Below are 72089 nucleotides of genomic sequence, written 5' to 3'. Positions count from 1 at the left end.
CCATCGCCAATGCCATTGCCAAGAGGACCCTTCTTTTCTTCCATCTCAGGACACTTCCTATGGGGCCATGGAGGGCCACGGTGCTGTGAGATGGGCTCAGCCTAGCTTTGTTCTGGACAGCCCAGCCTGAGAGGCGGCAATTCCCTGGCACCGCTGGCAGCCCTGTGAATGAGCCACTGTCGTGAGACACACACTCACTGCTAATGAGTCCCACACAGACACAAGCAAGAGAGGCAAATGCAGTGGCATACCATCTGCCGGATAGAGGCATAGACAGCATAGCCTCTCCCCTCCAACTAGAGATGAAACTATTCCCCCACCCAGCCTTGCTGAGAGTAATGATTTTTTTCCCCCAGAACTTTCCAGAAACTTTATAGGATGACATACACTCCATCTCAAGCTCTAAAGAATTCTAATGCAATAGAGATTTTGATGAATAAGTCATCAAACATTGATCAGGTGCTGCTGGAAGCTAACTTTGCATAAAAATCAGGAAGCATGGAAGCAATAGAGGTACCTAGGGTTGGTTCCTGAAGTCAGCAGAGCAGACTGATTCCACATCCTTATTTCCAAAGGAAGAAAACTGAGAGAACAAAGCTGAACTAATGCCATCTGGGGAATTTTGGGTAGCGGCTAAACTGGAACCCAGGTCTTCTATCTGCCTGAATTTAAGTGGTACGTGATACAGAGGGTTTTGTCTTCAAGTTTAACAGCAATGTCAAAATGAATTCCAACATGGATGGGAAAAGTGACAAAACCCCCATCTCATGTGATTCCGAGACTAGGAGTGATCTGAGTCACAGGAAATTAGCAAAGCAGTCAACTTCATGAATTTTGACAGAGCCTTTCATGTGCAGACACATTGTGGAATTCACTCAAGAAACAATGATTAATGAGAATGTACTATACACCAGGTGTGGGGATACAATGGCACATGTAATGGATCTCTGAATGCAGTTTGCAGCATAGATGGTGATTTCCTAAGAGGTGACAAGTGGGAGTGAACACCTGACACAAAATTGGCGGTCAGGAAGAGCATCTCTAACATATCTATTTAAGGGCAGAAAGACTTGACGGAAGAAAAAACTGGCCATGGGGGAGAAAATTGTATCTTTTCCTATCATGGTTTGCTTTAGATTTTATTACAAAGAAAAGAATAATGAGCTTTTTCTCAAGATGTGCGTGTGGGGGAGGAGGGCTTCAAGTGTCAAACTCAGGACCTAGCACATGCTAGGAAAACACTCTATCACTGAGGCACACCCTACACCCCAAGATAGTTTCTAAAAAGCATTTGGGAATACATGTGTGTTTGTGTGTGTATGCTTTCACTTTGTTTCTTGTAATGGAATCTTACACTGTGTGCCTACTCATGTGTACCTGTGTGTGCATGAGTGTGTACACGTGTGTGTGTGTGTGCATGCATGAACACATGTATATTTTCCAATCCACATTCTGCTGTGAGTCTCCCAGACTCTGATGAGGCTTAGTTGCTTATGTTCTTTAACATGGACTGACAATAACACATCTTCCACAGCCTGGTTCTTCCCTACCTTTCGTGATTCGAAGAGTGCTCCGCAATGGAGTTGGTGCCCCTGTCACACCAGATGAATTTCATTCCTTGAACACGCCAGGTATGTTTATGCATCTGTCCTTTGCACAACCTATGCTCCTGAAGGTCTTGAAATGACCTTTCCTTGCCCACTGGGCAAATTAAGTCTCCATCCTTAAAAATCCATCTCTTTTCTCTAGCTTTCTCTGCCTGCTTCATCGGGTGGAAAAAATCGATCACTCTCCTGGAAACCTCTCTTTCCTTCAAATAATTCTCACCTCACATTGCATGATACAACTTTCACATTTCATTTATCCATCCTCTCTTTTTTTCTAATTACGCAAGAATGCATCCTTACTTCTAAATTTTAGAAAATAAAATTAATAAATGAGAAAACAAACATTTCCTTTCACTGCTTTTTCTTTTTGCTATTTTTTAAACACAATAGAGGTTTTCCTTCTATTGCACCTGACTTAATATATAACCTGAACATTTTCACACACCAACACTAAACCGTCTTGGGGAACCCTCCCTCTAATGGTTGCATAATTGCTTGTCAGAATGTATAACAAACCATATAAACCATTCAACCCCCTACTATTGGGCTACTGGGTAATTTTAAATTTTTCCTATTATAAGTAACAATGCAGAAAACTTAATTGTGCATTAATCTCTGTCTGCACTCCCTGCTTATTCTTTTGGAATCGCTGTTAAGAAGGGAAATTGCTAGGTCAAAATACATGGGGTTTTAAACCTCTATGTACATATTGAAGATTATTTCCAAGAAACGATGTTTTAATTAATGCATCCACCAGCATTATAATAAAATACCCATTACAATCCATTGCTCATCACAAGAGCAGTAACAGATTTTTTTAAAGGATAAAATACATTTCTCAAATTCCTGCTTCTTTGATTCTACTAATAACATAGTGGAATTCTTCATGTGAGTATGTACATGTAAGTGTATGGGAAATATATTTATTATTTCAATCTTTTCCTTAAAATTTTAATTTATCCATTAAAACTGCAAGCTCTGAAAATTATTATAGGAAGTTAATGACAGTCCGTAAATGAGCCATTCAGTGCATCTGCTCTCTGCTAAGTAGCCATGCCATAGTGCCTATCAAAATGATGGCTTACCCTGGTTGTCTTGGGCAGCTAAACAGAGAAGAGGTATCAGGGACAATTGGGGCCCAGATGCTTCCCAGTGCTTCTCCCACTGTAGTCAAAGTTCACCCAACATTTTCTCACCTTCCCACCTAGCTGAGGTTCTACCCAGAGACTGTGCACAGGAGATTCCCACCCTTGAAGTAACCATGCAACTGTTTTCCCACCAACATTCTTTTCAAGACAGTTTGGTTTCTGGGTTGTAATAGGTTAAATTCCTATCAGTGGCACCCTGACATCTAGCCAAGGGTAGGACTCAACTGAGTTTTTTCTTCCCCAAGTGGCTGAATAGGGAGCTCATGCTTAAACAGGTATCAGACATATAGGCAGAAAAAGGCTCAGACCCAGGTCTCACTAGGACATTGTGCTGCCTATAGGACGAGGTAGCCCAGCAAGCTCCTCAAAGGAGAGGGAGCAGCCAATTCCATGCAGGTTCTGAGGACAGATGTGAAATATGCAAATCACATCACTGACCAATCACAGAAGCCAGACTGGATGCCTGAAGTTGTTCTTTCCTCCGATGCCCACACTGAAGTCAGGGTTAAGCACTCATTTGCCTCATCCCAAATGTGAAATGCAAAGTCCAGATTCAACTGACTTCTGGGGAAAAGAAGCCATCTAGAAAGGAAAGATAATTTGCTAATAAACTTCTAGCACCACCTTCTGATATCCAGTCCTTTAGTCATTTATTCACTGGTCCACAGAATAACAACCAATTAAAGGCAAAATATGTAGAGGCTCACATAAGGGATCTGGGGATCAGGAAGGTCTGAGTTTAAGTGCAGAGACAACTTACATCAACTCGGATATTTTAAACAAGATGCTCAACCTCTGTAAGTCTGATTTTCTTCCCTGTAACTTGGACTATAAGCACTGCAGGGGGTCAAATGGAAAGGTCTAGGAGGGCGTGACATGGCAAAGCATGGCACATAGTGCTCCCTCGCTGGAGATTTCTCTTGTGATAGGGAAAAATAATTTAGTGTGTATAGAATATGTCTCCCATGAACACTGTTTCCAAAGGACTTGAACTTTCAGAGCAACCTTGAGAGATGTTGCACTTTTTAGTTTGAAAATGAAGACACAGAAAATTTGAGAGTCTCACACAAACCACCCAGATTTGGAGTTTGGATGCAAGTTTGTCTCCTGCAAAAACCATGCTCTTTCCAAGGTACCAGTCTGCCTAGAGTAAATCAAAGCAATGAGGATGCAAAGAATAATAAAAGAGCCTTGCTTACTCACTCACTGACTATTTGGAGAGAGGATGTGAATGCAAATTATGATGCCCAACGTGGTCAGTCTCATCCTGAGCCAGGACAGCACAGAAGGAGTGAGTGGGGGTCAACATCACAAGGAGATGGAGCCAGGTGGGCCACACCAGTCCTCACTCCTTTGGAAAGCTGGTTCTTCAAAGCTGAGAAGGGTAGACTCAGATGGAAAGGATGGGGAAGGCTGGTTATTACCTGTTACCCCCAGAAAACAATTGCCCTGTTCACAATGTCAACAGTGAGGGCTAAATTTGAAAAACCTTGCATGGCAGGTGTGATGGTCAATTTGGATTTTCAACTTGATTGGATTAACAGATGCCAATGATTAAGAGGCTTCTGCATGTGTCAATGAGGGTGTGTCTAGGAATTATTCGCATGTGGGACAGCAAATTGAAGTGCACACCCTCCCTAAGCCTCAGCAGCACCATCTAATAGGCTGGAGATTGAATAGAATAAAAGTTGGAAGAACAAGGAAGCAACAGCAGATGAAAGCTTGAATCTTCTAGAGTGGGTTCTTGATTGCTGCTAAAATTGCTTAAGGATATTAGTTAGATTCTCGCCCATTCACTCTTCCCAAGCAAACTTTGCCAGTGATTACCCAGGGAGTTTCCAGAAGCCTTCAGTCTTGGACTGGGTCAGCATCATTGATCCCTCTTTTTCTGAGGTGTCAGCATCTCAGACTGTGCGGCAGCTCCTGGTTCCTTGAGCTCTGCAGCCTGCACATGGCCATTGTGGTCTATCCAGCTTCTGGTTTTGTAAACCGATCTAATAAATCCCCTTTATATAATCATAGTTCCTGTTGATTCTGTTCCTCTAGAGAACCCTGACTTATACAGTAGGATAAATGATTCCATTTCTTAAATGAGAGGGGATAATTGGGGCCCTTAGAGATTAAACTCATCCCAAAAGGTCCACCTAAAAGATAACAAAGGACATCAGGCAAAACTGAACCACAGAGTTTGAAGAAGCACATGTTGGCAGTGGGGAGAACTGCCATATAAGTGGGGACAGTGGTAACCCTCACGGAGTGTGAAGGCTTCAGGGAGGGTCCTGAGTGTCTATCAGAGTGACAGAAAGGGGCTAATGGTGCTAACCTTGTAACTACTTGACTGCTTAAAAATTTTAGTTTTCCACATTATATTTTACAATGGCATAGTTTAAAATAACACCAACAGCAGAATAAAAAGCTTTCTCTTCCCACTTTGACTAGGTGTTAAATGGTGAGTAGCTACAGAATTTGTTTAAATAAATTCATTTAATTAATTAATTAATTAATTATACTTTGTACTAGGGATCAAACCAAGGGGCACTTAACCACAGAGTCACATCCCAAGCCCTTTTTAAATTTTTCTTTTCTATTTTTCTTTTAAATTTTGAGACAAGTTCTTGCTAAATTGTATAGAGTCTCACCAAGTTGCTGAGGCTTTGAACTTGTGATTCTCCTTCCTCAGTCTCCCGAGCCGATGGGATCATCAGGCATACAAACTGAGCCCAGCTTTAAGTCCTACTGATTTAACCAAATGTACAATTTCTTCTCCATGTTTCCCATAGACACTGAAGAATTTATTTTTGAGCTTGTTCAGTCCTTTTGCTATTGCTAGACATTACCAGCCAAATTCACATGGAAGCCAAAGAAACAGCAGAATAAACAAGCCCAGGAGCTTTGAAATCAGATAACATGAGACATCACCTGAGGTTCTACCTTAGTGGGTTCACTCCACCTCTCTGAGGTTGAGGTTTCTCCTCTGTGAGATTAGTAATTACCCCTTCTGCATGAAGCTATGGGAGTGTACGTGAACAACATTCCTTGCATAGAATTTAGCTATTGGGTAATTCCTAACATTTGTCCATCAAGTGCTTAACCTGTGTCTAAACTAATCCTAGAGGCTGGGGTACAGAGAGGTCCTGTGTCTACCTGTTGATCTTTCATAGGAAGACCTTGAGTTCTATTGCTAGTGAGATTCACTAGCAATTTCTGAAACTCACCTCTTTTGGGAACTACAATTACTCCCAGTTTAAAATGAGGGAACCAAGGATCAATAAAACCGCAGTGCATATCCATGGTTACAAGCTTTAAAACACCACTTTAGACATTTGCTGATTACCAGGGCCCTGGAACAGCACTTTCCATTCATTAATGATGAAAAGCACCATGTGAAAGGAAGGTACTATCATTATTCTTTTTTTTTTCAGGTATAAAACGTAAGGCTCCTAGATATTCTTTAACTTTTCTAAAAGCTACACAGCTAGTAAATGTCAAAACCAAGATTCAACTCAATTAGCTTTAACTTAGGAAACTGTCATCTAGTAGAAAACTCAATGGTTCTTGTCATGCTATTTTGATGCTGCTTTTAAGAGACCAAACCATTACCTTCCTAGTAGGACCATTACCTGTTTTAAAGGCATTATTTGCCTGTGACATTGATTCTAAAATTTCATCTGGGGCTTTAAGTCTGAGAGATTCTCTAACAGGAATTGTGGTCTGAAGCAAAGAACAGTTTCACCCTTTACAGAAATCAGTAAGGTGACAGCTTAAATGGAAACATTTAGCCAGTACTGAAAGGTTGAAAAACTGTATTTTAGACTAGTGGCTCTCAAACTTTATAAATCTCTAGTTCACCTGTATGGCTTTTTAATTTTTTTTCCTGTGCTGGGGATGGAACCCAGGGCCTCACACATTCTAAGCAAGTGAGCTGCTATCAACCATTGAGCTGCAGCCCCAACCCCTTGGCTGACTTTTCAAAAGCACCCCAAGTGTTTATGATTCAAGAAGTCTGAAGATGAGCCCAAGAAATGCATTCCTAACTTACCCTCAGATAATGCAAACACTTCTGTTCCAAGTAGCACAGTTTGAAATTCACGTCTAGGTCCATTCCTTGTGGCTCAGAGATATTAAAATGAACATTCACCCTTTGTGAATATTAATAGGCCAACCCCTAAACAAAGCTGTTATGATTCAAAAATGTGACAGCAAGTGCAAAGGCTTTCTGAAAACAGAAAAGACCCAACCCAGCTGTTCGCAAGCTTTAGGAACCTCACAATCACCTAAAAGCTTGTTAGAAATGGGGCATCTCAGAGCCTACCACCAGCTACAGAAGACCTGGGTTAGGGCTCTGAAAACTTCCCTGGAAACAAAGTCTCCAAGGAAGATTGAAGTAGATGGTTCACAGACCACCTCTGATACAACCTCTGTAACAAACAATCACAAGCCCCCATCATAGAAGTCAGTATGTCCCACAACCCTGGCTCTGAAGGCCAGAATATGCTCCAGATACTGGAGAGCCCACAAAATCATCTACTTTTAGATATTGCACAACAGAGAAACATGTAAGTCAAATATTCCACATCAGTACCTTCAGAGTGAATTTTAAATGAGAAAAAAATGGTATCATTTGAGATGAAAGAAAACCATAGACCAGCACAATCTGGAATCTTTCCATTTAGAGCAGGTTTCAGAGTTAGGTGTGAATGGGAAATGTCCCAGAAGATAGGTACTAGGTAATCACAGCTATTACATTTTGCACCTGACAGAGGCATCGCTTCCTCCAGCAATGACAGTCCCACAGCCTGAGCAATTTCAACATCTTAATCACTTCCCCTTTCTTTCTGAATCCAGGGAATTTCATCTCATTCTTTGTGCCTTCCCTTAGGAATTAGGAAGTGTCAGTAACCATAGAGAATTTGCACGTGGTTTTGTTAAGAAATGTTTGCTGAATTTTGCAGAAATGGGTAATCTAGTTAACAAGGTGTAGGGAACACCTTCCCATCCTAGACCGGAACCCAGGTTCCCACCAAGAGAGGGTGTCAAACAGGAAGGGCTGAAATATTGTGCAAATCACTTGCCTCACGCTGCCTTAGTGAACAAACTCCTTACTCCTAACATCATGATTTGAGTTGATAAAAATAATGGAAAATAAAAACCCCACTGCTGGCTATATGTAAAGAGGGAGATTTATGTAAATAAGTGAATTACATTAGGTGAATTGTTTGTAATGCAACCTTCTCTGCATGATATTCTCAAGGCTCAACTCCCATTACCATGTCTGAGAAAGTGAAATGTTAATAAGTTAGTCAATTATATCTCACACTCCTCCAGACCAGGTAAAGATGATCACGGTGTGAAGCTAAAAGTTGGCAGCATGTGATCATTTTATGACACGGTCAATATGCCTGTGTATGAGGATTCCTGGCTTTGACCTTTATTCTCAATTTTCCCCCTTATTTTTAACAAAAAACAATCAATACACATCCTGCAATCTCAGTCACTCAGGAGACTGAGACAGGAGGATCCAGGCCAGCCTCTACAATTTAGAGATTGTAAGCAACTTAGAGAGACCCTTGCCTCAAAATTAAAAAAAATGTGGGGTGGTGCTATGGATGTGATTTAGTAGTTAAGTGCCCCTAAATTCAACCCCTAGTAATCCCCAAAAAATCAATATTGAAAATGTACAGTTTTAAAATAAATTAAATAAAATTGACTAAATAAATGAATGACTGGTGCTGTGGTCCAAGTGTTAGTGTCTCCTCAAAGTTCACAGGCTGTAAACTAATCCCTAATCAGAACACATAAAAAAGTGGAATATTTGAAAATTAAGTCATGAAGGCAGATCTCAGGAATGGCATTGATGCCTTTACAGAAAGAGACTCAGAAAGACCCCAGAGGTACTTTATGTGAGGAGCAGGCACCCATGAGATGTCAAATCTGCTGGCACCTTGATTGTGGACTCCTCAACCTCCAAACCATGGGCAACCAATTTTCAGTTGTGATACATTTTTCCTTCTAAGGAATGTTTTTATAGCAGCCTAGAGGGAATAAGACAACTGCCAAATGAAAGGATAATCCTGTCACCTGCTGATAACTCTTTTAATTCATCTTAATGGTTTATTACCATCTTATCATTTTAACTATGCCAACCCCCCTCCTTTTTTTTCCCCAGGGCAGAAATTGTAGTTTCCATATGACTTTCAGTATACACCTTGTGATAATATTACACCACGAGTATTTTTTTCTATATGATTAAAAATGTCATCATGCATGTCACTGATGGCTTCTCAAATGAGGTTGTATGAATGAGCCATTACTTTTGAAAGACTTCCTAAAAGGGGTAGTCATTTTTCACTTTCATTTTTCCTTTTGCCTCTGATAAAGTATGATGAGAGATCTGAGCCTTTCTGTTGAAGTGCAAGCTATATCCCCTAAAAACTCTATGGAAGAGAATTTTCCCGTGAGTCTCCATTTTTGTATATTCTACAGTGTATACCTAGGCTAGCTGCAAGAAATGAATCAAATAAGAAAAGGGGATGGTGTGCATTTACACTAGAGAAAAACTCTGCCAAAAATCCGAGTTTTGATTAATATTCCCATTAACATAGTATTAGAATGTTCTTCTCATTCCAGCCAGCTCAGAATGAGCAGTAATGTTATTTTATATTCCATTGTTTTTAACAAAAAGTTAGAATGTCAAGATGTAATTTAAAATTGCCTTTAGGAATCTTGTTTTCACTGTGGCCACACTTTGACTGCTTCCTATCTTCTGCATGAGGCTTAGCTGGGGTAATATCCTATGGACTGCAGTCCATGTTAATGATAATTAAGACTGACGACTGACAATGTCAGTGAGTTCCATGTAACTCCAACATCAGCCAACAGACTTGAGTTCCAACTCTTGGTCCTTTGTCATGAGCTACCCTAGGCCAGGATCTGACTTCTCTGAGCATCACTTTCTTCATGGTTAAAACATAATAAAAATTCAAATAGGAGACAGGGAATTGGAGATTCTGGACACCTAACCAGAAAACTGATGTAAATGCAAGTCATTGTTTGGGACAGGTGGTTTCCTTTTTAAGAAGGTAGGTTACATTTGCTTAATAGACATCAAGAATAAAACCCTTACAAAACCCATGATTTGCTTTCAAAAGTGTGTGTCTCAGCCTACCAAATAATTTAATATTGTCCTGTATTTGAATAATACACAATGATTTTTAAATACTTTTCTAACCCTCTAATTCCAATAGCCGTTGTGAAAACTTGTTCTTAAAACTATCAAAGAATGGGAAAATAACTAATTATGCATGAATTACTCTCATGACTTATCCCATTCCCCTGAGGCATGCTGTGCTTAAAAAAAATATTAAAGGATTTGTAACTGTTAGTTATCAGCACTTCATGTAACTTTTGATTCAAGTAACAAATAGCATTTCAGCTCTATGTGTTCATTATCCTACTAAATTGCAAAGGAAAGAAGCCAATTCTAATGAATTGTAACCATAGTTTCTCTTGCGTATTACATATTAGAAGTGGGTAGCACTTTAAATTATGGTACACAAAACAGCATATAATTAATTCTGAATAAAAGATAATGTATTCTTGCTAAATACAAGTTATTTAAAAATCTCTTAATGAAGAACAAAGCATATGCTGTGCCGTACTGTGAAAATGTTTAGCATATGCCGTTAGAGCCAACATTTTGCATTTATTATTATATTTATTTTCAATAATAATATATTATTTTAAGTGAACAAAAAAGAAAAAACCTTAATCACTAACATTCCAAATGTGGAAAATATATGCAAATTACAGGAAACTTTTTGGCTCCTCAGAAGTTGTCACTAAATAACTTTTTGATGACATGGTGCAATTGCAATTTGCTATAGAATGAGAAAAATGGAAGACTGTTACTTTTAAATCACAGAACATATGAACAATGAATTTTAAAATGCAGACATGGAGATAAACAATTCTATTCTGAAAACGGACAAGTTCTAAGTTTTCACTGAAGAGCAAAGCTTAAACCTAGACCTCAAGAGCCACGTGATGGACATTTGGGTTTACAGCGCCCTTTCTGACACCATGTTTCTTCTTTCATGAGCTGAAATCCTGAATTCCTCACTCTTACAATTACTATACTGTATCTTCCAACCAAGCAGGAGCTAGATTCCTTAGTGGGCCTCTCATCACCCATTACAAGGAATACCAGCACCTTACCTCCAACAACAAAATGACCAATACTGGGCCAAACCCTTTTTTAGCTTATTCTCTGCAGCTGTATCTTGAAGATGCTGAATGTCCCTACAAACAAGTCAAATGACACTAGGCAAGCCCAGCCTCCATCTCTAAAGCTTCGAAGCTCTCCCAAGCTCTCTGTTCCGAAAGGCCTGAGAGGTCGTTTTAAATTACAATAGTCCTGCCATCCTTTCCCCCAGTCCTTTCCCACTGTTCCAACAGAAACACATAATAAAACCAGATTTTCTCAACTCACATACACTTTCCATCTTTGTTTCCTTTAAATGTGGACAGGGGAAAAAAAATACAGACAGTAAAAACGGATGGCAATATCACCAAACCTTCAAATTGGAAACATGAAGTTTGCTTTAAGTCCAAGATTCAACCTCAGTTTCAGAAACCTAGACCAATTCATCATAAATAAGCAGAAACTAGAAAGAATTCTTATTTGATTCTTGCTGAACCATTCCAAGTTTTGTAGTTATTTTAGATATGTGTCCCGCTCAAGTACTAATGCGAAGTGATGAAAAATTTAAAAAGGATAGAATTTGTAAATACAATTTTTAAGTTGGTCACATCATCCCTATACAATTTCTGCTGAACATTTTGCCAAACTTCTTTTCCATCCTCCTGTGTGTTCATAAAAGTGTAGAAAGTTGAAGCCAGTCTGAATAGATAATTTAGTGACCTACTTTGTACCTCTTAACATTTTATTCTAAGCATATGCCCACATAGCTGCAAACTCTTTGTTGGTAATTCATGTGGCTAATTATAGTCCATCATAAGAATACAGCATAATTTATTTAACTGATGCCCTTTTGTTTGATGTTTAACTTTTCTTTTTTTCTTTTCTGGCCCTGATGGACTTTTTTTCTGTGTGCCCTGGTCCACCCGTCTCCATTCTTCTGCTTGTAGTCAGTGAAACCTCTTTTCCTTCTATGAAGAGGCTGTGGAGCAGTGAGCTAAGGAACATGGAGAAAAAGATGGGAAAGGTGGAGCCGCAACAGGACCCTTGAAACTACATGGAAGAGTCACTAAGATCATAGTTACTGAGCTGGACACTGATGCCTGTGTACCTGCTAGAATTAGGAGACCCTAGAGATGCATTTGTATATGTGGCTGTATATCTGTACATGCACATATACCCTCTGTATGTGTGTGCATGTGTGTGTGTGTGTGCATGTGTGTGTGTGTTTATTCCTGGGTTGTCACTGAAGATACTGATTGCCGTGTCTTTTGGAGAGAAATCCTGCTGACATCAAGTGTTTGGAGATCAAGTGGCCACTTGGACACTAATGCCTTAGTTTAAGGTAGTTTAATAACGTTGGGTGTTTCTCTGGTTGCTTTGGCTACTAGGAAACAACTGAGTTACCATCAGCCTGACTTCTATTTTATTTCCCCTCATCCTATCTTCCATCTGTTGAACTATCCATCCATTGCTGGTATTTACAAAAGGCACTTCAATTCCTCCCAGGAGGAGGAAAGCCCATAAACGGGTACACAAGTCCCTTGGCCGTGCAGCTTGAGCGCTCCTCGTGGTCAACCAGCCAGAATCCAATCCCCTTTCTCCTGGAAGTCTGCAGAGATTTGATTAAAATCCTGACAAGCGGCAATTTCTTATTAAGGCAGAATTGGTCCTAAGGTCCATGCAAGGAGCATACATTCAACAGAGAGACTTCTAATCAATTAATTTTTCGGTTATTTAACATGCAACAAAGCCTTTTTTATGGTTTCAAATTGTGTACATTATAGAATGCACCAGAGCATACTGAAATTACCAGTTGAATGATACCATCCCTAAGGCTATTGGCATTTTGTGGGCAGGGATTATGATCATTTTGTCTCTGCATGCTTAGTACCTAGTACTGGGTCTGTCAGAGGTAGATATTTTACTGGATGAACAGATGCTTGCTAAAACAACAACTGTGTGCATGCATGAATTTGCACACCTATACACATTTATTTATATATGTATGTATCTATATTGCCATGCATTGCTCCAGCATCTCTGAGGCCAATCTTATCAGAACCTACAAAACATCAACATCTCTAGTGCCTGGAAGTACAGGGCACATTCACATGGCTCCACCATGTGAGCATGTAGTGGGAAAGCATTGACTTTGAGGAATAGGTCTTTGATGGACACTAGATCTGCTATGCCTTGATATTGGCCTTCCCAGCCTCAACCATTTTGTTATTGTTGTTTATAAATTATCTAATTTAAATTTTTTTGTTTATAAATTATGTACACTAAGGTATTTTGTTATAGCACTCTATATGGACTAAGAAACACCATAATCACTTAAGCCAATTCCTTGCAATAAATATCTTTAAAAATTATATATATCTATGTCCTACTGGTTATGCTTCCCCCAATAGAACTCTGACTAATACAGTGGATATATGTCAATATTTGCAAATGGAAACTTCAGAAAATATCCAGCCCAAGGAAATAACAAAGGCTATCCAATCTCCTGACAGCAGCCAGGAGCACATTTTAACTCCTCTGAATGACAGCTGTTTTCTTACCTGTATCCAAAGGTCAAATTTCAACGGGTTCAATAACTAGAATGCTATGCTTCCAGTGTGCAATTTTTTTTGACAAGTTCTCGGCACTAGTAATCCAGGGTAGTCTATTATTACGTTTCAATAAAGGAATTATTGCAGAAGACCATGTGGATGACATATTTGTAAAGCCTCTTCTGGTTATGACCTTCCAGATATTGGAACAACATATGTGTAAATTTTCAAAATATTATTTTGTGCTGCTGAAGTGATAATAGGCCAGATAATGTATTTTTTTTTTTCTTTACGTAATAAGGGCTTAATACTTAAAACTTCATGGTAACCTGGATTCTCACCTGTGTGACTTTAGACAAATTTGCTTCTATTAGTCCCAAGTTCCTCCAATGTGGCATGAAGATACAGTCTACCTCACTTAAGTCCTATGAATGGTAGTTGTCGTGATCCCTTGAAAATGAATCTTTTAGATGATTGATCCTCACACTCTGCGGCAAGACTTCTCAAGCTCAGTACTACTGACTCCTTGGGCTAGACTGGTTTTGGGGGAGGGCTTTCCTATGTATTGTACATTTGGCAGCATCCTTGATCTCCACCCATAGATGTCAGTAGTGATAAAACAAATATATCCAAGACTTGCTCAATGTCCCTTTTAGCCAAATTGCCATGATTCTCTGAGGGTCTGATTATTATTAGTTTTAGTGTTTTCTCTTTTTTATAAAAAAGTTTAAGTATATTGTACATACAGAGAAGCACAGTTCAGAGAATCTTTACCAAGGAGACATACCCCTGCAATCAGCCCTACCCAGGAAGCCTCGGGCCCTCCTTCCTTCCAGTCACCATCAGGAAATTTTGGGTAGGAAAATTAAGACAGAGATTTTAAAATAGAAGATGAAATTCAGAATAGGAGCCTAAAACCTGGCCCCCTATGTGATTCATGGTAGGCAACAAAGTTCTGTTAGAATGAAAACCTTGTCGAATCAGAAGGCATAACAATAGAGGGTGTAAGCCACAGGAATCCAGACTGGGATTGTGCTAGGGCTGGTATGTGGTTTGTCACCTGAAATTCCTGGGGAAGTTTAATTCTCAAAGTCATATGCCGATAGCAGTAGGAGGGTAGAAAGTTTAATCTGATTATGGTACTTAGAGATGGGGCCTCTGGGAAGTAATCAGGTTATATTAGATCTTTAGGGTGGTTCTCCACAGTGGAATCCTGGTGACTTTGGAAGGAGAGGGAGAGAGATGGTGTGGGTGTAGAGAAATACACGCTCCCACCTTGAAGTGATGCAACCATAGGGCAGGCCCTCAGTAAAGCCATGCTGCTTGAAACGTTGTGCCCTATAAACCAAAATAACCCTATTTTGTCTATAAATTAGCCTGCCTCAGGTATTTTGTTATAGTAATGAAAAGCTGACTAATGCAGATTATCTGGATTGCTAGGGTCAAATAGATGGCAACCCTTCTTGTTTTTTCTTTCCTGCAGAAAATTCAGCTCAATTGTCCAACTCCATGGAGAAAAGATATTTTCACAAGAGATTAACTGTAAAGCAAAAGATCATGAGACTGGACAAAGCAACTACTGAAAGAACCAACCTGGTCAATATGGTTTCTTCATAAACATGAGTAATGAGGTGTTTAGTAATAACTGTCCCAGCTGTTACCATATTCTTCTCCCTGTTATACTTAAGTCACCAATGTACTTGGAGATTAAAGACCAATATGCTAGAGCTGATACCTTCTGTGAACTAACTCTGGTAGTCCAACTACATCAAATGTTCAAATACTCTCCAACAGCAAGAAAACATGGAGGCAGATGGCCTGAATGACATTCCTTTTCTGGGTAATACTTATGCTGTTGGGAATTTCTCAAATTCCCCTCAGTTATCTACGAGCTTCTGGAGAACTGGAAGTCTATCATTTCAGTTCTAATAGCCCCTGTAGCATCTCCTACTGTGTCTAGAAATATAATAGGTGCTTGGTCTAATGATGAGTGGAGATAATTGTGAAGAGTGTGCTTAACCAGGAATTAAAACTGTTAAAAGGTCCTATTCTTGGCTCTGCTGCTATTGTGCCATATGACTTAAGGGATAATATTTTTAAATTATCTAAATACCAGCTCCTAAATGTGTTAAAAAAAAAGGTCTTAAAGGTTACTTTCAGATCTTTGACAAAATAATATTAGATATGTTGGGCAAAGAACATGAAATTACAAGAATATCATATGATCATCAGTTTTCTTATCTGCTCATTTGTACACTCATTCACAATTTCAATCACTAACTCTTTCATTCATTCTCATGAAAGGGGGCACCACTCATTGTGAACTGGCGTGCCAAGCAAGCCTCATGAACTCTGTAGCTACAGGACACAGGACACAGTGGCTGCAATATAATGAATTCTGTATCGGAGGGTTCCGTGAATCCTCTTTCCTAAGAACAGTAAGAACTGCAAGGAAGATAAGGAAGTAATCTAGGGAAATCTAGGGTATCCAAATGTTAATTAATTCATGTATTCATCTCTCTACCCATCCAACAAGAATCCTGAGTACCTCTGGGGTTCATGAGCTTTTCTTATCTGCCCCAACCCCACGTTCAACCCCATGGATGAACCCATGACCCATGCTGAGTCCTTCAGAATATGCATAGCCAATGTCCTCAGATATGGTGACTTAAGTAAGTCAACGCTGCTTCTTTGGTGTTATCTCAGGCAGAGGCATAAGAGATACGTTCTGAGGCTTGCTTCCACAGATGTCATTGAGTCAGAGTTTGTGTCACCTGGAGGAAATCTCCAGGAGCAGTAAAGTATGGGCAAAACCTTGACAAGAAGCAGAGCTCAGCAGACATAAATGTGCCCCTGTGGTGGGGTGGAGAGAGAGTTCACAAGAACTCTTAAGTCCCGTGCCTGTGTTTCCACAAGCTGGGCTGCTCCTGAACTGCCCATTTACAGGGCCAAAAATGTGTCCGTTTTTCTTAAAATCCCTTGATCTGAATGGAACCTGCCACCATGACAAACTTCCTTAGCTGAACACAGAAGCAGCAGGCATGGTAAGATCTTCCAAACCTTTGCCCCAAGAAGCGTGCACTCCAGTAATAGGAGCAGAGTGAAGGACAGAGCCAAAGGTCGTAGGCAAGCAGGGCAGTCAGGAGAATCAGGAGAGATGTCAGAAGAAATCATAAAAAATGGAACATCGACAAAGGCACTAGAATTAGAAAAATTGACCTACAGTGAGAGAAATGTCCAAAATAAAATTAATAGCAACTGGTGAAGGACTAGATGTGAGGTCTCACAGGTGGATCCCCCATGGTTAACGTTTCCTTATCTGCCTCTGTGTGGATAATTGAGTGACGGAGGTTGACATCACTAAAATGGGGACCATAGGGAAATAGTAAGATATACGGTGCATCCTGAGCATTAGCTAGTATGAGGGTGATTGGCAAGCCATGGGATTTGTGAATTATTACTTGTAGCAAACAGAAGAGGGGAAGATACCTCAAAGAAAATACTAAGGACGAAAGTTCTAAGAAGCTCTAACATTTAAGGGGACTGATGCAGGTGAGAAAACTCAAGCACCACATTGGATGAGTGTCCCCCAAAGGTCCTATTTAAAATCTTGGTCCCTAAGGTAGTGGAAAGTGCTATGGACCTTTAAAATAGAAGTACCCAATGGGAGGTCCTAAGGTCACTGGAGATGTGCCCTCAAATGGGACGGTAGGACCTGGTCCATCCCCCTGTCTCTGCTTCCTGGCTGAAGATGCACTTGCTCTGACACACACTCCCTCCATGAGGAGCTACCCTTGCCAGAATCCCAAATGCTAGGACTGCCAATGTAGGACTTAAACATTTAGCCAAAATAAACCTGTCTTTATTGCATAAGTAGCCTGTGTCAGGTATTTTGTTATAGTAAAACAAAGCTGACTAATGCACTGAGAAAAGAATTATTTTCCTGGGAAAGAAAAGTATCTTAACAAAAAACTAATAGTGAATTTGAGAAAGTTGGAGGGAAGAAAGCAGCCAGAGGCATCCCCCCACCAGAATGGCATTTATCAGTGATGCCCAAGATGGATGAACAATTGCTATGTTTAATGCCCTCTGGGAAAACAATTTTGTGCCCTTCCACTTACAGCAAACACCCCTTATCAAGGGAGTAGTTCAGATTTAATCTAAATTTATCATCCTGAGGTGCACATTCAGTTGCTTTTTTTTTAATATTGTCAGAGGCGAAAATCTGATAAGTTTCTTCCTCCAAGCCATCCCTCAATATGTGTGGGTTATATTATTTCAGGCATCACCTCAAAGATGTTATCCATTGCTCAGGGGAGCCATGTTTTAATGATTTTCTCCATTCCAACCATTTACTTACCATATCAACACGTTTTCCAAATTCATTGGCATCTCAGAACCCCAAGAGATGCACACCCTCTGCTCACACATCACAGTTAAGACAGATCTTCCCTGCCAGAGAGGCACTGAGAATCCATGAGGAGACACAAGCATGCACCGGCAGGTGATTCACTCTGGGAAGAACCCTGATCTCACCTGTGATGTTGGTCCATTGCTGCTCCCCCCTCTAGAGTTCTCTCGCCACCCTCAGAGACCCAGCTCTATGATGATTGGGATTCCATGACGTCATTCATGAAAACATGACACTAATATTTTCTCTTCCCTTTCTCCTTTCCTCCCTCCATGTATGCCTTCCTTCTCAGTTTTATGTTTTTTTCTATTTTTCTCTTCCCTTACTTCTCCCTTCCCCATGCATCACTTTGCAGCCCCCAACAACTGTAGTACTATCCCTGCCTTCTTCCTCATAATCATTAGCAGCACTCATCTGGGTTGAGCAGAGATGACTCTTACCCTCAAATATCAGAGTCCCTTCTAACACATCCACTGCCATGTTTTGCATTTATCACTACTGAAAGTTATTTTGTTCACTTTTTTTTTAAATTGTTTGCTTTCTCAAAACCTAAGATCCATAAAAGCAAAATAAAGTCTACCTTGTCCACATATATACTCCCAGGTCAGCTGATTATCAATGTCTGTGACTTTAGCTAAGTGAATGAACGGATGGGTGGATGTTTTCTGATGGCTTGTCTTGTTTCAGGGACACCTGTACTCAGAGTTATGATGACATATTACATTCACACCATGTAGCTATGTATCCCCAATAGTAAAATTATTCTCAAGTTGCATAATACAATTAAAAGCACCAGAGCCTCTCTATGTTCTGACCAATGATCACAGGTTCTTAGCACCAAGATACCTGAAGAACACAGCGAAGATGACCTTAATAGAAAATTCTGACTCTGAAAACCAAAGACATCATTAAGTATGAATAAAGCCACACTAAAAGGTATTTCTTTATTCATCTTGAAAATCCACCCCTGTACGAGTTAGATTTCTGTGTAACTGCAGACTCAAAATCCTATCCCCAACTCATCCCAGTATGTCGAGAAAAACAGAGGGCGACAATAATTCTAAATGGGATCATGTTTCTTGTAGCCTCTTCAGACATCCACTCTCTTGAGATTCACATGCCTATTTCTTGGGAAGCCTCTGGAGAAGATCTTTACTTGGAGGACCCCAGATACTTCTATGTATGGTCTCAATGAACTGACTCTGGGCTTAGCCATGTGAACATCTTTTGGGCAAGGGGAATTATATAGACAGGCAGAATGAGACCAAGCCACAACTGCACATTGAGACTTGTCCTTTCGGAACATTAACTCTTGAAATGTTTCATCTTGAAAATCAACCAGCCTGTCAGAGTCAAACTTAGCCAAATGAAAAAGGTCATGTGGCTGAGAACTCAGATTCCAGCTTAGTTCCACTCAAGTCCCAGGTGTTGCCACTCACCTGCCTTCCGTGAATGAGCCCTCTGAAGGTAAAATCTCCATCCACCATCAAGCTGCCTCATCACCACCAGCACGTGGAACAGACATGAGGTGTCTCTACAAAACCATGCCTTAGCTGCAGACTCCTAAACAAATAAATGATGCCTATCCACATGGCCCACACACCATATAAGCATGCTTCCCTAGTGTTCACCTTTCATGTGTCCCATTGAATTTCTCTCTCATCTTCATGTGACTCTGACTTCCTGGATGAACTTGGCATTGGGAAGCAGCTTGGCTAATTGAATTATTACATCTTCTTGCTTAGCTTGGAAACTTGCAACCTGCCAGGGGCTTGTTTAGGGTATAAATACAGATTTTAAAGGACTTGCTATCAAATATGAATAAACATAGCAGTATATGAGACAATGTAAGAGAAAAAAATTATATATTTGCTAATGCCAGGTGATAAGAGAATTGTTATGTTAATGTTATTGCTGTGGCTTCATCATCGTCCTTGTCATCTTCTTCTTTTCTATTATTAGGTGATTATCTCACCGTGGAATGATGTCTGGACAGGCAGACAAAAGATGTAAAAGCTAAACCCAAGTTTTACATCTTATGAGCTTGCACAATGAGAGCATGCGCATAATCCAGGACTTATATTTTTTGAGACTTGAGCTTCCTTGCCTGAAAGTAGGGATAAAATTACAGGGTTGTTTTGACTATGAAATTAGATAATATGGTGATGTTTATAACACAGTATCTCCATCACCAATAGTATTTTTTAAAAAAATGTGTTGTATAAATTGCCTCTTGTAAAGCTGAGACCTGAACTATATATCTAGGATTCACAGTATGCATGGGACTATTGAACAGTTAACACGTATCTAGACTCAATTGAGACACATTATAAGTGTAAAACACACTCCATATTTTTAAGATGTAGTATGAAAAAATAATGTACAGTATAACATTAATAATTTTTTTAAGTTAAGAATTTATGTTATTATAATATGCTATCTTATGTTGTAATGTTTTAATATACGGGCTTAAATAAAATGCTTCATTAAAATTAATGTCACTTATTTGTTTTTTTGCTTTTAAAACATGACCTCTAGAAATTTTAATTTAAGTAACTTTTAAATTACGTATAGGATTCCCATTTGTGCCTTTACTACATATTTCTATTGGCCAGCACTAGGTTAAAGACATCCTGAAATTTCAATTACAAACATAGAAAAGCTCACAAACAAAGGATTTGGTGGAGAAAATTGAGTTCTTAATATTCTCAGAGTTATGCAAATATGATTCATGCTGGGAAAGCATTATTTGGCAATTTCTTTTAAAAAAAAATAAAGTAAGAAGGTTTCATCAGTAATGAAAAGCTTCTCCTCCTAAAATCCAAGTAGGAGTTTTGGTGTGGAAAAAGCAATAGCTTAGTCAACTTTAATGAAGGGATTGGAAAAGAACAAACAGGTTGGAGTCACTGAGCATGGGTAAAAATTCCCCATGTTCACTCACCAGCCACCTAATCCAGGGTAAGAAATATGCATTTATCATACCTCCACTTCTTCTCCATAGAACAGAAATACTGACATAAAATACTAACTTATAACTCACGAGATATGGTTACCTCTTAGGAGTACTCTCCACATACTTTTATTTCCCCCTTAGATGCCATTTGCATTCCGACGGTACAGATGAGGAAACTGAGGCAAAAACTAAAGCACTATATGCACAAGCATGCACATCAAGACTGGTGAGAGTCAAATCTGTATTCACGCATAGAAACCCCTTTAGCACATGAGCTTTCAGTCATTTCTCTGTCCTCAGATCAGACTTTTACCGCTGTCAGGGGAGCTAAACAAGACAAGGAACATAAAGCACACACCAAGATCCTCGGGGAATGGTACATATTCTTATTATTCTTGTTGTAGAGTCAGGATATAGGTTTTAAATTGCTCCGTGCCCCATTAGCTCAAAAGAAAGACCCCAAAAGAAAAGGAGGACTGTAATCTAACTTTGTAAACTTGGATGTGTTATTATTAGTGCTCTGCATATGAAGCCAAAAGAACTCTGGCCTTGCAGATGGCTAATAGCTTTCAGATCCGTTCCTGAATGTTCAATAGTGTAACTATCTGAGATCTTCCCAGTTCTCCCCTAAAAAACTACTCGGGATTTCTAGGCCTAACTTTGCAGCATCAGCATCAAGTTTTAACATGTTCACTTAAAGGAAAGCCTAAATTTTGAAAAGATTGAAATATTTTATAAAGGTTAATGGGTTTGCTTTTTTGTTGGTATTGCTTATTTTATTATGATTATGATTATGATTTTTAAGAAAGTTACCATGGCACTGGGAAGTAAGCAGAGGCTGAACTAAATACAGAGGAAGACTGGGGAATGTTCCCATCTAGGGGGAGTCTATAGACAGCCATGGTCCCTAAGATTTTACTGGAGTATGCCTAGGTCTCTAAGAGTCCCTGGGGTATGCCTGGGTCCAGCAGGTTAGGTAACCTCCATCTGCACACAACACCACAGCATCTCACAGGGCGGGAGTCACATCTCCCTAACTGTCCAATCTAGCACCTCTGTAGTAGGCATGATTATTTCTGACAAACTCATTTCTTGTTCAATTTGATATAAAAATTACAGTTAGATTAGCACAATTTCTCACACTTGAGACAATAAGAATGAATTCTTAATGTCCCCTTTCAGGAAGCCCAACTGAGCCTTGAAAGCAGTTGCAATAATGCAAGTGAAGCTACTCTTTCCAAAATTGCTCAGCTTCACATCCAAGCCGACCCTGCATGAGGAAGCACGCACCACCTACTCCATGGCCAGGCTGATACAATCTCAGTCACTTTCTCTGAAGAAAATCATCTTCAGGACAAAAAAAAAAATAAAAGTTCATCAAATAATTGTCCATGCAACTGGAAAAACAATACTGGAAATAGTATCAATAGTTCCAACCTTAAGCAAAGACAGGTCATTCCTGAAGAGTGATGATATTTCCATGCATCTATTCAACTCATAATCTTACCCACAAAGCTTTCCTGACTTGCTTTGTTTTAGCAACTGTTCATTTCAGTGAGCTGGGGGACAAGTTTTTCAGGTTTTTGGCAGAACTGGAGTTTCCAAGTACCTACCATCTATTTGGTTTTCATTGTCTAAATGTAAAATAATAATAATAATAAGCCCCAGGAGATGGGTTGGGGGAAGAAAATGCACATAATCTCTGTGTGAAACTGGGCAAACCAGAAAAAACTTCTTGGATTTTGTTTTAAGCAGAGCTGAGTTGTCCTTCTGCATTGCATCTGTGAGAAGACAACTCCATCCTAATCCTCTTATTCTGCAGAAGAAAGAAGTACAAAGAAGGGAAGTGAATCCCTTCTTTTCCACCGTGAGCTGATTTGAGAAGGGGTGGACAAATGGATTGAACCAATTGGTACACAGATGAAAATCCACCAGGAAAGCAAGAACACTACCGCAAACAAACACAAAGCAGGACACTTTGGTGGCCTTTGTCTCTATGAACAAAACTTTCCATGCTGGTGTTTGCAGTTATATTCGTTTTTATGTCCCAGCATGGAGTGTCACATTTCAGGCCTCTTAAAATCCAGCCTAGATGCTTCTTTTATCTCTGAGAAAACTCAGTCCTTATAAATATACAACACAGCAGTGGAATGTGACTCTTCTCCCATATTTGAAACACATCATACAAACTCAGAGATGGTATCCCAGGGTGGGTAGGATCACACCCATTTATGAACAACAACAACAACAAATACATATGTTTACTCTCAACAATCCCAAAGTACATTGTAAACTGAGTGCAAAATATCTGTACCATGATTCTCTTGGTGGTATATTCCCTTTGTCTATGTTATGGTTAGACAGAACCTAAAACCCGAGGGGAAAAATATAACTTCTTTCTGCTTAACACATATTTAAATATTTAAGTGGTATGAATGCATCACAGAAAACATAACACTCTGTGTCATCCTGGGTGTGGGGAGAACCAAGAAGCCATCAATCGTGGATGCACTACGAATGTCACAGGTTCTCAATTCAAATCCTGTGCAACTGGGGATTGGGAGGATGAAGCGAGATGACATAGGCAAGGCCCTGTCCCAGGCCCTCCGTAAGCACTTCACAAGTATCCATGGAGCATCAGAAGTAAGTTTCACAAGCCCACCCCTGCCAGCATCTGAAGTCTGTCTCCCTGTAACAACTGGGAAGAGCAAATCCCTGCCTGTTCACTTAGTAATAGCCTAACACTGGGGAAAGTTGCCTAATGACTCTTAATCTTGGTCTCCACATTTTATAAATGGGGATAATTATAGTTTCTACCTCACTGAGGTTGTACTGAAGATGGATTGAGATAATTCACGGAAAGTGCTGAGCACAGTGTGTCTAAATAGTAAGTGCTCGGGACACACTGGCTATTATAATAATGCCAGTAGCCTGGCCCTGGCTTCATCATCGCTACCATAATACTCTCCCTGCTGATTTTTCCTATTTAAGAGTTTTTATCTCTCTCTATCAGTTTCTCTTACTGTTGGATCAGGAAACATTTAATAAAGAATGGAACACCTTACCCTCTTCTCCATATTCTTATTTATTTATTTGGAACCAGGAATTGAACACAGGGGTTCTTAACCACTGAGCTATATCCCTAGCCCTTTTTATTTATTTCTTTCTTTTTTTTTCTAATTTTGAGACAAGGTCTCATTAAATTGCTGAGGCTGGCCTTGAACTTGTGATCCTCCTGCCTCAGCCTAGTGGCTGATATTATGGGCATGCTATACCATGTCTGGCTTCCATATGCTTATTAGGCTTCCTGGAACCTCGTGAATAAAGCCCAAAGCCTTGAATTTGGTATTAAAACACTCCCCTCAATAAAGTTCAAAGCCTTGAATTTGGTATTAAAACACACCCCTCATCAAGTATTCCAGGATCATGCCCCACCATCACCTGCAGACAGCCACTCTGCTCAGGCAAATCAAATCTGTGCATTCACATCCTGGTATTCTTGTCTGTAGGGCTCTTTCCCTAGAATGCTAAGATGCAAGAGTTGGAAAGCACCCTGCCAAGTGATTTCTGGACAAAGATTTGAAAGTCAGGCTATTTTAAAGCTGGAGAAGACCCAAAAGGCACTCTACAGATGAGGAAACTGAGGTTAATTTACTTTCTCAGAGCCACACAGCTATTTATCAACAACTCCAGCACTGCACTGACTGGTGTGCCCAGAGGGGGTGGGAACCACAGGGCAGCCTATTAGGAGAAATTTGTCAGCAATTGGCCACAAACTTGCTGACAGGTAATCTTTCCTCATTCGGAAGAAATGGGACAGAAGTTACGTACCCAATAAGAAAAGGCCACAAGGCATGGCTCTCTGTAAGTGAAAATCGGTTACCTCTCTGGCTTGCAGTGCAGGGCACACGGGGGAGTAGGGGTGATGGGAAGGAAGCAGCTGCAATGATTCCTCAGGATCCAGTCTATTCCTCACCTCAAAGACGTGGCTTCTCAGGCTGCATTAGGCTCCTGACTAATGCTCCCAGACACACTACCGAGATTTGCTGAAGTTGAAGATTCTCTGAGATGTTTGCAGTAAGAACAGTGATGAATAAAACACAAGAATCACCAATGTATTACTTGGAAGGCAAGTGTGTCCAGCTCAAGTGCTAAATTGCAATTTTTGCTGCAAGATAATAATACTAATAGTGACACTTCATTTATATAGTGCCTTTCAGGTTTCCAAAAATAATAACGAAAATGAAAACTATATCTTACACCACAGCTGTGTCTCCATATGCAGCATTTAGTGAACTGAGGTAGCTCAACACACAGCTCTCTTCACTCCTGTGATATTTTATGGCAAAGCATTGTGAATTAGGATTGTTTGTAAATGAGCCTCAATTTTCAATTTGACTTTGGAGTTTAAATGTAGCCCTCCTGGTATTGTCAGAGAAATATTTTGAAAAAATCTTTCAATATATGGTTTTAATAAGTGGATGATGGAAAATTGACATCTGTGGGTATTATCATAGCAGCCCAGCGGGGCTCACCTGCGTTTGTCTAGTCACCCGTGCTTGGTGGTCTGGATTTGTGTCCATGGTGACCATATATCGAGCATTGCATAGCAATTGAATTGCATGGCTCCAAGAGTCCTGTGCAGTTTGGGGACAACTGAGTTAATCTGGGCAAGGAGCTCTCTCAGTCAAGACAATTTAAACCCTCCAGTGGCTCCACTATCTGGGGCCCTCAGACAGGATACCAAGAATACGAAGCTCTGTGACTGGTGCTTTCTCTACAGACTTCACTCCCTAGAAAAGGTGATCATTTCAAAAGTGGGTCAGGAAAGTTGTCCTGCAATGGTTTGGGACCAATTCCAGAGGAGGTTTTGACTTGTGTTTTCCTCCTGCCCAAACTTGCTCAATTGTATGCATTGATGACTCTCATTTGTTTATCCAATACTTGGGCCAACATGGAGGCTGCCATACTTTCCTCTCCAGAAGCTGAGATGTGACTTAAGGTTACTTTGGACATGTATTGTGTATGTGTGTGTGTGCGTGTGAGTGCTGGGGATCAAACCTCATGCCCGGTATGTGCTAGGCAAGCACTTTATCACCTAGCTACGCCCACAGCCTACTTGTGAATTCTCATGAGAGTCCACTTTCATGTGCCCATCAATGTTTGGAGAATTCCCATGTAATTTAACTTTGGGGATTATTTGCATTGACTAAAAGGCTCAAATCCTTGGACCATTTTCTCATACAACCTGCTCTGTCCCTTGCAAGGGACCATTTGCCATTTATGTACCTATAACCTATTATGCTGCCCACCATAGCTGGCCCTGAATATGCCACCTCATCCACTAACCTATACCACTTGGCTTCTTTCCAGGTCCTGACAGCCTATACAATCCATTCATTCCACACAAGCTGAAAAATTTAGTGTTTAACAAAGGCTCCTTCTGCTCCACCCTTATGTCCCATCTAACAATAAGCATTCTACTTGGCCTTGGAGAGGAACTCAAAAGTCAGAAGCCTCATTCAATATTGCAGCAGATAACGTTCCTCACAAGAATCTTTCAAGCTGGGCTGGGGATGTGGCTCAAATGGTAGCACACTCGCCTGGCATGCATGCAGCCCGGGTTCGATCCTCAGCACCATATACAAAGAAGTTGTATCCACCAAAAACTAAAAAATAAATATTAAAAAATTCTCGCTCTCTCTCTCTCTTAAAAAAATTTTAAAAAAATATGTGAAGAAATGAAGTTTTGGGGTTTCTGAGTTGAAAATAACAGAAGCAGACTTCAAGTAGCACAATTGTTGCAAAAGAAAAAAAAAGAAACTGAAAGAAGGTGGCTCAGGAGAACACTAGGAAAATTGGGAGGTTGGACAGTCAGAACCACAGACCTGATGCTGTCCTGAATCCAGGTAAATGGAGGCACCACAGTGGTTCCCATAACCCGGGCAGCTATTGTTCACTTCTGTGGTCCCTGGAAATCAGTCAATGCAACAATGACCAAAATGGGTTCTCCATGGTCAATGACTGTGTGTGCATATGCACCCAAGACACGGAACCTAAATTTGAAACACAGGGACACTGGAGTTGAGTAGATGCTTCAGCATCCAGGGAAAATACGAAAATAACTCTCTGGCCCTTACTTCTCTAGGTAGAAGGAAGGTTCTTCTTTCTATAAAGGATCTTATCAAATGTTTATTTCCCAAATACAGTAGGGTGATTCTGATGTCACGCTGCCATATAAATGAACAAGCAAACAGAATAACAAGTGTTCACTCCAAGGCATGAGTAACATCCAGAGTGCCATGTTCCCGGGTGTCAAGTCACTCAAACAGAAGTCTTGTGCGGTTTAAGAAGACTCTGTCTCTCCTTCCATCTGGGTAATTTTATGCTGTTGCTTTGTTCTTCTGCTTCTGCCAAACAAGATTGGTGACTAAGTAAACCAACACCGAAAATGAGTTTAGGAGGGATGGCAGATATTCTGGATAACAAAATAAAGATTTAAATTTTAAAATATTTTGAGGTAGTTGATCCATGCATTGAATCTAACAATATATAGTATAACAACAACAAAAATACCAGCAACCCCATTCCATGCACTGTTTCAAGCACTGTTATATATGAATGTAATTTCATGTCAGAGCTATCCTATCAGGTCCATAGTGATATTAACTCCAGTATGATTGGGGAACCTGAGGAACAAATGAAGAGACGTGCCCAGCTGGTGATTTGCAGGGCCACGCTTAGAACTCCAGAGCCTGTGCTCACAGAAGGTGCCTTATCATGTCTTACATGCACAGGGACAGGTAGGGAAATGTGGCTTAGCAGCAGCACATAAGGAAAAACAAATAAACAAATAAACTGTGGAGCATAAGTCCTGTGGGTGATATGGCTGGCAATAAAAGCTAATGTAATGTAGCCTTGGGCTGCAATAAAAGAAGTGTAGAGAAGGGAGTTGATAATCTAGACTTCAGCTGCGCAGATTTCTGTCCTCAATCCTTTTCTATAAGGAAGGTTGGAGAAAAAATGAATGAGACTTTCATTCTGGACATGTTGAGAATGGGAGAAGGCACCCTGGAAACTGTGGTCCAATTTATCAATGTATCCTATGCAGCACCTAACTGCAAATACTAAACATGAAGGAAGAATTACAGATATTGTGTCATTTGATAGGAGGCTGTATCAAGGAACATAACCTGATGGGCAACTCAGGAGGATAAAGCTGGAGGATAGCAAGTTCAAAACTGGGCTCAGCAACTTAGAGACAGCCTGAGCAACTTATTGAAACCCTGCCTCAAAAGAGAAAAAAAGGACTGATTTGTGGCTCAGTGGTTAATTGCCCCTAGGTACCAAAATTGCCCCTGTACCAAAAAATAAATAAACAGATAATAAATAAATAAATACATACATACATACATACATACATAACCTGTGGGGAGGTGAAGTTAGGCTCAACCTTAAGGAAACATTTCCAGTGGTGAAGGTTTCTACCATATGGATGGCTTGAGGATAATGAGTTCCATGTCACTGCAATCACAGCCATTACTAGGAGATGACCAAAATGGGAGCCCCAGTTGGCACTGTGCATTGGTCTAGGTGGCCTCTCAGAGTCCCCCTAACGTGCAGGAGTGGGATTCTGTTATTTCACCCTCCAACTGTCTTTGACCCCTGTACTGGATATGACTTGGCCTTCCTGGGTTTTAATTTGTAGCAACTACTATGCAGCCTAGAGATTTTAAAGACAAACCTAATATTTTCTGTACTGTGGATGTTGTCAGATCACAGAGGAATGGCTCTCCTGTTTTAACCATTTTTTTTGTGCCCAACTCAGATCCTTTTATTACTTTAATAAGAAGAAATGCAAACCAACCTGCCACTGGACCCTGCGAAGGCCTGGGTTGGCAAGGTAAGGACATTGCTATAGTATGGATCTTGAATATCACCCAAAGGCCCTTGTGCTAAAGGCTTGCTCCCCAGGGAGGGCCATTTAGAGATGGATGAAACTTCAAAAGGTGGGGACTAATGGAAGGTCTTAGGGTCACTGGGGGTGTACCCTTAAAAGGGACTGTGGGACTTGGGTCTTCCCCTTTCTTCTTTTTGCTTCCTGGTGATGAGGTGAGTGGTATTACTCATCTATGATGGACTGTCTCACCACAGACCCAAAGCAAGAGGCAAATCGTGAAATGAAATCTCCAAAACTGTGACCCAATATAAAATTTTTCTTTTTACATATTGATTATGCCGGGTATTTTGCTACAGTGGTAGAAAGCTGACGAGCACAGATACCATTGTCTGTTCTCTACATAACTTGGAATGCAGATATTTAGGGAATGTGATTATAAAACAGGACAGAGCTGAAGGCCAAGGTCAAATGGTAGATTCTGTAAAATACTGTCAAATGGCATACCCAAGAACACTGGATTAGCCATATATTTCCAAATAAGAAATTCATATAATGTGTCATATATAAGTCTCACATTCAATTAGTCAAAAAAAGAACCGTCTTCAAACTAAACACACACACACACACACACACACACACACACACACAGAGAGAGAGAGAGAGAGAGAGAGAGAGAGAGAATAAAACTGCTTCTAGGTAGTGAAAATAGAGTAGCTAAATGTTGTATCAGCCCCTAAGTTAATAACTGATCTTGGGCAAGTTGGGGTTCTAAGTACCTGGACCCTCTTCTCTAAATGAAGGTTGACTGGAATAGCCAATGACTCTTGTCATGGTTTCATCTGATTCCTGAGAGTTCTACCCAATAAAGACCAAGTTCTCAGCCCTCATTATAGGCAATGGTGGATCCAACCACTCACTGAGGTTAGACTGCCTGCAACAGGAAATATCATTTAATATGCTATTTGTTAAAGGAGGCAATAACAAGACAAAGTGGAAGCAAATGAGAGAAAAGAGGATGGTGGGAGGTATGGAAACTGTGTCTCATCAGGTTAGGTACCTATCTCAGGTACCATGTTAGAAAATCTCAGTTTTGTTATTAACAGCAGTAGAGAACTGGGAAAGTGTGCTTTTACCCTTATAAAATGCTGGCCATAACCTTACCCACTAATAAGATCATTGTGGGTAGTAAGTCTCTCATATGGCATCTTCTAGTTACTGCCTAGAACTAAGTAAGTGCTCAACAAATGCTGGATTTTAACTATTATCCAAAACCAGTTTCAAATATCTATAGGGCTGTTGGAAAAGGAGGAAACAGTGAAAGGAGGTAAAGTTTAACTACTGGGGAAAAGTCACCAAAGAGGGGCATTTTTAGTTTCTCTTTCCTTAAATAGAAGATTTTAATGAATAGAGTTAATGAATCACCTTTTGCCCATTGGTTCCCTGGGAGGTAGTTAGCCGGCTGTCATCAGTACATTTAAGGTGCTGTAGAATTATTGGCAAAAAGAAAATCTGCTCAGAAAAGAGTTAGACCAGGAGATCTCGAAAGCTCCTTTTATGGATACAATTTAGGATCATGTGGAGTCGCAAGATGAAGCAGTCAGCTCATCTTTTCTGCCCTGCCACTCTGTCCCTGAGATCCAGGGAGGCTGGGTCATGGGACACATTATCAAACCTAAGAGCCAGCTGAGCACCTGGACTTTCAAATCCGGCATCCCTTTAGCCTTGTGAGCATGGACAAGTGTCTGGAGCTTCGCTGACAGCCATTGTCCCTTTTGTAAAATAGATCCTACTACTGTCCCAGGAATGGCCAGATGGAATAAGGGAGGAACTGAGTGCAGCACCTGGCACAGAGTAAGATCTCAAAAAGTTGGCTGTCTCCCTTTCTCTTTCTCAGGCAAATAGAGGCAGAGAGGCCTTTTCCTTGTCAGACCCAGGCAGGAGAAAACCCCAGCCTGGGACAAGGACACGTGCCACAATGAGGCCTTGGAAAACCCAGCCTGGGGCTCTAGCTCAGTTGGTCGAATGCTTGCCTCCCATGCACAAAGCCCTGAGTTCAATCCCCAGCACCTCCTCCTGAGGAAGACAGAAACCACCAGACAGGGCTGGGCCTTCTTCAGCTGCCATCTCTTCAGGAGTTAAAACTGTCACTGTTCAAACCCCTTGAAATCCCAAACTACATTTACCTGAAAAACAAACAGGAACAGTCTTGAAATTGAGACGATTTATCAAGAGACTAATTATCTTTTAAGCTCGTCTGGAATAGTAATGAGCCCCTCTTACACGAAAGCAGACCTGTGATGGCTATCTCCACCCCACATGCTCAGCCAGCTTTCCCAGCAAGACATTACTTCAGGGTAACTTCCCACAGCAAAGCCGGTACATGAAATGAACGGGGGTGGGGGGAGGGGGTACAAAGCAAGAAGGAGGCAGACATGTTTCAAAAGCAATGCTTCTCTCGAACGTCTCAAATCTTGACTGCTTTTTGAATATTTGAAATGCAAGAAGGATGAATCACTTAAATTCTGAAATCATTCCGAAAAGGCAGGCACTGATAAACAATTCATCTGTAATTGGGAGAGGCGCCCCATCTAAAGGAAATGTTCAGTGCAGAAACTTATCACTGCAGGAACTGTTCGCTGTCACCATTACTCTATAAAACTGAACCCCAGGTCTATTTCTGAGACCTCAGCATTTATTCAGGATTCATCACCAACTAGACATAGGACTAAATTTTGATATTACTTTTACAACAGTCCTAGGATGCGTATGTTACTATGAGGTCTGCTTTTTCAGACAGAGTATTCGTTATGTAGCTTATTCTTGTCCATTTGGTTTGGAAGCCCATGGAGTTGGAATTGGAGAGGGTTTGAACTTCAGAGTAAAGAAAGAGAAGCCCTCTGCTTGGGGACAAACTAAAAAGCAATTGCAAAAGAAAAAAAAACTCAGTGATAAAGATAAATAATATTTAATGCTACATTTTAAAAATCAATATTAGTGGGCAAAAAAAAAATCTGTGATGAGCAAAAGTGCCAATTTTTAATAAAGATAGGAGGCTAAGCCTGCACTTGCATGCTGGGCCTCACTGGCTACCCCTCCTCCCAGCCCTGTCAGGGCGGCCTCCAAGGTTGAATAAGTGGTCCAAGCCTCAAGGATGATGGGGGCCAAACTGAACATTGCAGGATGTGTTCCTGGGTAAAACATTCCCCCAAATCCACGTGGGCCTGAGTCCCCAGTAGTGTTGGACCCCGTTGTCTTCAAAGCTTGTTTTTATAAAGAAGGGTAAGACCGCATCGATAGCAAGGACTCTACTCCAAATTCTTGCTATTTGTTCTAACTGAGGGAGGCTAACACAGGCTCAGAAGAGATCTCCATGTGTCCTGAACTAAGCCCAGAGAAGAGCATCCCCTATCACTTAGTTGCTCCATTGGGTGATCCTCATAGTAGGGACAAAGCCAGGCCTGAAGCCATCTTCTCCAAGGAGCTCAATGTAGAGGAGTAACATTCATTCACTTTTGTAAATCTTTCCAGTGCAGAGGGTGTGTTAAGAGGCTTTCAGGAACAGAAGAAGGGGGACAGAGTTTTATGGAAGAAGTGAAGGGTTTTGTTCACCTGAAGTAACCAGGAAGAAAATTTTAAGAATAAGGGTGTGTTCATTCGCAAACCCTGCTTGGGAAGCCCTCAGTTACAGAAGGAACCAGGTAAGACTGTGGATACTGGCCACTGAAGCCTCCAAAACTCCTTATGGCAAATTCCTAGATTCAACACCCCAGATGCCTTCCAGGAGGATTCTGACAGACAGAGAAAAGGAAGAGGGAGACACAGAGATTTGTAATTACCATGAAAAGAGCGTCAGTTTTTCCTCACACTTTCTCTTCCCCCTTTCCTTCTCTTCTCTCTCGCACTCCTATCTCACTTAATACCCCAATGTGCAATTTCCTGCCCGAGCAGAAACCTTGACCCCACAACCATGAGAACAATCCTTTATCTCAATAAGTCACCAGTCTGATGACCCATTAAATAAAATAACACAGAAATTCTGCCTCCAGTTCCAACAAATGGGTATTATTCACAAGCACTTAGAATTTAACACTGACTTCTATTTTTTTTTAAGTTAAATAAACTGTCCAGTGGTAAGTGAGCATCGGTTTACAAAACACTTTGTCTTACTTTCCACTGAGAAACTTAATCCTCCCTCCCATAATCCATTTGCATTGATTTCCTTCTTCATCAACTGTCTCTGCTTTCCAACACAGGGCAGAGCTGCAAAAATTCCAAGGCTGAATCACCAGGGAGGCAACTGTGCTCAGTTTAAAAAAAAATACAAATAAGTACCCACTTAAGACAGTACTGTACTTATTTTAATAGAGCTTTCCTCTTAATTATAATGTAACATTAGTTTTTCTTTCATTCTTCTGAACTTTCATAATGACACTATCAACCAGGGACAAATATAAATTTGTGCAGCCTGAAATATGCAATTTAATCATAAGCCATAATTTCCATATCTGAGGAGAAGGGAAAAAAATATCAAATGATTAAACTCCAGTGCACCAAGACCAATCTCGAATTAAATTTTACTCTCTGCTAAAGTTAGATGTTGTACAGCAATATCAAGAAAGGTTTAAAGGTAATAGTAAAATATTTGCTGTTATATTAGAACTCCATACCCAAAAGTGTTTACCAAAGATCAAACTGCTATTCTTTTTTTGCAAATGAGAAATGTCTTGCAGATATCTTCAAAACCTCTTGAAAGGGTCGGCAATGATATCACAGCCGTCTCACTAATATTTCTTTTCTTTATTCATTCTGTTCCCCTTGGAATCAGAAATGATGCTCTTCCTGCCAGGGGCGGGGGGGATCCAGAAAATCCTCCCAGATCACTGCTTGGTGAGAGCTAACCTTGTTTATCCTGCTGCCCAGCCCCCACCCTGGCTTCTGCTCAATCTCAAATTGCAAGATTTCCCAACTTTCTAGCAAAGTCCAAGGTGAAAAGAGGCTGAAGGTAATGGGATCCACCCACTAGAAAGATGCTAATCCTGACAAACTGGTGGAGCAGAAGTCTGAACCACAATTAGATTGAACTCGGTCTCTCCGGAGAAGTTCCGACAAGGCTGGTGGCAACAAAACCGCTTTTCTTGGTGCTCTCAAAAGCAGATGGGCTCCATGCAGAAAGTTGGAGAAGGACGCCATTGCCCTGTAGTGGCCAGAAGCGCAATCTTCCGCGAAGGAGTCCATTTCCAGAGATGCACAAGGCTCTTGATGTCAGGGTAAAATTATAGCAGAAAGATGTTTAATTATCCTCCTCGAGTGTTTTCTTTAGTCCTTCCTGTTCGTAGAGGAGGCTGTGGATGGCTATCACAGTAATCCTGATGGAACCGCTCACTCCTACTCCTATTGCCACATTAGGATGTGACCAACATTCTCCAGCTTTAGTTTCTGTTTTTAAAAGACCTGTTGATATTTTTTCCCCCAATTAAACCACAAATTTATATAGATCATATATCTTCATATATATTTCAGAGTCGTTAACTTTGAATTGGAAAAGCGACAACTCACATTCTGGGTAACTTAAGAATGGGAGTTCTTCACAAATTAGTTGACTTTTTATGAAATAACACCTCATTTCATAAGGGAAAAATTATCCAAAACATATTTCGACCCCTTAAATCATTACTGAGTGAATATGCACAATGCTTTAATCTTCTAGGGAGAAAAGTACTTGGGAATTAATTGTCATTCTGAAAATCTGACCGATCAAGAAAAAGGTTTACTACCCACTTTCAACTCTATGAAGCACTGTTTCAATATTACTATTATTATTACTATTATTTTCATTATTAAATGATTGGGTATGCCTCTAATCAAGGTGAAAAAAAATCAATACTGAAAATAAATTCAAAATTAATATGTTTCTCAAACGTCTACCTACACAAACTTATTGAGAATGAAAAATAAATCAGATTTACAGACTCTTGTTGAGATGGTTCTGAAACATAGATTTAAATATAAAAGATCCAAGTTTATGTGATCTGTGAGCTTCAGAAGTCACCAGCATTCATTCACAGGCAAGGTTCACACACTATGTTCATGGGAGTGTAGCTTTGGCATTGTAAATCAGGCCATGAGGTCAAAATCATGGCATTTCCCATATGAGGGTCCCCAAACCAGAATCTTTACAAAGCAGCCATGTAATTCTATTCAAAGTGAGAGAAAAACCATGAATTATGAAGACATGTGCATTAAAAGAGCATGAAATTGATCCATACTCCCCCAAATCATGACATGGTTCTCCAAGTCAGCCCCCCCTTCTCCCAAACATAAATAATGGAGAATACACATTCAGAGGTAGCACAGTAAAAGAGAAATATAAGTTCTAGGCCATAAAAAGATACAGCTGTAACTTTATATTTTTTTCCAAATTAACCAAAAGATTGTATCTTAATTGAAAATAGAATTTAGGTTTCTAGTAATTTTACTGTCTCGCGTTCTGATAAGAATGCTGAGCAAAATGAAAGTTCTGAAGTGCTATCAAGATGGTCCACTGCTTCAATTAGAAATATTTTAAAATCCTATTTTTCTAGTATTCCATAAACCCAGTTTGAATAAATCTACATGTGTAGGCCTCTCCAGATTATCCCATCTCAATCCTTCCTATGCATTTCTTCAACACCCCCCCACCACACACACATACACACACACAGGGGTGGGCAAGGAGGGTTTTTTTTCAAACTATATAATAAAAGACTAGTATATGCATACTCTGAAATCTCAACTAAGATAATAACAATAATAATTATTATTAACAATAAAGTATGGCTACAAGACATTTTTCATGCATTGAATTGTAATGTCTCAAAAAAAGCAAGCTATCAAGCTAATTCTTACTCAAAGTTTCTTGGCCTCTCCATGCCTTTGCTTGGTCTCTACTGGAAACTACTCACATTCCTTTGTACTAGGCAGGATTTCAGTTTTGCACAGAGGATGGAATTCCAGGGCCTACTGGCCAACTTTAAAACTTGGAATCAGAGCTTATGTTAAAGGAACTTAACATGACTGTAGCTTCAGAGTCCCTCTGGTCCTGGCCACAACTATGTCCCTTTGTTTTGTAACTTTTATTCCTTTGTTCCTCTGAAAGAAGACCAGGCTCCCTGCAGCTGGGGTTGGGCAGGGACTTTTATGTTTCCCTGTCTGCACCTCCATATTTGTAAAAATAATTCCAAGATGAATGAAATGAAGATCAGCCCCTTCTCTTTTCCTCTCCCATCTCAGAAGGCTCCAGTGCAGAGTCCAGCCAGGCAAACATGCTGATGCGATACTAATGGATCCTCGCTCCTGAGAACACATCTGCATCCCCATCCCCAGGAAATCCAGACACCCCGCAAAACCATCGATGTTTGCTGCAAGCCCAAGTGATAAGGAAATTGATCTAGCCTCTCTCGCCAGATTAATTATCATTGCTTCCCTGTGATTAAACTGAAAACTTACTGTCTCATTTTAACCGATAGGGACGATCAGAAGAAAACAAGAAAAGATTTCAGAATCATCTGAACAAGATTTCTATAGGAGGAAACCGAAGGAAAGACTTTAGGCAAATGTAACCCTTTTGCAGCAGTGTTCCAGGAACAACCCCCCCCCCCATCCCCAACACACACACACACCACCACCACCACCACCACCACCACCACCACCAATTCCCACCTCTTAGCTTAGGAAAGGACCCGTTGTCCCGCGGGAATAGCATTATTAAATAATTAAAAGATGCATTTTCTTCATAGCACTGCCATGGCCCGTGAAATTCCTGCTGCATTATCAGCAAAAGCAACAGGGCTTTTTCTAGCATCTAGAAAACCTTTCACCCGAGAGAGCCAGGAGCGCGCAGCACCCACGAAAGCAGGGCCTTGTAAAGAAATAGACAAGGAAGCAGGACCTTCGGGTCCCTGGGACCCCACTTTCTCTAGGGACTCTGCTCCCCAGGGTGAGGCGACCCTCCAAATGGTCCTCGGGGTTGGGGACAGGGAAACGGGGTGCTCATCTCGCCGCCTTTCCGTTCCCTGCCGGCTTCTCCGGAGCCTCCTGCCTCCCGACTCGCGTTCTGGGGGCAAAGCGCAGAAGGCTGTGCGTGCTGGGAGCTGGGGAGGCTTGGCGCGCTCCGAGAGGAGGCGCAGGCTTCGGGGAAGCTTTCCTTCCCAAAGTTAACTTTAACCCTGGAAGGCTTCGCTAAGCCCAAGCCCGAACCCAGCTCTAGTCCGAGCAGCTTGCAGACCTACCCCTGATCTGTTGGGACTTCAGGAACCGCCGCTCGAGTTCCGGAAGAGACTTGGGCTTGAGGGCTGGAGCGCGGGCCGCAGTTGGCAGCCCCAGAGCCACAGTCAGCGGACCAATCCCACGCTATTAAAGTGCGGGGGATCGCCGCTCCAAGCCGGTCTCCTTCCCCTTTTCGGGGCTTTCCCAGCAGTCTCCACCCGGGGGACTGTGCCCTGGGGATCGCTCAGCAGAGATCAGAGAAGACCGCGTAGGAACCCCTCAGAGAGAGAGGTCTTCAGGTCGCACGCAGCTTTCCGAAAGAGGCGCAGCGCGGGCGGGGGAGCCAGGTGCTGGGGGCGACTTTTCCCCAGAGAGGAGACCGGGGGCAGTTGGCGTGTCCGGAGCTAGCTCTGCAGTCCCTTGCCCCAGCCGGGTGCAAAGCCCTTGTGCCATGGCCTGGGCACAGACCCCAGAGGAGGCCTGAGCAGGGAAGAGTGGTGGAGCGCACATCTGGCTCTTCTACCCCCCTGCGCTGCCCTCGCCTTCAGCTGGCTCCCTTCTCCTTTTCTGATTTTTTTAAACAAATCTTTACACACACACCCTCCACCTTCTGCTTTGCATTAGCGAAGTCTTCTCTGGTTAGACCTCAGCCTGCCCCCCTCCCAAGACAGTCTCTAAGGAAATCCTACCCACACCCACTCCGAGAAGCCCTGTCCTGGAGAAAGGAAGGGACTGGCGGAGCGCCTTACCTGGGGCCCTTGCGGGTGGACGCGACCTCCGGCTGTGGATCTCTGGTGCAGGGCAAGCGCAGCGGTGTCAGCCCCAGTCCCCGTCCCATTCACAAGTCGGCGGTGGCTGCGAGCGGCCCCCGCGGCATCTGCTCCTCGGCCTCCGACGCTCCCCTCAGCTGGCGGCGGCCGCGGAAAGAGCCGCCAAGCGCGCTAGTGGCAGGAATGAGAAACCGGGGGAGGTGGCGGGCGGCAGGCGGGCGGGCGGGTAGAGGGGAGGAGGAGGGAGGCCGCCGCTGGGAGGGATGGAAAGGGCGTGGGGCAGAGAGGGGCTGAAGCTTTGAGACGTAGCGAGCTGGGCCTGGCAGGGGCTTCGGGGGGCCGACCTGGTCCGCGCCCCTCCCCCCAAGGGCCCGAGATGTGCCAACCCCTGGATCCTTTGCCTCCCCTCCCTCCCGGATCGAGGCGCTCCAACTCCCTTGGGGCTGAGACAGAGTCTGGAGCGACTGAAGTTGGGCTCCGGGGACGCACAGCCAATCAGGGAGGGCGACGGAGGGAAGCTCGAGAGGGGTTGGGAGCCCCCATTTTCCTCCTTCTCCTAAATCCGCTCCAGCTATTCAAGCTGGGTCCTCGCCTGGCCCACCTGATGGTGGGTTGAAGGAAGGCATCGCCCAAGTGGGGGAGGCAATCAGGAATTAGGGAGCGCATTCTCTTCTTTCTCACTCTGCTACCCCACCCCTCCAAAAATCCCTCCACTTTGGCGGCTCTTTCCCAGCTCCAACCCCTTTCCTCAAATCCCAAAGCCCCCTCCCTTGCAAACTCTGCTAGTGGTGCGGTGGTGAAGCTAAAGGGAAGGGGGCTTTGGACTTTGAGAGAGCCTTCTTGGTTCTCTCCCAGTCCTCTTCTCCCCCACGCACAGCGCCTCGGGGGAGACGCCAATAGTCAATCCCACCCCCCACCCTAGGGTTCCTTACCCCAGAGGGGTATCAGTCCCCCCGCGGGGCGCAGGGGGTCACTTGTTGCCTCCCCCACCGGTTCCCTGCAGACCCGCCAAGGAAGGAGGACTGTGGAGAGTGCTGCTCTGCGGGAGGGGGGATCTATGGGGCGAACTACCCGCATCCTCCCTAGGTCTCGGGTTTCCCCTCACCAAGGGGTGCAGGCAACACGGAGGAACACCAGAGCCCACTTCCTGCCCTCCTTCACCGAATCGCTGGGAGAAAGGACTGGCGGAGCCGAGTCTTTGCAAATCGCGTTAGGGACTGGGCGGGGCGGGGCTCTCCGGGTAGCGGGAGGCGTGTGGTGACCCGCACTCTGAGCCGGGAACAACTGTGCCTACGTGGGGATCCCTGTTTAGGACAAGTTTCCAAGGTGGGAGCTGGCGGACAGGGAAGAGAGGCAGGGAAGGTGGAAATGCAAATGGGTCAAGGGTGGAAGGAATCGCTGGGAGGGACCGGTCAGGATCTGGGAGTGGAGATGGAGCCGCAGATCCGCGAAAAAGAAGGGTGAGAGGGACGCAAAGGGGAAGCTGGGTGGGTGCTGGAACAAAAGAGTCAGGGGAAAAAAAAAGCATGAAGGAAGTAGAGAGACCCAGGAGTTAATGGGAAAAGAGGCCCCCAAACGTTCAGAGTCTTCAAGAAAGCGGAGCGCTACTGGGGAGGAGACTGGAGTGCCTGGGGAGAAGAGGGACTACAGAAACCCCAGCTTCAGCTCCCTGCCACCCGGGGTCACTGAGCGCGCAGAGCTCCTTGGTTTCCAATCGATGCAAGGAAGCGTGCACCGAGGTGGGGAACCAGGCGAGGCTACCCTAGAACCTGCCCTCCTGCTTGCATTTATCTCCTGACGACTCCGTGGTCGGGATCCCCGAGTCAATATGCGCCTATCTCCGTCCGCCTCCTGTACCAAGGGAAATATCGCGGCCTTTAAATTGCCCATTCCTCCCAGGAAGGCGACAAATGTCCAGAAACTCTTATTCCTCTGATTCTCCCACCGCCATTGCCATACATGTCCAAGGTGACATTCCTCTGGGCCACCACAGCGACTCCTGGGAGACCACCGAGTGCTGTTCTGGAGAGTGCGGTTGAGGGGCCATCCAGTTTCTTTCGCGTTTCCATACCTCTGCCTTGCTTTTTCTGTTGGTCTTTTTGACCTGTCCTTTCATGACCACAGCAGAATGGTCTAAACCTTAAAACTCGGTATGGTATGCCAAGTCTCTGCCCTAAGGGAGCCTAGAAGCTAAGGCTTGCTCTGATCCAGCCATTGATGCTGGAGAGGAGGGAGCAAAGTCTGATTCTCCTTCAGAAACAAACGGAAAGGAAGAAATACTTCAGTTTTGCTCTTGTTTGGCTACAAATTGTTGCTTGGTGTATGCCATCCTTTCCACATAGGTATAAAGGGAACACACAGCCATTGTCAGTCATCCAAACTGCATAGGGGCAAAGATGCTCAGGTTCTGTGTAAGGGTTGGGGCATCTTGACCTCTAAGGAAAGTTTCATTAACTCTAGTTTGGAGCACACCTAAGGATGAGCCTGGTCATATGTAGTCTGACATTAACTGGAAATTGTCCTCTACTTTCTGTTCAGAATTCATCAAATGGCAGCAGCTGTTTTTTAGACCATCCAATTCATTAATGGGAGCATCAGCAAAATTTAAAAGTAAGTTCAAAAATTTTTGGTAAGTTTGCACACTTGAATCCAAGGAATCTAGTATATAGCTGCAATCAATAGTTCTCTGCACAACCTAGCAATTTTATACCTAGGATTCTATTCAAAAGAACAACAACAAAAAAAATATGTCCACACAAACACATATACTGAAAGATCCTAACAGCATTATTCACAGTTGCCAAAATTTGGAAACAATCCTAATACACCCAACAATGAATGAATGGGATAGACAAATAATATTACAATGGAATATTACTTGACAAACAAAAGGGAAAAGAATCTTGATAATCATTATATCATGAATGAACTTCAAAAACATATGCTTAAATCCAGATAGATGCAAAACCACACCTTGTAGAATTCTATTTATTGGAAATGTCTAGGAAGGCAAAATGACAGACAGAAAGCAGATCTTCCTGCCCAGGGTCTAAGGATTTAAATAAGAATTGACTGCAAAAGGGGTGTGAAGGAACATAGTTGAGTGATGGAATGCTATAAATCTGGAGAGTGATGATGATTGTACAAATTTACTTTAAAAATCATTGACCCATTACAAAAAAGGCAAAAATAATTTTTATTCACACCTTTATTCTCAGAGAAACTTTGACCCATAGCTAAGCCCCAAAAGGAAATATTTGCAAGGCAGTTTTCCAGAGGGGAAAAAATGTATATATATATATATATATATATATATATATATATATATATATATATATATGAAGAAGGAGGAAAAAAAGGAGTCTATTTCTTAAGGAAATAGACTCTCTTAAGGAAAGACAACCATGCTTCTATTCAGCAAGTTCTACTTTGGCAACTGCTTGGAGAGTCTTCTAAGTGTTAAAGCAGTTAATTTCCCCTTTCACTCTTCTAAGTGATTAATTCCTGGGAACTAGAGTTAGGCATTCCAGTTCGTGACATTTTAAACACACCTACAAATAGACACAGTACAAAGTGCACATTTCAGAGGGGATTTTTATGACTATGTTAGGATCTGTCTTACAAATCCATATCAAGCACTTGGGTGGAGTAGTGTGTGATTACAGTTTAGATTTAAAAGGGAAATGAAAAGAATGGGGAAAAAAAGAGAGAGAGAACCCACTGACAGCTTAAACCGAAAGACTCAGTTCAGACCTGGCAGCCCAAAGTTTGGGTGTTTACCTTAAGTTGCCTCACCTTTCCTCCACCTGCCCGTTCTTCCAGGGAGGAAGCCAGGGTTCATGGTTGCCCTGGAGCCAGGATAAAACAGCCCCTTGTGCTTCCTGCCTGTTCCAATCCAGACCGTGATGAGGCCCAAATGAGCCTTTTCTTCTCTTTGTCCTTGTCAGCACGAGTCTGATAATTTCCTGTCAATTCCCTCATCAAAGGCACCAGGCTCTCATCTCTTTGATGCATCTCTCTTCAGACTCTGAAGATAGCCAGACCCCTGAGAAACCCCTTGTTTTCACTTAGAAGCTCCAGGCTTGGACCTTCTCAAAAACTTCCTGTTCTCCTTTGTATGTGTTGGAAAAAATGAGACAAGATCCAAGCAGGGAGTGGATTTCCTCAAACTGCAGTGGGCTCCAACTGTGCCTTCCCCAGGCAGAGGGAGAACACAGAGAGAGATGACTGGGAATACCATTTCTGAACCAGCACTCCAGGTAGAAACTTCCACTGTTGGATAGTTAGGGGGAAAAAGCAAGAAGACCTCACACTTTTGATCTGTGTCTGATTCCTGGCTCTGTCACTTACTAGCTGTATGGTTTGGGGTAATATTTATATTTCTGTGATCGGGGGTTTGCAAATCTGTAAAATGGGAATTATTATCTGTGTCAACATTGTTGTAGAGATTCAGTGACCCCCCCATACCTAAAGCAATAAGTTCTGTGCTAAAACAGTCTCAATGAATAAAATAATAACAATGATTATTTATGAGATCTGAATTCTACACCTAAAATGACCTGAGCAAGAAAGAAGTTGTGTTAAAATTTTGAATTATAATGATTATGGATATAAATATTTTCTTAAACATGATTAGTATTAAAAATTTTGGTCAAAAATATTTTGACAGTTAAAAAGTTACTTACATTCTAAGGATTGTTTTGGTCTTATAGGATTAGCTGTGTCTCTCTTGAGGAAAGGCCCTGAGTTCATGTCTTAGATCTGACACAAATGCATTGAGACATCTTGGGTAAGTCATTCCCTATTCTCAGTTCCCCTACTTGTAATGAGAGCTTGCCCAAGATGAGCTTTGGAGCTCATCTTCCAGAGCTGAAATTCTGAAGTCTTCTATTCAGTAAAATCAAAGCATCTTGTAATTCCCCTTTCTGCCACTAGGAGCAATCAGCCAATAGTCTCAGGTTGATAAGACCTGGCTTTCAGAACTTCTGTCTGAATCACATGCTTTTCAACTCTAAACATTTGTCACCCAGACGGTAAGTCTCTCCAAGGGAGGGTGATACCCTTTTTATTTATATCTGCATCCCCAGCACCTAGCTCAATGCCTGACACATCAAACAAGGAAGTACAGTAAATATTTTTGAATGAACTAATAAAATGCTTGTGAGAGGATGCAAATCAATATATTAATTAAATATCACCACACTATTCCATTATGAAAGATCTGAGCACTCAGTGTATTAAAAGTTCACTTTGTTACTCTCATAGATCTGCAAATTGGCTGCAGTTGCCTGGTCTAGATTGGGCTGTGCTGGGGCAACCCAGTGTACCTTCCCATATTTCTCCATTTCCCATCCTCTTTCTGGAACTGGTTTATGCCTGTTCTCATGGTGATGGAAACTGCACAAGAGGTCATGTGGAAACATATACCGCCCCTGGATTTAGTCACAGAACTAGCAACTATCCCTTCTAACTTACTGCAGTGGCCAAAGTATCTCAGGTAGCCAAATGGAAAGTCAAGATGTGGGAGAATAGAATCTGAGTCTTCAGTTGGGGAAACTTAGAGTTGCACAAGCAGAGTGGATACAGAGACAGTTCACAGTGCAAGAGCACTAATGCAGTTTCCTGCAGGCAGAATCAGGTTCCCATCATTCCTCCTTTCTGAGCCATCTTGAATTTTCAAGTCTCATGGTTTATATCCTCTAGTCACAGATAGAGTTCTCTAGACCTTGGGAGACAATCAGAAGGCAGTTCAGTCTCATGTCAGATCATTGTAACTATGTCCTTCCTTTACATCAAGGTTCAAGTTGGAACAAAGAAGGCAAGCAGAAGTAATAATGGAATTATAATAACCACTAGCTTTTATTAAGTGTGTTTAATAGTCAGAAGCCTTTATGTATAAAACTAACAATCCTCAAATCCTTCCTTGAAAGTATTGTTTTATTGTCCTTTTTCTCTAAATGAGAAAATTGAGACAATACAATTATATGCGCTGTCCAATCTAATACAATTGGTAAGAGCTGGAGCTGGGGTTCTAACCTTCGGATATTTGAGTCAAAATGATGAAAGAAGGAAGGAAGGAAGGAAGGAAGGAAGGAAGGAAGGAAGGAAGGAAGGAATAGAAGCAGAGAAGGAAAAATGGAGGAAAGAAGGTAGAAGGAAGACAATAAAAGTATGATGTGCTATTTGGAATCCATCTGTTTCCAATATGAGAAGAAATGTGTGGATTCTGAGGGTCATGCCTTCCTGCTCCCTAGACGTGTTTAGACCAGAGATGTTCAGATCACAGGCCTCACAATAGTTCCTTTCCACAGCTGAGAAGCTGCCGCATGAGCTGACATTGTTTACCTTGCTCATCTTCCAGTCTCCACCTTGACAACACAAGTCACACTTACCTTTCTATTGTTCAAACTTAAGTATCCTCTGGATTCACATTTGCTGTTCTCTTGGCCCGGAACACCCTCTCTGTATTCTTCCTCATGGCTTACTCCTCAACTTTGCCTATTAAATAATGACTTCTCTGGCTTGCTCATCAGCAGAAATATCCACTTGACATTCCATTCCCAATTGACCATTGTTTTCTATCCACTTAGACTGCTTTATTTTTGCTGATAATATATTTATCTACTAGAAATTGTATTTACTAGAAATGTTTCTATTTGCTTGTTTTTTAAAAAAAAAATTTGGTTTTTAGTTACAGGTGGACCCAACATCTTTATTTTATTTTTATGTGGTGCTGAGGATCAAACCCAGTACCTCATCCATGCCAGGCAAGCACTCTACCTCTGAGCCACAACCCCAGATCTATTTGCTTGTTTTTATTTGTTGTCTTGCCCCACTAGGATACAAGCTTCCAGAGGGCAAAATACATGTTCTTTCTTCTTTACTCCTGTAACTTGAGCATCTAACAAAGTGCCAGGCATATGGTAGGTTCTCAGTAAATATTTGTAAAAGAAATGCATGAATAATAAATGCATGAATAATGTTAACTGAATGAATAAGTCCCCAAACCAAAAGCAGATGGATCATCTGCTCAAATCCAAACATGGTGCAAGTGTCCCTTGCTTACAAAGTGAATTTAATGATGCCAATTATTCACATTACAGAATGATTCTTTGATTTACTAAAGGTTTCATTCAGAAGCTAGTTAAAATAGCTACCTCCTTTAACACTTTTAAAAAATATAATTACATTTCCAAAGTGATGGGGTACAGACAAATTTCTTAGACTATATGCATTTCCTAAAGTGAAGTATACAACTATACATAATGACAATTCTGTTTTTTGATTCTGGTTTGTTTGCCTTATGGACTGGGAGCTTGGCTTATTGAAACACCTCACAGAAGGCTATTTCAATGTTCCTGTGCGCATATATTCACATTCTTTTATAAACTCGTGAATAAGTGCATTTAAATGTGTTTGCTCTCCAGGAGAACCTTTGGAAATATATTCAGGATTGATACTGGCTTGCTTTGCAAATAGTCTACAATTTGGACAACAGGATTTAAGAAAACTGTGTACCAATTTTCATGACCTTTAACTATCAGTACGAGGAAGGGGGAGACAGAAATCATCCTTATCCAACAAAAAAAGCTTTTTCAAAAAATTTTCCTTCTTGCATGTCTCCAACTTAGAATAGTCAAACTTGCCCAGCATAAACCGAGTATTTTAGCATTAATCTAGTTGCTATGTATATTTTCCTGTCCCTGTTCACTTGCCTTTTGGGGGGCAAACAGCTAATAGAAGCATTTCCTTTCAGCATAAGGTGAACCAAACTCAATATATTTTTATACACAGGTGACTTAAGAGCTTTATTTTTGCAACCAATATTCCAGAAAAATCTCTCTATTCTGGTTGATAATCACCTTAGTTCTGAGTCTTAACTCACGATTGATTTTCCTTTTATACATATTATTGTTCTGGGCTATGGGTAAAATTAAAGAATAATTTTTGGGTGCTTTTGAGGATTGAACACAGGTTCTTGAACATAGGCAAGCACGATGTCACTGAACTACACTTCCAACCTAAGAATAATATTTTTAGTAGTTAGTCATTGAATACCTAAATGCTTTTATTCAAATCCTTACCATTAATAATATACCCCTTTTATAGGTGAGGATGGAAAAGCTCGTAAAATAGAATGTTTCATTCAGTTAAACAAATAATTGGATAATCAATGAATAATTAAATGTAATTCCGTTGTTCAAGCATTACCAGAGCATATAACTAGGAATACAAGTTACATGGAGGAGGTAGAAAGGAGCGTGAAGTCTTTTCCAAAGGTACTCATTCAAAATGAGAATTAAAAAAGTGTGCAGAGGGGTTAGGATGCTCATAGGGACGAGACACTTCATACACAAGGACTAGATTTTATAAAGGCTTAGAGGCAAAATAGGATTTGGAGCATTTGAGATCCTTAAAAAGAATCCATAGGGCTAATGGAACTATACAGAGACTTACAATTTGCAGCCCAGTATAATATTAAGAACCCCCAATTGTACCCAAATATAATAGGCAGTTATTTAATGATGTGTTGTCATTGTTTTTATGTTGCCATTATTACTGTTTTAAGCAGTTATGGTCTGATTGCATTTGTTGACAAAGAGCTACATGTTGTGGGTGGAAGAGAGCTAAAATGGATGGAGGGGACTCAATGCAGACAGGAGTTTCAGCTTGGGCCAATGAGTGACAGCAAAGAAGAGAACAAGTCCTGAGCATGTTCTGTTCTGGAACTGGAATCAAGACTTAACACTGAGTTTATTTAGAGCAAGTAAATTTTTTTTTAAATTTTATTTTGCTGGCTCAAGCAGTTGGGTAGATACAGACGTGTATTGTTGAACTGCAGAAAGTTGGAGTATGACCAGGTATTTGTCTATGGGAGCAAATGGGAAGTTAGGTTCCCAAACCTGAAGCTTTATGAGACCATTTCGGCACTAATGTGCTCTCAGCTATTCTCCTGGGTCACCAGTTGTTAAATTAGTTAGAACAGAAAGCGCATCATGTCTGAGGGCAGGAGATGTGGGTTCTGAAATTTGGACTTCCCTCTCTTTCTCAGAGCCATTTCTGCTTGTCTAAAATGAAGAGACTTACCCAAGCGTCTTCTCTGTGCCTGTTTCCCTTGAAAAGTTCATGATTCCTGGTTATGGACACTCCAGATGAATTTTCAAAACGAAGTCTGAAGGATACACTTATTCTGATTCCATACCAGTGGAATTCTGCCCTGAGACACAGGTAAGGTAGGGCATGGCACAATGATAATGACCAGAGATACACAGAGGCATTCAAGTTGTCCCAGAGCTCAGTGCACAGGACAATGGAGTCCACTAATACTGCCATGCAGGGCCATCTGTCAATGACTGTTGCTGTTCATGACATTCAGATATTATCACCTGCTCTCTTTTCTACCTGAAGCATCCACACCATTGCTCAAGCTCATCTCATTTCTACTCCTATCAAGGGAAGGTAGAGAAGCCCCCGGTACAGAGCACAGGCTTAGAAATTAAGTGCCCAAGTCTGAGACCCGGTTCAGCATCTCCCTTGCCATGAACAAATCATGTTCCTCTGGGAGTCTTCAGTTTCCTGTTCTTTAAACTGAGTTAGAAAAGTGGTAATTCACAATGCTTGGGATATACTAAATGATCAGTGAGGATTTTTCTCTGCTCTCTTTCTTCTCCTCCCTACCCCTCATTATCTTCTATCTTTCTGAACTGAGCTGAGTGATCAAACATTTCTGAAAAATAGCCCCTGACCTTTTCCCCTCCAACAGAGAGTCTTGTCTGTAATTGGATCTTGCCTCCTAGGGTTCCCTCTGCTGTAGGTTTTACCCTTTCTCTCTTCCAGAGATGTCTCTAGGCCAATGATTATTGACATATCATTGCTATATCTCAAGTATACAGGCATACAGTAGGTATTCAATAAATGTTTGCTAACATTTTCTGCCCAAAGGATGTTGGAAGCAGAAATCCTGGAAAGAAGAAACAGAAGAGAAGTGGGGGTGGGGGAATCAAATATGTCCTGTCAGCTCCTCCACAGAGATTTTGGTGTATACATAAAGGAAAAAAAATAGAGTAAAAGCAGAATCCATTAATTGGCCCAGATTGGATTACTAGTTCTCTGCTGGGTGACATACAGCTATCGTGCCGTCTTTAGTACAAGCAATCTTTGATTGACTAAGGAATGTTTATCAAAAGAAGCAAAATTTGCCATGTGTATTTACATTCTGAGATGCTCTGCTCCTTTAGCTTTGCTTACATCAACCAACGGAAGGGGGAGATGCTCTCAGACTGTCTGATTTCTTTAAGTCAGATGAGTCACAGAAGCAAACATTAAAAGATGTGCTACAAAATAATCAATCATCAGATAAAACTGTTTGGATGTGACAGATGTATAAAATGAAGTGAGACTATTTTTTTAAAGCTAAAGGTTTGCATATTTGCAAAAGATTCCAATAGAACAAAGAGAAAAAAAAACATTTGCTGGACCATCACTTGTAAGGAGGTATCATTTCAAAGCAGAGAGGCAGCCAAAAATAACCTTCCTTCATCTCTTAACCCTATTCCTCATCCTCATGCCTAGCTTCAGTAATTGCTTTTTCATGATGAATATTTTTGACTTTCCTTTCATTAACAATGCGGCTTCTAGAACACGGAAATGTTTTGCTTGGTCAGTGTCTGCCTTAAATATCATATAATATAGAAATAATCTGCAGCAGTGGGAGAAGTAGCACCCAGTGTATCATTACACCCATTTGACTGATGCAGAAATTGCAGTGGTCAGTGAGAAACTGTGTACATACATCGACACGGCTTAGATTTGTGCAGCTTGGTACCCACACATCCCAGCTTATGCCAGTGTCCACTTGTACTTCTCAAATGGAAACTGATAAGCATCCTGTCTGATGGGATAATGACTTCCTGTAGAGTGGACATTTCACCTCTTGTATTCTGTCTATTTCTGGAAGCCAAATGCATGGAAAGCTATCAAACCCTGTCTGTCTCCAAATGTCCACATGCTGTAAACATCATCCTCTTTGCTTACTGTTACCCCTGCTTAACACAAGCTTCCCCCTGTGCTCTGGCTAATTCAGACCTATTCTTCAGAAGATCCATGCTCATGTGTCTGCTCCTCCAGAAATATTTTCCTGGTACTTCTTCCTTTCTCTCTTCCACTACAAGTAGGGACTTAAAATCCTCCCTTTGTGCTCTATACATCCTATACTTATCTCTAATACAGTACTTGACCCATCATTTTCAAATATTTTCTTCCAAGGTTTTTATTTCTTTAAGTGCAGGGACCATATTTTAATATCACTGTGTCCCCAGAACCTATCACAGCCCTGGCAAATAGACTGTATCAGTACATTTGAAAGTAAAATAAGAATAACCGCTGGCATTCATTTCATGCTCACATTGGCCAGCCATGGTTTTAAGCAGTTCATATGTATATTCATTTAATTCTCATAACAGACATGTGAGACAGACACGATTGACAAGGATCTTTTCTTGTAGGAAAGAAAAAGAGGAGAAAGCACGTCCATGAACACATGTATACACATGGCAGTTTTGAGTATTTTAGTGAATTGTGAGCTTGATCATTTTTTTAAATATATATTTTTTTAGTTGTACGTGGACACAATATCTTTATTTCTATTTATTTATTTATTTATGTAGGGCTGAGGATCGAATCCAGGGCCCTACACATGCGAGGCAAGCTCTCTACCACTGAGCCACAACCCCAGCCTGTGAGCTTGATCATTTTTAATACAAAAAATAACTGGAAACTCATTGAGACACATTGATAAACATATAATGCAGATTGTAGGTGGCTCCATGACTTTTGCACTCCCTCCTAGTCTGTGTTAAAGTTTGCAGTCCTGGAGTCATGTTCAAGATAAGGAAGGTCCCAGAATGTGAGTCACATGGAGAAATGATTTGGGGACGTGTAGTTTGGAGAAGGAAATGCTCTGGAGGCGATATGATCACTTTGTTCAAATATCTAAAGGGCTGTCATGAAGAAGAGTTATTAGATTCATTTTGCTTGGCCCCATGGGGTGCAAAACTGAGAGCAATGCATAGAAACATCAGAGAGAGTGAAGTCTGCTCTCTGGTAAGAAAGGTCTGGGAATAGAGAGCTCTGGTTCACTTTCAGGATGGAAATTCATGCTACTGTCCATGTGACAGGCCTTGTCATATCACAGGAGACTATTTCTTTAATTAGGAAAGGATATTACAGGACCACCATCATCCCTTCTATGTATAAATTTTAACAGAAATTGTAACAAGTCTAGTTAGAGTTACATGGGCTTGGGACAAAAGTGCTCTCCCATGAATATTAAAACTACTATGACCACCACCACTGCCACCACTACAATTATAATGAAAAGTCATGTAATAATGCTTGCAAGGCCGCCCCTAAGTGCCCAGTACATGTTTTCTCTGTTGGACATTTTGCAAACACAGTGTTATTTAACCTTCACAGCAATCCTGATCGCTGATGTCATCAATCTCATTTGAAGTTGTGGGAACTGAGACTCTGGGAGATAAAGCCAGATGCTCATGGTTTGCAGGACAGTAACATTAACAACCCATGTGTTTGAACACAAAATCAGTTCTCTTGCTGTTTTGCAGAAGGGCAGAGGGAAAAGAGAGAAGTATGAAGAAAAACCATAATAATTCTAGATTAAGCCAGATTTACTTTGGAAAAAAAAAAAGATGGCGCTGTATTCCCGAGGTTTTCTAATGTCTTGTGTAACTCACTAAACATCACTGGTTATACAGGCTGCAATTATTGATGACAAATTCATTTGTTTGATTCCTTCTCTGAGGATCCCATTTAATCCTGAGGATACTGTACCCTTCATAGAAAGAGCTGCTTCAGGGCTACATGAGAACAGACCACCTTATGCACATCATGCATATACACCTCAAAAATATCATCTGCAAATGAATGAAGAAAATGTGGCATATAGGCACAACAGAGTACTATTCAGCCATAAAGAAGAATGAAATCTTGCCATCTTCAAGAAAATGCATAGAATTGGAGGACATTGTTCTAAGGGAAACAAGGTAATCACCAAAAGACGAATATTTCATACTTTCTGTGAAATATGAAAAATTTTTAAAAAGATGACATGAAAGTAGAAGATTGACTTTTGGGGTAAGGATAGAAAAAAAGAGGCAAAGAGGGGGTAGTAGGGAGGGTGGAGATAATCAAAGCACAATATACGCATGAATGAAAATATCACAGTAAAACTCATTGATTTTTATAATTAATACAAGCTATTATGATAAAATAGAATTAAACCTTTCTTAAAAAAATAGAGAAATCAGGAGGGACTTACATAGGGTGAGTTGAAGGACTTGGAAAGGAATTAAAAGTTCCAAAATGGGTGGAAGATTTTGGGATACCATTAGCACATCAAGAACAATGAAATTAAACATGTATCAGAACACAAATGATTCTAAGTAATTTTGTAGAGATATGTCTCTTCCCTCAAGGGATTTGAACTATCCAAACTAGATCAGCTGATTCAGACAAACATATCAGTGGGAAAAGAAATGTGTGGAAAATGGATAAAGTGCCTGGGCTATTTTTGCACATAGGACATTCTCTTTCCACGCCCTGCCTTCTGCACTCACATTTTGTGGAGACCTCCCATCTTGATATGTTTCTGTTTCAAGAGCTTTTCTCTAAAACTTCTCCAAAAGTTGTAGTCTATTGTCTTTGCACTATCTGGATACTTTTTAAAAAAATTATTATTTGCCTGCTTTCCTTTCCTAAGCAGGTAGAAGTACACATTATGGGTTGCAGTATCTAGGAAAAGGCTCTCTGGAGAGTCCTTGCAGGATAACTTAAAACTTTTGAAGAATACAGTGGATTTCAATGTCTGTTCTTCAGCTTTGCAAGTCCAAGAATTCAGTCTTGTCTGAGCTTCAGAAATGGTGATTGATTCAAGCATTGATCATGTTTTCCTAACACTTGAGTTGTCTGAGTGTTGAGAGGAGACCATCTGGACAGAAGCTTATTGTCTCAACACTTTTGGGGCAATGAAGACAATTTTTCCTGTGAGGGGCCCAGTGTGTATATTTTAAATAAGTAAACAATATGCAGAATAAATAATGAGCATGCAGAAAGTACTCAAGTAGAGAGTAATGGTTCCCAAATTTTCTTCTAAAGGGTGCTACGGTGGCTCCAGGAGGTTCTTTTTGCTTTGACTGAGTCCCTTGATCAGTTGGAGATTAAAACACTGGGATTCAGAGTCAAAGTAGAACTAAATTGCAAAAGTCAGGGTATTCTTACTCCACAACTTCAGGGGGTGCCATTAACATCAAATCTGGGAAGTGATTATGGCAATTATTCCTCATAACAATCCAAGGTAAGGCCCCCTCCTCTATTTTAAGTAAATTTTATCATATTTGATAATGCTTTTGAGAGTCTGGATTGTTTGGGGGATGGATTAGTAAAAAGTTATGAGTTATGAGTTATGAATCTGAGTGGCCATAGATGAAGCGGTTCTTTCCCAGCAGCCCAAAAACTAAAGGAAGAGAGAACTGTTGGGTTACACATAATGATGGGATAATGATGTCTAACTTTTACAGTCACTAAAAGAATTAGAAGAAAACTATATAGAAGTAGCAGATGGTGGAGATGTGTTTACTATCTTTTTATGGGAAAGTCAACTTCTATTCATTCCTCATAAGAAAGTAAATATGTGGATAAATTTGGTCACCAAGAGAATTCTGAATGTGAGTGTACATGAGTACATCTGTGTATGTGTGTGTGTTAAGATTGGCAAGAAAAGACTTGTTATATTGCAAATGTGGGGCATCTCACATATAAAGGGGAACCATGATGCCGATGGGTGGACTGTGTTTTTTGAACTGCTAAAGGAGAGAGCGGTCCACATGAGAGACAGTAACTCAGTGTCTCTCATTGCCTCCTCTCATTAGATAGCCACACTTTTCTTCAAATATCTGAAGACAACTTTGTTTCCAGCCAAATCTTTCCATGGCCAATGATCCATTTGTCCCTTTTAGATGATTTTGTGTGTTTATCACTTATTTTATTTGATGCTTTTCAATCTCATGGTGTTGTTATGTTGTTCTTTTTCTGAGTCCTAGAGATAAACTACACCTTCTTAAAACACCTATATAGGACACAGCCAACAAAAGCTAGAAGTTTACTGGGAAAGAAATCTTGCTTTTCTCATTGTCTGCAAATCTGGAATTTCTAGCATAGAACAAGGAACAGAGTAGAGGCTCAATAACCACTCAAATATTTCCTGGCACTCTTTTGATGGAAGAACCTGTATTCTATTTCACACATTTCTACAGTGAAAGCATTTGCTTTATTTTTAAAATCTGTTGTTATTAAGGGCATTTTCCTGGGATATAGTGAATTAAAATTTATAGCAACCTAATCTGTCTTTCTCTAAACACATTGGTAATGCTTGGTATTTTTCATCCTGTGTTCTCTATGTTTCATATATCATTATTCCATGTTGTATTTCTTGAATGGAAAACCTACTGAAATTTTATTTTTTTAAAAAATAAAACATTTTGTTATTATGGTCCACAACAATTAAGGCTTGAAATTAGAATTAAGGATTGGGCATTCTGATGCAGGTGACTGTATAAATATGTTAAATTTTTGTCAAGGTTTTTCTTTGCAGGCACAAAGTCATCATTAGGAAATATAATACTCATTTTTTGCAGATTAATTACAGCAAAAGCATAACAAAACATATATTGTGTATTAGAGCATGCACTATTTGTAAAATTATGAATCATGGGTAAGCCAAGCCAAGAATCCAAAACATTCTCTAAGAAACTCACAGAGTAAATTTGAATTTTGCTTAAAATTCTTTTGATAAAGAGAATTTATGCATTAAAAATATGAAGAAACAGATCATGAAAATGCAATTTACAATCCAAAATAATCCAATTTGACCTCCTAGAGTCCCTAATCTACTGTGAATTTATTTGTGTATATCCTTGGAAGATATCCTGATAAAAATACATAATAAACTATATTTAGCATATAATATAATAATAGCTACTATTTTTTTTCTGGACTTTCTTTTCACCAGATATCAAGTGAATTCTGTCCCTATAACACCTTACAGAGTACATACTGTTATTATTGTTGTTGTTATTATTATTATTGCAGTTATTATTGAACTAAACCATATTCTGGGAAATGCACATGTAGCAGCTGTATAATGTCTTAATGTTTGGCAAATGTCTTATAGCCCAATCAAGACAGAGAACATTTTCATCATTCAGAGGTAGATACTATTTTTAGCACTAATTTCCACTTTAGTAGAAAGGATCTCTGAAGAATTAAACAATTTATGCAAAGGCACTCTGATAGTAAATAGTTACTATCAGATATAAAACTGGTAGTCAAACCCGTGTTCCTGTGCCTTACTATGACCCTCAAGGTTTAAGTTCAACATCTTTATTATATTTATATGTGTGTGTGTGTGTGTGTGTGTGTGTGTATACACACACATATGAGAAAGAGAGAGAGTTTGAAGAGGAAGCAGATTGGAAGACTGATTGAATGAACTAAGCTAACACCTAACAGGGTTTTTCAAAGTAGCTCATTATGAGAGTATTCTATTTTTTGTAAGACTAGTGGTTTATGTCCTATCCTTGGAAAATTTTGTAGGCTGGAAGGCAGACCCATATTCTGAGTATTTTTGCATGCTCCCTCGTGATTTTGGTATCACCTTGTATTCAATAGGATAGGTTATGCAATTCAAGGGTCAAAAACCGGTCATGAAATATCAGAAACTTAACACATCAGAATTGATTCTCACCCAAAGACCTACTGCTTGTGTGACCCTCCAGAGAATTTGTCCTACTTGTGGTACCAATCCATGGTGCCCAATCTTTGGCTTTGCCATCAAGGATTTATGTCCTTGCAGGTGGTAAAGAAAAGAGCTAAAGAATTTTGCACTGGCTGTTTAGATCTTGGCCAAAGTCATTTGTCAGAATCCGTCACCTGGCCTACCTCTTGGAAGGGGCAGAGAAATGTAGAGGATGCCATAGTACTTGGAGAAGAATGCATGTCTGCCAAAGCCAGGTTTTGAGAATTGCATACCTCTAAGTTTCTTTTGTGCTTTGTAAGCTTATGGTTCTGATAAGGCACAGGTTGATTTAATCATACCTTTTGTGGGAAGTAATAGCCCTGTGACATCTTCATCTATCCTTATGTAAAGTTAGCATGCAAAGCATGAAGCTGTCAAGTTGCTGCTGATCATCCTACCACCGTCCTGGTTGGTAGGAACACTTTCAAAATTGTTCCATTATTCCTTTAAGTTAATATAATAACGTAAGTTGGTTTTGCCTAGAATGCCTTGCACTCTCACCTGAACTTGTTTCTGGTTGAATGCCAATTGAGTGCCTCTTGGTACATTAAAAAGCAAAGGTGATAAGGTCCTAGCCTCTAGTGGTTATGTGCTGACTCTGAAGTCAAAATTGCCTGGCTTCAAATCCAAACTCCATCATTTACTAGGTGTGTGAGTTTGGTAAGTGACTTAACCTCTCTGAACCTCATTTCCTCTTGTGTAAGATGGGGGTAATTATAGTTTCTACTCTCATGAGGCTGTCATTAATATTAAAAACGATAATCCACAGAAGTGCTTAGCACAGGGTCTGGCATAGGGAAAGCAACCAATAAACTTGGTCTACTTTTTATAATGGGATGTCTTTAAGACTGCTGATCTGCCAATATCTAATAAAAAGAAACTCCTCTGCATTGCCTCATCCAGAAAAATAGATTTCCCTATTATATGCTAAGAGAGAAGCCTTTTTCTATGTCTTCAAGTTAATCAATTTCAATTCATTTCCCCACCTTCTTGTTAAGCCAGCTTTGACCCTATCTTTTAACCCAAAATGAGGACTTCATGAAAGTTAAAGTGAAATTAGCAAAATGCTATTTTTCTGTCAATGAAAATATAGCAGCTATAATAAGGCAGTGAACAATAACCCAAATCTCTCCTACTCTCTCCTACGTGAAGCTGCGTTTTAGATAACAACACAAGGATGTTAAATCATGCAACGTAAACTCTCTTCCCCCAGAGTGGTAAGTGAGCTATTTTCAACTTTCTGTTGTGACACCACTTTTTAGGTTGTGTCAGTACGTCTATTATCAATTTACTTCTTTGCAAGCTCTGTGCCTCTTCTCTAAGAACGTTTATTGAGACCTCTTCTCCAACGTCATCTAGGCATTTATCTGAATGCATTGCATGGAATGCTAGCCAGGCATGCTTGTATAAAGAGCATTGTCCTCGAAAAGGCACTTTCTTGATCAAATATAAAAATACTGCAGGCTGTACCCACCTCAGAAATTCAAAATATATACTGTCACCTCACTATACATTAGCTCATGTAGTTCAGATTTCTAGACATTCTCGTGTAATGTCTGTTGAGTTCTGTTCTGCTGATCACCTACAAAACTAATTTGGCCATAAAAATTTATTTTCACAAAAAGAAGGTATTCCCAAGAATGATGTATTCAGCAGAATTGTGGACTGCATTGATAAGAATTTGAGCTATAGAACTTTGCCTGGTCCCTGGATTTAGGAAGATACCAATAAAGGAGTCATGGTTTAATCTTGTCTGATTTTACAAAGCAAATGGGGACCATAAGCACAAGACACTAATGTATTTGACACAGCTGGACCAAGCAGAGGAGAGTAAGACATTTATTGCAGGTGTTGTACCATTAAAGGAGCTGCTGAAAAGCTCAGGAATCAAGACAAATTGTGTAATGCAATATTTTAAAAGCATATTGAAAATTATAAAATTCCACAATGAACAAAATGGCCAGTTTTAAATACAGGCCAAATCTATGTTACTAATTTTTGCCTTTTGTCTCCATCTCGGATATGTCTCTGTATAGTACTACTGTTCCCTTCATTATTTAACACCTTGATATTGTTTTCATCATGGATTTTTTGCAGTAGATATTGATACTTTAAAACAGTGCATGGATGTATTATTTGTCTTGATTTTCAGGTTTTGGGGGAACCACTTAAAATTTATTACTGAGTGATCCATCCCTTCGGTTCTGGGTCTGTTGCTCAATCCCTGCCCAAATCCAAATGGAATGGAAGACAAAATTCATATTGTCTTGAAATGAGGTTCTGCCCAAAGCCAAGGTGAAGAGAAATAACAACAGCCATGTTCAAAACAGCATTATTCACAACAGCCAAAAGGTGGAAGGAATAAAGGTACACCAATGGATAAACAAAATGTGGTATTCACTACAAAGGAATATTATTCAGTCTTAAAATGGAAGAAAATTCTGACTGATGTTACAACATGAATCAACTTTGAGAACATTATGGTAAATGAAATAAGCCAATCACAGAAAGACAAAGGCTGCATCATTCCATGTCTAGAAGGTATCAAACACAGCCAAACTCACAGCAACAAAGAGTTAGAGTGTCAGTTTCTAGGAATTAGAGAAAGGGGAAATATAGAACTTCTGAATAAATATAAAATTGTAGTTTTACAAGATAAACATGTGTGAGAGATGGTTTTCACAACAATCTGAATATACTTAACTCTACATATCTGCATACTTAAAAATGGCTAAGATGATAAAGTCCTATGTGTTCTATTTATATATAATCACAATTAATTTTTTTAATTAAAATTGTTTAAAAATGGCAAAGGTCAGAGATGCACATTACCAACCACAGAACTGGAGAGTGGAATGGAATCCAAACGCCCCAGAAGGGTGGGAGAGAAGACAGACTTGGGGAGTGGGCTGTGTACATTCCAGCCTCTGAGCTCCTACCTGTCATTGAAACCGGCTGCACCGGAAATGGAGCTGAAACATGCTCATTCGACTTCAGAAGCCTTTTCTGGCTCTCCTTCTTCTCCTTTGGCTACTTTCTAGGGAAAGAAATGTCTTTAAAAGTAAGATATATTTTTATTAGAGATCCTGTCTGTTAATGTATACCTTCAGAGTGCTGATGGACTGGCCAAGACGTGCAGCACATTTTGGATGCTTTTATAGAAAAGCTAAGACTTATTTTTCTAATAACTCTTTCATCTCCACATCTAGTTTTTCCATTAGAAAAACGAAAATAGCTTCTGGAATTGCTTTTTTTTCCCCCTGCCACAATAACAGACACCACTGAGAGCTAGTCACTCTGGGACATATGTGGAATATGATAGTGGTACTATGAGAATAGTCTCTCTTTACTCCACACCCTTTGGGCAGAAGGACATTTTGTGACATCTCCTTCACGTTTCCAGGTCAAAGAACATCTTCCCTTGTGTGAGCAGAATGGAGATAATTTATAACAACATGTGCTGAGATAATGGACTGTGATCTCTTTGAGGACAGATAGCATCTATAAATACTTTCAATAACTCAAAGAATCTTGGACATTTTTTTAATGGTTTCTTTTCCTGAAACATACTTGGTGATTCTTTGTTGGTGGTGGGGAAGAAGGGGTTAAGAATAAATATGACTCAGTGTAGAGATGAGATTAAGCTGTACTAATAAACATCCCCCAAATTCATGCATCTTAAAAAATGGGGGTGCATTGTTCTTTCATGCTACATGTCCACTGAAGATTGACGATAGCTGTGCATCCTGACATTGGCACGTGCGATCCATGCTAATAGGGCAATCTTTCTTTGGTCGCCATAACCAAGAGTACAAAAAGGTGCAAAGATCCAAGTTATTTCTGGTCAGAAGTAGCACACCACTTTGTCCACATTGCCATGGACCTAGTGATTTTCATGGCCTCCAAATTCAACAGGGTAGGTTTGTATGATCGTCTTTCAGGGAGAATCCTCGCCCCCACAAAAATACAATGAACTGAAATAGTACAGAGGAATACACTCCACAGGTGGTTGAAGAGATGGAGAGAGAGCAACTATCCCTCTCATTTTTCAGGAACTTTATATACTCTTCTCATTCATTTGTCATTCAGTCTTAACTACAGTAGGGGGGGGCACATGTTGCTCTATTTTTGGGGGGGGGGTAAAGTGGCTGACTTCAGGCTGATTCAGGAAACTGCCTGAGGCCACAGAGTTAGTGTGTTTTACAGATGGTGTTTGCCTGTACCAGCGCCTAACTCAGTATCTATGCTTTTCCCAAGCAACAGTGACTACAACACTCATGCGTGGACAAAGTAAAACCTAAAACACTTATTTTGCAGACTGCTTTATAATGACATAACCCAATATAGACACATGAGCTGGTTAGGCTGATAGGAAACACAGAGTGATGAGATGGATAGAAATGATGATGCTCTTTCAGGAGTGCAATGGTGGTGGAAAAGCAAGATTATTACTCCACATCATGTATTTTCCACAAGAGAAAAAATGTGTGAGCCTCACTTACCATCAAAATTCAGCTGATCAAACTCCTTTGAGACAAGTATTTTAAAAAATCACTGTTTTGGGAAAATATAGTACTGAATCACATACAGAACTAAACCATGTATTTCCTGAAATGGCTAGGAGTGATGCTTTCTTACTCTTTAATTATAATAAATTCATTAATCATACAAGAAGAAGTTATAAAAGCAATGTATCCATATCAAAGTCAAAGGAAGCATTTATTCCAAATATTATGCTAATTCATTATCACTAAGATAATTTAAATACAATATCACTATGATATTTTATTTAAAATATCATTATTTTAAATAAAAATTACATATGTATACCTACATTCATTTTATTTTCATATGTGCATATATAAAGATAGCACATTTTTGTGAAAAGTTATAAAAATTACTTTTTGATTAGCTACTATGTATATTATGCAATTTTCCAAGAACACTGAGAGTATATACACATTAAATACATTTAAGCAAATATGTAAATATTTTAGTATATACATATACACATGTATGCAACATAATGCCATGTTTTAATGTTCTAGAACAGAAGTATCTAGGGAGTTATTTCAGATTCTGTTACACTGAATTCTAAACTGGCAAGCTGAAATGGATATATTTCTCTCAATACATTATAAACTAATAAAGAAAACTATGATTTTTAAATTAATTTAACAACTACCTGTTGTGTTAAAAAATAGAGAGGTACTAAAATTAGAATTCTAATTCATTTATGTATATATTTTCAAATATTTTGGCTCTTTGCATTTTTCTACATGAGTCCAAAATAACAACGAAAATACCTAAATCCACACCCTAAGAGACCAAATTTTCACAATAATTAGTTACATATTTATTCTGTCCCTATTCCGTGGTAACTCCTGGCAATGACTAAAAGTTTTCTTATTAGTTGTAGTAATAGTTGGTAAATGTTAATGTTTTTAAACACCAAAATTATATTTTCAATTTGTAATCTCTTTACAGTTTATTCATTATTTCTGCCCATGTATAGTTAAGAGATATGTGATAGAGCAGCCCTGAATGGGGCTATGTAAATTTCCTGGGAGTTACATAACAAAATACCACAAACTGTATAGCTAACAAGGGACATTTCTTGTCTCAAAACTCTAGCAGTCAGAATCTGAAATCAAGAGCAAGGCTGTGCTCTTTCTGAGACTCTGGATAAAATCCATCCTTTTTCTTCCTAGCTTTGATGATAACCCTTAATCCTCCTCAATTTTTGTCAGCTTGCAGCTCCATCACTCCAATCTGCTTCTGTTCTCACAGGTCCCTCCCTTCCTATTATTATATATAAATCCTTCAAGCATATTGGTTAAGGGGCAACATTAATTCCCTCATCTTTACAGCAAGTGATAAAAACATAATGGATTTTACCATCTTAGCCATTTTTTGACTCACAGATTAATTTTGTTCAAATTATAATGTAAAATAAACAACTTACAAGAGTGACAGGCTTATTGCATATTTTACTTTACAGTCCCAAGCACTAAAGTACCCCATTTTGTAATCCCATTTGAATATTGTTAAGTTAGATATGTACATAGCTGTTTTGTATTAAAATACACTCACATTTTAAATCTATAATTTTCAATTAAGATTGAATTAATTTAAATAATACTTAAGAAAAAATGAAATAGTAATTCAGGGAATGAAGGGAGGGTTGGGAATAGGAAAGACAGTAGAATGAATTGCACATGATTTTTCAATGCGCATATGAACACATCACCAGTGTACCCGCACAAAAATGGGATAAAAATTGGAATGGTTTTCATTCCATATATGCATAACATATTAAAATACACCCTAGGGTCATGGGTATATAAAAATCAAATTTTAAAAAATGATAAATAATTTTATATTGGTTTTATATTCAAATTAACGTTTTATGCTGTCAGTGATGAGAAATACTATAATGTTTTGTGATAAATATAAAGAATTTGTATTTGCATATTTTCCTTTCCCAAAATGTTTATATAGTCATTTGCTTTTTTGTTATTGACTAGCATTCTTTAGTTTCCACTTGAAAGACTCCCTGTAGCAATTTCCATAAAGTGGGTCTAGTGTTAATTAACTCACTCAGCTTTTTTTTTTTTGGCCAAGAAATCTGTTATTTTTTCTTAATTTTTAAAGGAAATTATTGCTGGTACTCTTTTCTTGGTTGTCAAATTGTTTTTAATTTGTGTGTGTGCATCCTTTTTCTTTGAAAAATTAATACATCATATCTGACCTAAAGTTTTCTTCTGAAAAATCTGCTGATGATTTTCTGGAAGCTCCATCATAGGAGATAAATCACTCTTCACTTCTTGTGTTCAAAATCCTTTATTTTCATTTTATTTATTTATTTTCTAGCTGCTGGTAGACTTTATTTATTTATTTATATGTGGTGCTGAGAATTGAATACTTTTATGTATTTATTTATATGAGGTGCTGAGAATCGAACCCAGTGTCTCACACTTGCCAGGCAAGTGTGCTACTGCTGAGCCACAGCCCCAGCCCATAAAAAATCTTCATTTTTACATTTTGATAGTAACAATTTGCTTCACTGTGGGTCCTTTGTGCATTCATCTTAATTATTGTTCTTTGAGCTTTTTGAAATTGAGTATCCATTTTCTATCTCAGAATAGAAAAAAAAAATGTGTATTATTTGAGTTTTACTCCCCCTTCTCTTTCTCTTCTTTAGAGATAAATGCAAAATACATATTGGTCCTGTGATGTTGTCTCATAAGTCACTTAGAGTTTATTCATATTTAAAATTTTATTTTTTTCTTTTCTTTTTGTTTCAATCAATAATTTCAAAAAGCCTGTATTTGAGTTCAATGACTCACTCTTGTTCTTGATCAAGTCTGTTACTGAACACTTCTAATGAATACTTTATTTAAATTATTGTTTTTATACTGGCGTGTTGACATTTTTACACTTTACATGTATTTTCCTGATTTTGTGTCATTTTCTTTTTATAATATTTAGTTTTTAGTTGTAGTTGGACACAGGATCTTTTTTATTTTATTCATTTTTATGTTGTGCTGAGGATTGAACCCAGGGCTTTGTGTGTGCTAGGTGAGTGTTCTACAAATTAGCCCCAATCCCAGCCCTTTTGTATAGTTTTCTGCTGTGTTTTCTCATAACACCTGTAGGTAATTTAATGAGGACTATCTTTCATTTCATGAAATTATCCATAAACCTTCAAATTCTTGGGATTGGTCTTTGTAGAGTTGTCTTGTTTATTTGATTTAGTTGTGTTTCTGTGTTTCTTCATGTGTCTTGTTATTTCTGTTACAATTTTTGTTTTGTTTTTGCATTTGAAAATACAGCTATCTCTTCCAGACTCTTTGAATCAATTTTGTATGGAGGACAAGTTTCACAAATTAGTCAGAGATTTTGGAAGCCCCTTGAGTCTTTTATAGGAGTGTTTCTTTTCTGGATTTGAAATATGATTTCTGAATTAAAACAGGTTTGCTGGTTTCTTTAGGAAGGTCTTGTAATTTCTTCCTCCCCCTGGTGTCTCATTATAGTACTGTAGAGTCTGATGCCTAGACAATCATTTTGAGTTCTCTCTGGTTCTCAGCCCAACTCAGGTTTTGAAAGTAAGAGATTTCCTCATATGGGCCTTGAGACAAGTGAGACAAATCATTTCCTCAGACACCTGTCTCTCCCTAAACAACACCTAGAATATTGGAAGTATATCCACTCTTCCTCCTAAGAAAGTAGTCATGAATTATATTTGTTTTGCTGGGTTGGTCATGGGGTTGACAGGAGGTGAAAGAAAATGGTTTTTCCCCCTCTTTAAATAAAATCATATATTCCTGTAATACCCCAATTTCATAACTGGCTTCTGTAATGTTTTTACAGGATCATTGGACCGTAATCTTTCTATGTCAATGTTTGTGATGAAGTGAAGTCTGGGACTTTCTATTCAGAAAATTTCAGACACCACTCAAGGAAATCATTTTATTTTAATAAAAAAGTCAAGACTAGATTATTCATAATATAATGTGACTTTCATTCAAGTATAATTTCTTAAATGTGAGCTACATTGTAGAATAACATTCATTTTATGGGAAAGCTTAAATACACTTCAACCACTTTAATCTTATAACTCACTGAGTAACTATAAATAATAACATTTATTATAATTGTGGTATTGTTTAAGTATCCGAAACCTCTTGGGTTTCCAAGTTGAAATATTATTGTAAAATATGTAGCATTTTAAATTATTTTTCAATGCTGAATAGCTGAATATAACCAATTAAAGTCTTATGCAATCTCCAAATTTATAATTCAAATTTCTCAAAAAAGTTTACTCAAATAGTATTTTTCTGAGCCCTGAAATAAGGAAATCTGATGATCACACTTAAGGTTTTTATATTCTAAGGTGGTTAGATTATAAACCAAATCTGAAATAAATAGAATTTTCCGTTTGATTTTTAAGATGTGAGGATTTTTCTCTTATTGTTTCATTGAAAATATTTTACATTCCTTTAATTTGTACTTCAGAGCCCCTGTAAATCCTAGATTTGACCTTTTACTACTACCCCATGTTTCTAGAAATTCTGCTCATATTTTCTTAACATCTTTTCTCCATGATGAAGTTTCTTTGCCAAGATTATGTACATTGTCATTGTTACCTCAATATCTATTTTTCAAATGATTTAGTCTGTTGGTAATGCTTTCCATTGAATTTTTAACTTGGTTTATTGGTTCTTCAATTTCAAGAGTTTCCTATTGATTCTTCTTCAAAATCTGTATCTGCTTCTTGACATGACCTTTCACTTCTAATATTTTCTCTCTGATTCCAATCCTTTTATCATTTTCTTTCCTTTTAGGTCATCTTATCTATGAACTTTCTAAATTTATTCCTTGACATTTCCTGAACTGCAGTATCAGTGGAGTCTATTGTTGAATCATTCTGTTTTGTTTTTGATGTTTTCTTCTCTTGTTTTTTCATATTGTTTATGTGTCTACCCATCTATTCAAATGGATCTGAAGCAGTGGGGTTTCTACTCTACCAGCTTTTAGTTATCCTGTAGGTTTCCAGTGCCTCAGAGATTAAGGAAAGTCAAGTAACTGAAAAAAAAACTATGCATATAACATATAGGATTAAGTTAAGTACTTAGTTCCTATTATGACTTCTAAAATGTTGATTGACACAATAAACAGAAATTGTAGGGTCAGCAATTTCTATCAGTAAAGATAGCAGTTAATCATGAATTATATCCATCATAAACTCAAAAAATTAGTATTCCCTATGACTTCCAGTGTTTTAACTGTTTTTATTACATTAGTGGTGGGGTCTGACATTTTACAAACTAACCAGTGGTAGGAGAAGTTAAAAATAGAGTTAATTAAGAGGAAAGAAGAAGAGATCAGGGAGACACAGATTTGCAATTTCAAAATAGGGCTGATCCATAGACAACATAGGGTGCATTGTTTGTTAGGGGGGATAGACGAAATAAAGTAAAAGAAAAATTAGAGGAATAGTGAAAGAGAGAACAATGAGTCCGGTTTCTGTTGGTTTATCATCTATTTATTTATTGATTTTTAAATTAGTGCCTTATAGACATACACAACATTGAAATTCACCATGCTTCATTCATAAATGTAAGGAGAGAGTTTGGTTTGTTTCATTCTACTGCTCATCCCTTTGTTTGTCCTCCCAGCCTTCCCTATAACCCCCTCCTGTACTCCTCAGATATCTCTGCTATATTTTTTTTTAATTCCCTTTTTCCATTATGTGGTCAAATATTCACATAGGAGGGGAAGCATTCGACCATTGGTCTTCAGAGTGTAGCTTATTTCTCTTAGAATTGTGGTCTCATTTCATCTATTTTCCACCTAGTGCCATCATTTAATTCTTCTTAATGACTAAGTAAACTTCATTATGTATATATACCATGTATTCTTTATCCATTAGTCTGTTGGTGGGTATGTGGGCTGGTTCTGTAATTAGGTTACTATGAATTGTGTTGCTATAAGTACTGATGTACCTGTGTTTCTATAGTATGCGGATTCCAGATATTTGGATATATAACAAGGAATGGGACAACTGGATCATATGGTGGTTCTATTCCAAGTTTTTAAAGGGATATTCATACAGTTTTCCAGAATGGTTGTACTAACTTGTAGTCCTACCAACACTGCATTAGTGTACATTTTCCCACACATTATTCTTTTTAAAAATTCTTTTTAGTTGTACATACAGTAAAGTGTATTTTGACATTTTATACATACATGGACTATATCTTTCTATTCTTATGCTATATATAGTAGAGTTACACAGGTTGTATATTCATATAAGAATATAGGAAAGTTATGTCTGTTTCATTCTACTGTTTTTCTTATGCCCATAACCACCTTTCCCTTCATACTCCAATGACTAATCCAGTAAACTTTATTCTTTTTTCCCCCAAAATGTTCTCTCTGATGTGTGGATTACTCCAACATTATTTTTGATAATTGATATTTTGAGTGGAGTGAGATAAAATCTCCATGTAGTTTTTTTTGAAACTAATAGCTTTATTAAGGTATAGGGAAAGAGCAAGGACACAATAATAACAGACTTTCTCTTCCTTGTAGTTTTGATTTGCATTTCCATGATTCCTAGAGAATATATATATATATATATATATATATATATATATATATATATATATATAATATATATTTTTTTTCCCTCACATTGGTAGGCTTTCTGTTCACATTCTTGTTTCCTTTGTTGTCCAGAAGTTTTGAAATTTGATTTCATTTTACTTATTGACTCTTAGATTTATTTCTTATGCTTTCGAAGTTTTGTTAAGGAAGATGATGATTTTGTCAATATATTGGTGTGTTAGGCCTTCTACTTAATCTCATTTAAAATTAGTAAAGTTCCCAATGAAGCTACGGAAACAAAATTTCTATCAACATTCTCTATTGATAGACATTTTTATTTGCCAAACTCAGTTGTAGTCATATCCTATGGAGTTATAGTCATATCCTATCACTAACTTTATCATCCCAGATCTGGTCTCTTTATTTGTCAAAGCCAGCTCCCCAGATCCTTCTCTGCCTCAAGGCGTCCCATTCCCATGGGTGAGCCCACTGCCCCTTATCTAAGGCAGTGTACTCTCACTTCAGTAACTCCTCATGCTCTGTCTAGTGTGTGCCTCCTTCAATTATCTGTTCACAAAAAGAACCTTGAACTACAAACCTTGTCATTGCATCCATCTTGTAAGAAAATCTTTCATGATTAGAAGTTGAAAACAACTAGAAATAGAAGAAAGAAAAACAGCTGGATGATATGGTGTATACCTGTGATCCCAGCTATTCAAAGTCCAAGTCAGAAAACACATAAGTTCTAAACACCCTGAACCCCTTGACCAGATTCTGTCTCAACATTTTTAAAAGGATCAGGATTTAGTTCTGTTGTTGGGAGTATGCATGTCTAGCATATGTGAGACCATGAATGCAATTCTTGATACTGAAAAAAAAGAAAAATGCAAACAACAACAAAATAAAGATCACACATGAGAAATTACCTTCTAATACATTAACTAATCAAGAAACAAAATATTTTCTTCCCAAAATGGAAAGAAGACAATTTTACATGATTTCACTTGTTCTTTTTAACATATTAGAAATCCTGGTCAGATCAATCTGCAAGAAGTGCAGGCAGAGGGCATGCCAAATGGAAAGGTAGAAGTATAAAAACCTCTGTTTATCAGTGAGATAAAGTTATATCTGGAAAATCTCAAGATTCCAAGAAAATAATCACCACAATGAATAAATTCAGCAAAGGTGCCAATACAAAACCCCCCACACACAAACTGTGTTTCTATACACTAATAATAAATATTTTTATATATGGAAAGAAAATAAAGAAAACAATTTCATCTGACAAATAAAATAAAATGTAATACTGCACCCAATGTATTACTACCCAATCAAGTAGATCAAACCTGAAGACTTTAAAACAAGCAATGAAACTTAGAATAACAACAAAAAGTGAAAGATATCAAATGATACTGGGCAGGAACACTTAAACTTGTTAACATATCAGCACTATCCAAAGAAATCTACAGATTCTGTTCCATCCCTAAAAAAATTCCTAACTTCTTTTTTTCATGAATACCATTTTTATTTCATGTTTTTATTTACTCATATTCATTTTACATGAAAGTAGAGAATATTTTGATTTATTCATAAAAACATGGGATGGATCTGATTCTAATTAAGATCCCAGTCTTGTTGTACATGATGCAGAAATTATTCATTGCAAAAATTTAAAATTCCATCCTAAAATGATAGGGAATATGAAAACAACCAACTTCAGAAACATTTTGAACAAGAACAAAATTGGTGGTCTAACCTGTCATAACTTCAAAATTCCATGCTATAAATTTACCAGTCATACAAATACAAAAGATAGAAATGTTGATTAATAAAACGGGGTAAGAAATTCAGAAATAAAAAAAAGTAAGTTCTCAAGTGATTTCTGTCAATAGCATTCCACGGAAATAGACAGTATTTTCCACAAATACTGTTGAGAAAACTGAATAGATAGCAACACATGAAACAAGGAAGTTGGGCCCTTATCTGACACCATGGACTAAAATTAACTCAACATAAATAGAGGACCTAAATGTAAGATCTGAAATATAAAACTCATAACACAATAGAAAAAGCCCATGACAAGGGATTTTGACAGAGACTTTTTAAACAGCACATAAAAAGCACAGGCACCAAAAGGAAGAAACAAACTGAACTACATCAACCCCAAAACTTTGATTCATCAATGGACACAGTCATTAGTGAAAAGATGACTCACTAAATGCAAGAAAGCATTTGAAAATTATATTTGTGATTAGAATTTAAGATCTATGATATAAAGAGCCCTTATACCTCAATAAAAAGAAAACAGCAAATCAATATTAAAATGGGCAAAGGACTTGCACAGACATTTCTCCAAAGAAGATATGCAAATGGCTGAGAAGCACATGGGAAGATGTTCAATATCAATACTAAGTGGAGAAATCAAAATCAAAATCAAAATCACAATGAGATCCAGCTTCAAACACATGATGAAACAGAAAGAAACAGAAAACAGAAAAATCCCTGATCGGCTCCCATTCTCCAGTCCAGGAACAAAGAGGCACATCCACCCACCACCACAACTAAAACAGAAAACACCAGTGCTGCTGAGAATGTGATGGAGTCAGAACCCTAGTGGGTTAGAGTGCAAAGTAGTGCAGGCTCTATGGGAAACTGATTGGTGGTTCCCCAAATTATCAAAAGGATCATTCAAATGACCCTTCAATTCTACTTCTTTTGAAGAGATATTTATATGCTTGTAATTACTACAGGGTTATTTATTATACTCAAGGGTACATTGAGGAAGAATATTTTTATTTTTAGCTGTGCATTATAGTCATACGAAAGCATGGAATATAGTTTGTTCCAAGTCAGTCTCGAGAACTTGCCCTTTCCCTCCCTTCCTCCCTGACCCAGTTTCCTTTCTTCTTCTATACTGGTCTTCCATCCATGTATTTATAATTTTCTTAACTTGTGCTTTACAGATATACATAAAGAAAAAACTCACTGAGGTCTCTTCATATATGTATATAGGATAGTAAGGTCAATTTCATTCTACAATTTTGCCCTTTTCCTATCCCAAGGAAGAATTTTTTTTTTACATGTAGCACATGATGAAGTATTATTTGGTCTAAAAAACAAAGAAAATCCTGACTGATAGTAGAGTAGGGATGGACCTTGAGAATACAGACTGTACGATCCTACTTATATGAAGTACAGTACACAGAATAATTAAAATAATACAGAAAGGAGAATGGTGACTTCTTAGAGCATGAGGGAAATTGATGATTACTGTCTAACAAATGAGCTTCAATTTTGCAAGATGAGAAAAGTTTTGTGGCTGCATGCTGGTTTCCAAAAATGGAAAAATAAGTGTAATGAACACCACTGATGTGCCTTCCCAAATAGCTGACATGACAAAACTTTGCTGTGAATATTTGAAAATGTATATAAAATTAAACTCATTCTGCTTATTTCCACACAAATAAAAACCAAGTAAATTCTCCACTAGTAGAAACTTATTAAAAGGAAGTTCTCTATGAGTAGAAATGTGAAAGGATCATTCAGGTTGAAAGGATGAATCACTCACTTGGTCATGCTAAGAAAAAAAGAATACAATGAGGGTAGCTCCACAGGAAAATTTAAAATAAGTATCATTGTACAATCAGTTCTTAACTCCTCTCCTAATCTGACTGAGGTGCAGTGGTATAATAATTATAGAGCTTGTGATGTTGCCAGAGCATGCACACCATGAGGCCAGTCATGTGCACATATGGGCCTAGGACACCACCAAGCTGGCAGGGCTCTGTGGAGATTTGTGCTTAGAGTCTCTGTCTTTGTCTTGGCAGAGGGAAAAATGCAAGGGAGGATGCAACATGTGGACAAACAAACAACTCTCTCAACAATTGTCCTTGGATCTGTGAAACTCCTGGCAGTTTCCTTCCAGAGTCAGTCCAATTGAATCACAATGGCCATACCTTACATCTTGGAGGAAAAGCTCCCCCCACCACTCCTGAGGGGCCATCCCTGATCAGCTCCCATCCACCAGCCCAGGATCCAAGAGGCACATCCACCCACCACCACAACTAATTTAGACAGATGTCAGATAAGAATGAGAACGCAGAAATCACTGTTGGAGCTCCAGATCAACATGAACAAGCATCAGTGCACTTGGGAAAGGCTTGCTATAACCAATGTGTTCCTGCCATCCCTTATGGCCACAGATGCACACATGCCACCCAGCCACAGAGACCTGTGAACACCTCTTGCTGAGGCACATACATGTAAAGATGCACACTCATTAAAACCCCTTCCACCACAGATATCATTAAAACACCTCACATTTAGAAACAGGTGCATGACCACAACTCACTGCCATCCCAACAAAAACACAGATGCATAAATCACCTTTATCCCTGCTTTCCTCGAATACACACACCACCACTTCCTTTCTAAAAAAATATATACATACCTACAAATACACTTGCCTGTTATCACCCAGGTACTGACGGACATGCAATTATAATGTATACTTTTCCAAATGCAGGCTTATACATTCCTATATACTCTACACTTCCTGAAGGCATGCACATGATATAACCAAACGCTGAGTATTCATGCACACAGAAATACAACATACAACCCCCCTACACACAAAAATAAATAAATAAATAAATAAACCCTATTTGTTACCAGAAGTCACATAAACAAAACCCTAAGTACTCTGGAAAATCTCACAGACTTGTTCCTCTCATCAGAAATACAATATACACAAAAATCTCTTTGAACTTTCCCAAGATTGAGTGGAACCAGAAATACCCTGATTACAAAAATGTAACATTCTTAACCCTAAATGACACAGGTACAACCACCCACATACACACATAAACATGAGTCCATATTCCCAGAATAACTTGATACGCAAACACCAACTCCGAAAAACACATAAAGTTTCCCAACCCTCTCCAAATGTACACAACAATGATGTCACCTACAATCTACTCATTGTCATTTCCCAAATACATACATAACACATGTGTGGCCTTAATACACATATTTTACCCTGCACTCTAATGTCACACCCTTCCCTAAACAAAATATAAAATGAAATTAAAAAATCAATATTTTGTGAATATCAAAAAGAATTCACCAAAATACTCCATTCAAACACTCTTCTTAATAATTATTCACAAGTCCCACCATGTCATAATAACCCATATACACTGTCAGTACCCAATCCTCCTAACTTGTATTCCCATATAAATATAACTTCTATATTATCTCAGTGGAAGCACACACTACCCATACACTGTTTGAGAATGAATATTCAGCCATCACAATTCCTAAATACATTCACAGTCCTAGATTATACAAGTCTGGGAACACACGTGTCCATCTGAATCTACAAATCCACAGTACTCCCAAAGACCCAAAGTACATGCAGCCACTCTCTCACTATTAAAGGGCACAGAACTCACTATTAATGTACAAAACTGCTCATTCTTTCTGATATACTCAGTTAACAGCACACAACACTGTGGAGCTCTGAAAATCCTCAATAGCATAAACTTCCTATCTTCCAGATGCCTGACTCTAAACCCACAGTTCCTCATGCCCAAATTAAAACAAATGCACAGCAAAATCCAAACAATTCCAATCAATAACCTTCCTTACAAAGTCTCACACATATTCTAGTCGCCTCCAAGAAACACTTAAAATAGACATGAAGTAGGACTGAAGAGGCTGGATACCACAGGAATTTTCAGAAAGCAGGTTTATTGGCTGTTGCCAACCAGTCCAGAGTGTGGCTCATGCCTGAAACATTCTATGGACAGATAATTTCAAAATATTTTGACTTTTATGTCCCATGGGGGAAAAGGGCTTGAAGATTCACTTGACAAGTGTTTTTCATTCCATTCTCTAGGCCAGACAGAGGTTTCGCACGTATTAACCAAAAAAAAAAAAAAAAAAAAAATCTGGCTTTTACAAGAAAGAGGAAGCTACCAACCACAGTAATCTTTGCATACTTGCTGCTGATCTGACAAGAGAAGAAGCTTAATTATGGCAAGGTTCTTTTGGTTGAGAGTATCTGGTGTGCTTCAGATACACATATCTTCAGACCACACATCAATCAGTATCACCCAAAAAGAACTCACACAAACACTCCCTCAGTAACTGAATGGAGCAAACAAATTACTTATTAACATGACAACAATTTGTATTCTCAAATGAAAACATTTACAATCACCTCAATGTTGCAAACATGCACATACACAGAATGCCTCAGAATATAAAGTTCAACAACAAATCTCAGATGTACAGACACTGCTAACTCCTCCTACAT

This window comes from Callospermophilus lateralis, unplaced genomic scaffold (genome assembly GCF_048772815.1).
Source record: "Callospermophilus lateralis isolate mCalLat2 unplaced genomic scaffold, mCalLat2.hap1 Scaffold_82, whole genome shotgun sequence".
Lineage (NCBI taxonomy): Eukaryota > Metazoa > Chordata > Mammalia > Rodentia > Sciuridae > Callospermophilus > Callospermophilus lateralis.
This window is presented reverse-complemented; position numbering follows the sequence as displayed.